Source organism: Mustela erminea, chromosome 17 (genome assembly GCF_009829155.1).
Source record: "Mustela erminea isolate mMusErm1 chromosome 17, mMusErm1.Pri, whole genome shotgun sequence".
In the NCBI taxonomy this organism is placed as follows: Eukaryota; Metazoa; Chordata; class Mammalia; order Carnivora; family Mustelidae; genus Mustela; species Mustela erminea.
In genome coordinates this window covers 43,750,903-43,811,850 of record NC_045630.1, presented here as the reverse complement: position 1 = coordinate 43,811,850, position 60,948 = coordinate 43,750,903, and the positions used below count along the sequence as shown (strand labels likewise).

Genomic DNA, 60,948 nt, shown 5'->3' with positions numbered 1-60,948 from the left:
CTCTGCCTGCCTCTCTGCCTGCTTGTGATCTCTCTCTGTCAAATAAATAAATAAAATCTTTAAAAAAAAAAAAAAGAAGATATGAGATATATTTTTTTTCTCCATTGCGTGTGTGTGTGTGCATATATGTGTGTGTGTATGTATACGTATGTATGTATGTATATATATATATATATATATATATATATATATATGTGCAATGGAATATTACTCAGCCATAAAAAAGAAAATCTTGTCATTTGCAATGATATGGTTGGATCTAGAGGGTATAATGTAAAGTGAAATAAATCAAAGAAGGACAAATACCATCTGATTTCACTAATATGTAGAATTTAAGAAATAAAACAAACAAATAAAGGACAAATAAAAAAACAGATTCTTAAATACAGAGAACAAACTGGTGGTTACTGGAGTGGAGATGGGCAGGGGGATGGGTGGAACCCGTGAAGGCGATTAAGGGTATGCTTACTGGGATGAGCACTAATGCATAAATCATATATTGTACATCTAAAATTCATATAACACTGTATGTTAATTACACTTGAACTTAAAAATAAACTTCAAAAGAATTGGCCGAGTCCTTGCCTGCAGTCTGAAGGATGAATAGGAGTGAAATAACCACAGGTCAGAGCTGGGAGACGACTGCCCTTGGGTTTCTTGCATTTCTGCACATCCTAGGAGCAGAGGACCAGGCTGTCTTTGTTCTGGGCTACCTTTTTGAGGACATTTGTATAGCAAACAGCCTTGGAAGACAGAAACAGTGTCTTCCCCAGGAGCAAAAGGCAGCTTCATTGACTGTCCAATATAGTAAAGATAACATCTCCCTGCAGGTCCAAGGAGAGACAGGCTCACTGCACGTTGTACAAGCTTTGGGTTTCTTAAACTCAGAGTTCCTCTGCTGTGGGGCAAGACATTGCATACACAGCACCCACCTGGGCTGCTCCAATGTCACCCCTGCCCACCCCCGGAATGTGGGGCCAAGGGAAGTGTGTTGGGGGCCCGTAGCTGTGTGTTAAATGAAGTAAATGCAGATTATGACCTGCTGAAGAAAGAGGCACAAGCCATCCCCAGGAGGTCGGCCGGTGGCACCTCCAGCATCAGAGCTCCCATTCTGGGAAAGTGAAAACCCTGGGGTCATTTTGACTGGAGGCACGGTTTCTATACCATCACATGAGGAATGTCAAGACACAAGATTTTTTACTTAAAAATCCCAGAAACAAGGATAAATGGTCATCAGCAGGAAGAAGGGTGGTCCTCTGGAGGCAGGAGATAGAGAGCCAGCACCTATTACTTACAAGGTGGTTGGGGTGGAGGTCACTAACTATTCATGGGCTCAACTGTAAACGGTTCTTTTAAAAGGTATGTCAGGAAAAGCAAAGCAGGAACTTGTGGCAGGAATCTGAGCTCGGGTCCTTATCTGAATGTCCAGACTCTGAGTGTGAGCAGCATTATCATACTAGAAAATGTCCAAATTGCAATTCAAAGTAGCTGCTTTCTCATCACAGAAAATAACACAAACATGAAATTCATGCTTCTTGTTGTGCAAATAAGTCCTTTTGTATCTGACCTAGGATTCTTGTGTCTTCTGCCAGAATCCAGGAAACTGGCTGCCTCATTAGTTTGCAAACAGCTTAAAACTTCAGGACCTTCAAGTGTTGATAGGCAAGTAGGATGGCCTATGCAAAGGCCCTGTGGTGGGCAAGGGTAGAGCATATATAAGGATATAAAAGAAGGCAGGCATGGGTCGAGTGCAGGGAAGAGGGGACATGAGGTGAGGCTGGAAGAGGCTGAGCCATGGGACCCTTAGCCAGTACTGCTGAGGCTGGCACAGGGATATCTTGGCCATTTTTTGTGACAATGCCACTTTCCTATAGAACATGTGGAATTAATAAACTGTTTTGAAGAGGGACGCAGGACAAGACTTGCGCCAGTCTGAGCCTATGGGCTCGTAAGTATGGGCTCTCTGACAAAAACAATTTTATCCCTGATTTTGACGAGGCTAACAAGTGAAGATAGGTCATAAATGAGAACGTATAAGAAAGTGGCTGGTTTCCTCCGCCTTTTTTTTTTATTTCACCGATAATTTTTAACAAAGGAAGATTGAAAATTGGAATTCATACTTCACCCTGTAATGAAAACATTTTTTTGAAAGATTTTATTTATTTATTTGACAGAGAGAGATCACAAGTAGGCAGAGAGGTAGGCAGAGAGAGAGGGGGAAGCCGGCTCCCTGCTGAGCAGAGACTCCCAATGTGGGGCTCGACCCCAGGACCCTGAGATCATGACCTGAGCCGAAGGCAGAGAGAGGCTTAACCCACTGAGCCACCCAGGCGCCCCTGAACACATTTTTATTGCATGTGACTTTGTAATACCTCTTTTAACGATTAGAGGAAGTCCCCTTCCCAGCGTGCAATGAATGAGGAAAAGTTATCGCCGACTGGTATTGCTGTCTACCCTAAAGGGTCCAAAAAAAGGCAGATGCCCCTTCTGAGGGTACGCAGAGAGTGACTCTGGACAAAGCATTTCTTATCCACCCCTCGGCCAGTAAAGAGGAGTCGTTCCAGTTTTACAGAGAGAGGAAGGGAGAGGAGCAGCAGGCGGGGAGAGACCTCACTCACAGAGAGAGGCCTGGGAAACCGCGGTGGCCAGAGTCGGATTATTACCTAACGTTAGGGTACAAATAAAAGAACTTTGTGAAGAAACCCTCTGACCCACTCTGGCTCTTGGAGTTTGGAAATGTTCACTCACTGCCTATTCATTAACTTGCAGCCTGCGGAGAATGGAGTTGTCCTGGATCTTTAGCCAAAGGAAGTATCCCCAAACAAAGGGCAAAGCCTGCACAGCCTCCTTAAGAAGTTCCGTTCTTACCCTGACAATGATAAGGAGTCATTCAAGGACTTGGGGGTGGGAGGGGGGTGACATCGTGAGGTCTGGGTGTCAGAAGCATCACAGACAGACATTACGGAGGTTCTCAACCTTCTGGGATTATTTGCTCCTGGGGGAAATCTGGAGCTGCAGGGATCAACTCCTTGGTCCTTCACAGCAGCCCTAGGCTTGCGGGAGAATACCTCCCTCTCCCTGGAACCGCCATTTCAAAAAGGAAGCAAAACAGCTTCAGGCCTCTGAGCAGCCGGGGGTGGTGGTGGGGGGATTAATTTTCCATTCCTCCCCTGGTTTCCCTTAAATTATCAGCACAGCAACCAGGCTGTGGGAACCAGGGTTGGAGAAAGAAAGTCTGAGGGGGGAGTGAATCAGGCAGGATGTGGCAGGCCTGGGGAGAAAGTAATTAACAGCCTGTTTGGGGCGCTACGGGTTACAGAACTCAGCTGTGCGGGCTTTCCACCTGGCCGAGGGCCTGCGTGGAGGGCTGGTGATGCCAGCCGAGAGGCAGCCAGAAAAGTCTGGGAACTGCAGGCAGAAAAGTGAGGGGAGGACGGGGTTGGGGGGGGTGCAGAAGGCAACGAGGAAGGTGCCTGGGAAGGACGCTGGGTCACTCATCCAGGAGCCACCAGATCGTCAGCCCCGTGGGTGGCAGATGCCCCCCAGAGACCTGCCCCAAGTTTTCAAAACTCTCCAGGGTTTCTCAATCTTCGGGTGGCCCGCAGTGCTCCTCCTCCCCGGCCACGTCCCAGCCCGTAGTTCCTTCCTTGACCCAGCTCAGTTCCTGTAAATGGGATGTCTGGGGGCCCGTGGGAGTGGAAGGGGACAGGTATAAAAAGGAAGCATGAGGCCCTGGGAAGAGACCCCTGTCTCGGCGGCTGGACGCAGGAGCTGGGCACCCCAGGACCCGACCACACCAGGGCCCGCTCTGCCGCTGCCAGGATGGTGTTAAGGGCGGCTCAGACAGGTCTGGGGGCCGGTCAAGGCCAGCTTGGCTGTGGGTTTTCAGCCTGAGAGGCCCAAACAGGCCAGGGGAACGCAGCACAGAGGCTGTTAACCCCTTGATGGCCCGGGTGGGGGATGGAGCAGCAGAAGGGAGGCAGGAGGTCCTCGCAGGGCGTTCTGACTCTGGGTTTCTCTTCAGGCTTCGTGGTCCTGGTGCTGCTCCAGAGCTGTAAGTACCCCCTCTTTGTGGGGAGGTTGATGCGGAGGAGATCCTGGCAGGGGGAAGAACTTTCCAGTTTCTCCTGTGCATCAAATGACTCAGAAATAGTAACATTGGTTAAACCGAGGCCATATGCATACGGATGATTATGATACTATCCTGTATTTTCCTGTGTTTTTGAAATTTTTCAAAAGAAAAACCATTCCAAGGCTCTGGTCCACTTAAGGCCTGGACTTGTGGCCTGGTGGGCACCGCAGACGGGCCCAGGGGCAGCGGGGGGTATCAATGCCCACTGTTCTCCCTCCGTAACTGAGAGGGCGGAAAAGGCTCTCTGGGCAGCAGGCGGACTTGGAATGAGGAGAGGAAGAACTTCCTGGTCTGCTGTGATCATGCCCCAGCTTGGGGGACAGGCTGAGGGGGACTGGGGACCGCGCCCCCCCCCCGGGTGGGTTACAAGTTAGGGACACTCCCGCAGGGAGGCAGAGAAGAAGCAGAGCCTCCCAGATCGATGACCCCTGCAGGTTCCACGAGGCTCCACTCTGACGGCCAGGGGCTTTTGACATTGGCTGTTTGGGGCTGGGTCTCTCCTCTCCTGCCAAGCCACTGCCTCCAGGAAGCCTTCTTTACTTGCACCGAGTCTCCTTTTCCCTTTATTCACCAGCCCCCATGCTCACCACACACGGTGCCCTGTCCTTTGTCTGTGGCATATTCACCCACTGCATTTAGTCGTTCAAAGCATTTTCAGAATAGGCCTTATTTTCATCAGAAGCAGAGGGAACCGAGACAGCCCCTTGTGTTGAGAATGCTAACTTGGCTCACATCCCGGCCCCCAGTACCCCATCAGGGCTCAGTGCGGGGCTCAGTCAGAGGCTCCCAGCTCCGTCCTGGCTCGGGCATCACCTCAGACTTCTCCTCCAGGCTCTGCGTATAAACTGGTCTGCTACTACAGCAGCTGGTCGCAGTACAGGGACGGTTTGGGGAGCTGCTTCCCAGATGCCATCGACCCCTTCCTGTGCACCCACGTCATCTACAGCTTCGCCAACATAAGCAACAACGAGATTGACACCTGGGAGTGGAATGATGTCACCCTCTATGACACGCTGAACATGCTCAAGTTAAGGTTGGGCTCCAGGCTGCCAGGACGGGAGTGGGAGAGAGGGCTAGACCAGCTGGCTGGTCCCAGGGCAGGGTGCCTGGGCTCAGGAGGCTGCGGGATGGTCCCTGGGACCCTGGCTGGGGAATTGGAGGGCCTGGGCTTTGTGGGGAGCAGGTGACGAGGGCGTGTGCTGGGCCATACCCAGTGATGACAGAGGCAGGCTGTAGAGCAAGGCCAGCTGAGCTCCCCTGGGGAAGGGGAGCCCTCTCTCCCCCCGGGGGTGCCTCTTGAGGGAACATGGAAAATACTCATGACCTTATTTTGCCATTTCCTGGCTTCCCCGCTCAGGGTAAATAAAAACTGGCAGCACACCTCAGAGTTACCCGCACCCGCCCCCCACACACTAAAGTCTATGCCTCCCACAACCCTGAATCTCAAGGGTTAGAAAGACCCAATGCTAGAAGCCTGCAACAGCCTCCCACCCATTGGGCCAGCCCATGTTACAACAGCTTCACTCCACCTGGCCCTCCTGCCTCCCTGTGCCCCTCAGGAACCCCAACCTGAAGACCCTCTTATCTGTTGGAGGATGGAACTTTGGTTCTCAAAGGTAGGACCCAATCCCCAGAGGGTGATGGAATGTGGGAGGAGGCATAGGTCTCCCCTACCCACTGGAGAGGGCCACAGGGGCTGCAGACAGGTTCGGCATGGGGGCCCAAATGGTTGTCAGGGGGCGCCCCATGTGCAGCGAAGAAACTGGAGCCCAGAGAGGGGGGCACACAGTACATTGCCGGTGGGTCTTCTGACACCCTACAGATGCTCCACTTACTGCCTCTCAGACCTGAGAACACAGAACTTCTGGGGGATACTGCCCTTAGGTCTGAGGGAGAGAGAGGGAAGGAATGGAAAACCAGGGAGGGTGGAGAGCCTGGGGATGTGCCCTGGAGTGGGTAGGGTTGGAGCAGGCCCAAAAAAGGGGGCAAGTCATGGCCCTACTTGCTCCCACTTACTGGGTGATCACTGGGCATCAGGCACCCCATCCAGCCACGATCACAGGGGAACCCCACCACAGCACCGTGAGACATGCTAATGATCCCCACTTCACCAACAAGGAAACTGAGATGCGGGTTGTGACCCTTCCAAGGCCGCTTGGCTGGTGGGCGTGAGCACAGGGCCTGGAACCCGGGACCGGCCACTCTAGAGCTCTGCTGAGATGCCTGGAGGTGGGTCCTGTCCCAGCCACGCCCTTCTGGAACTCGGGGTTCAGGCCCCCACTTCACAGGCCTCAGAAACCCCTTGAGATGCCCGAGACCACCAGCCTGTCCACGCTGAGCACTCCACTGGGGTGATTCGGGCCCTAGATTTTCCAAAATAGCATCCAAGTCCCGGAGTCGCAGGACTTTCATCAAGTCGGTGCCACCGTTTCTGCGAACCCACGGCTTCGACGGGCTGGACTTGGCCTGGCTCCACCCTGGGCGGAGAGACAAGCGCTCCTTCACCAGGCTGGTCAAGGTGCTGGCTGTGTGGGGGAAGCGGGGGCGGGAGCGAGGTGGACTGGCTCCAAGGGGCTGTGTGGGCAGGAGCTGTCTTGGGCAGCTGGTCCCCTGAGGGCAGGTGGGAGGACGCTGAGCCCCCAGGATGCAGAGTCCAGGGACCCACAGGGGAAAGACGAACTGGCTTGTCTTGTGACCGCGGTGGGAGGTGCGGAGGGGTCCTTGGAGGCAGAAGGTCACTCAGCAGAGCGCCCACCTAACGGGGGAGCAGCATTTCCCACTGTTTGGTTCCAAACAGATGTCACTCACCAGCACGCACAGCCTTGGGGACACGTGGCCCCCTCGGATGAGGGCAGCCTGAGCGTCTCCATGACCACAGGCGCAGAGGGACTGTCTAAACGAATTGTCCACAGCACCAACAGCATTTTAATTTTAAAAACAACTGGATATAAATTTAAAGACCACTGGAATTTTGTGGTCTCCTGTACTGACATGAACAAAACACAGACTGAAAAACAAATCTTTTCCAAGATGATCTGTGGGCCAGTGAGGACCACTGTCAGTCCTCATGGTCCCTCCCAGGACAGGGAGCAAGTGAATCCTGATGGATGTGCGTGGGGTGTGGGGACATGACGGATCCAAACAGCTTTTTAGGAGAAGGGTGGGCGAGGCCAAAGTGGGACCACCCATTGGCCGCTCTAGCATTTCCCCCTAAAACCCAGACAGGGTGGGGGTTCCCACAGATAGGGAAGGTCAATGACATGCTCCGAGACCTCGGCCTCTGTCACAAGGCTCCCTCGCACGTAGCCGGGGCCCCTGTCCCTCACCTGCCTCTCCCCCAACCAGGAAATGAAGGCTGAGTTCGCGAGGGAAGCCCAGGAGGAAACAAAGCAGCAGCTACTGCTCAGTGCCGCCGTGTCCGCGGGGAAGGTGACCATCGACAGTGGCTACGACATCCCCCAGATATCCCAGTGAGTCTCCTGCACCACCCTGCCCCAGCACTCCATGTGGAGTCACAAGACTGGGCTTCGAGCCCCTGTCTTCCAAAACTGGATGTGTGGCCTTGAGCAAGTCCCTTCTGCACTCCCTGCCTCAGTCTCCCCGTTTGTCAAATGGGGCACCATAATCCCTGTCCTTCCGTTTTCTTTCTTTTTATTTTTTTAAGATTTTATTTATTTGACAGAGAGAGAGATCACAAGTAGGCAGAGAGGCAGACAGAGAGAGAAGAAGGGAAACAGGCTCCCCACCGAGCAGAGAGTCCGATGTGGGGCTCAATCCCAGGACGCTGGGATCGTGACCTGAGCCAAAGCCGAAGGCCGAAACCCACTGAGCCACCCAGGCGCCCTGTGCTTCCGTTTTCATATGGGATATTGTGTTAACGCGTTGAGAGAGTTTCTATGAATTCATTTGTGGAAATGATATACAAAGCAGCCAGCCACCTCAGGGCATTTCCTCTGCTCCAGCATGCCTCCATCCCCCCCACCCCCACCCCACCACCCCGCAGAGCGCTAGTCACTGGAGACACAGCAAAGCAGCAATAACACTTTGCATTGCTAGATGCCTCCAGGTGCCTTCACACATGCAGGCAACCCTCCCCTGTCCACAGCTCCTCCTCTTCCAGCCCTCTCCCGCACGTGGAGAAGAACAGTTCACAGCCTCACGGGGCTGATGTCTCAGTGGACTCGAAGACACAGATTTTAGGAAATCCAGCAGGGCATGGCACGGCAGAAGAGGCCAGGCAGCCCGGACAGTGGACCGCAGGGCTCTACGGGGCCTGCCTCGGGGTCTCCTGCCTGCCCTTCTCCCCTCGTGCTGGCATGATGGATGTGAGGCCAAGAGCCGTTCTAATTCCCTGCCTCCCCCTCTGACCTCTCTTCTCCAGACACCTGGACTTCATCAGCCTCCTGACCTATGACTTTCACGGAGCCTGGCGTCAGACCACAGGTCATCACAGCCCCCTGTTCCGAGGCCAGATGGATGCGAGCTCCGACAGATTCAACAACGCTGTGAGTGTCTGGAAGGAGAGGGTGGCTGGCCAGGAGGGGCCCACAGAGACCCGCCCCCTGCCAGTGTTCACACATCAACCCTTTGCCCCTCAAGGGAGGGCTTACGGGGCCCACTCCACAGAAGAGGAAACTGAGGCCCAAAATCTGTGAGTGCTCCATGGTGGCAGAAGGGAAGAGGCAGGAGTCTGCTCTAGACCAGCCTTACACTTGGTGTGTAACCTAAGCCAACCACCTGATTGGCTGCCAATAGTAATAATTGCTTCCTGTACCTAAGACCGTTTTTTTGAGAATGCAGCTACAAAATACATTTTCGACTGCAATTATCAGCTCCCAGAAGGAAGCGAGTCCTAGATGGCAGGCATCCCTGGAGCTCCACCTGTCCAGGCGGCGGTGAGAACTGTCGGGTCTTGCCCGCCCTGCACCCGCAGCCCCGCTGACAACTCTCCCCTCCCCTCCCAGGACTATGCCGTGGTCTACATGTTGAGTCAGGGGGCCCCAGCGGACAAGCTGGTGATGGGCATCCCAGCCTTTGGAAGGAGCTTCACCCTGGCCTCCTCCAATTTCGGTGTGGGGGCCCCAATCTCAGGGCCCGGATTGCCAGGCCTCTTCACCAAGGAAGAAGGGACCCTGGCCTACTATGAGGTATGAGCTAGGGAGAGCCCCACACACCCAGAGGCCCTGAGGGGGAGCCACCCAGCCCACCTCCTTTTGTTTCTTTGGGAATAAAAACATATGTTCTGGGGAACCTAGCACCCTGAGGAAGAGGGAGGGGGAAAGTCAGGACTCTTGCTACTAAGCCTCCTGCTGGCACACCTGTTCTGCACCACCAAGCTCCCAGACACCCCTCCAGCCCTAGCTGAGATTTTCCTGCCAGCCCAGAAAAGAGCAATAGCCCAAGGCAGGTTCTTTCTGGACCCTTGCCTCTGTGGCTGTGTTTTGCTTCGGGCCAGTCCTTGTGTCAGCCCCTCATTTCCCACATCCCTGTTTAAGATGCCAGAGGCAAACCAGAGTCCCCTTCATGTCCTCTGGCTATGGCACCCCGAGAACCATGGGACATTTGCATCTGGTTTACATACATTAGTCTGAGGATTGAGGTCTGGGGGCTGGAGGGATGCCCTGAGCAGGGTGGGGGGGGGGTGTGAAGCAAGGGGTTGAAAGAGGTTGGGGACCGACCTCTCCCTGGTGACCTGCACCATCTTACCCAGCTCTCCACGCCACCCTGCCCTGTTCTCTGCTCAGATTTGTGACTTCCTCCACCAAGCCACGGTCCACAGACTCACTGACCAGCAGGTCCCATATGCCACCAAGGGCAACCAGTGGGTGGGGTACGATGATAAAGAGAGCGTCCAAAAGAAGGTAGGTTCTCAAGGCCACGTCCCAGGATGAAGAGGGAGAGGGAGGGCCTGCTCCAAGCAGCCAGAGTCAGGTCCCCTGCACCCGAGGGCACCCCGTGCTGGGTCATGGGGGGGGGTTCAGGTCTCGGGTGCCTGCTATTCCCTCCCGTAGGCAGGGGCCCAGGCAGCACGTTCGCCCCATGCACACTCTGGCCCCGGGAAGCCAGCTCTGCCCCCTCTGGGTCTTCCCTGCAGGTGCAGTACCTGAGAAACAGGCAGCTGGCCGGCGCCATGGTGTGGGCTCTGGACTTGGATGACTTCCGGGGTGCCTTCTGCAGCACAGGCGTGCGTTTCCCTCTCACCAGCGCCATCAAGGATGCGCTCATTGCAGCTTAACCTCTGTCTTGCACACCGTGGGGTTAGGGGGCATCCCTGCTGGCCCAGAGCCTCACAGCCCACCCTGCAGAGTGCCTGACTGAGCCTCAGTCTCCCTCCTTTGGACCCCACGCGGACGGCCACAGAGGACCCGTCTGAGCTCTGCTCCAGGGGACCAGCAGGTAGAGGTGGGGCCGTGGACAGCTAAGGCCCAGGGGCCAGCACACTGTAAGACACAGGGTCAGCACATGCCTGCTGACTTGTGAAAATGCTCCATGACCCCAGCCCCACACAAGGAGATTTCTTAGACTCTCTTACCCCCAGGCCTCCTTGCCAAAGGGCACTTTGACCAGCATGAGCCGCCAAACATCTCTCATGAAGCAGCCACCACACTAATTACACCCTCTGCAAAGCCCCACTTGAAACCTGCACCCAGCAGCGGGATCCCGTGGCCCCTCCCGCTTCCCTTTGCTAATTCTGCAGCTGCTGCTCAATAAAGCTCCAGAACCCAGGGCTCCCCACATGTTGGCGCTTTTGCTTCGGCTCTTTGTGGCCCCATGGGACCCCCTGGGCTCCCCTCCCTCGTCTCTTCTGGATTCTTCTCTCGGGCCTGGGGGTTTGGAGCTCGTAGAAGGTGCAGAAGGTGACGCTACCCTGGCTTCTGCTGGGCCCCAGAGAGTCCCCACAAAGAGGCCAGCCTCCTCAGATCCATCCGCCATGGACCATGGCCTTCCAGATATTACGGTAGTCCAGACCTCTTGACGTAGTTCCTCATTGAAAGAAAACTTTTCTATTTCCTGAAGGCCAGCAGGTAGGAGGAAGGAAGCCACATTCCAACCCTTCATCTCCTCTGAGCTCCTGGGAGGGGTAGGGAGCCAACCCAGGGCCCGGGGAAAGAGCCCCGACCCTGGCCGTTCAGGGCTAGAAGGAGACCCCAGTGTTCTCCTGCACCCTCCCTCCAGCCCAGGCCCAGAGCCTCCGCAGGGGGGGTTGAGACATGGCCGTCCAGGTTCCTCTGAGACTCCCAGAGACTGGTAGGTGATTCATGACCTGAAGGAGCCCCTTCAATGGTGGGCTGAATTAAGTCAGATGTCCTAGCGCTCTACCCTCTGTTTCCCAAGGGACATACTCGGTCCTTAACCCAAGCAGGGACGAGGCTGCTGTGCTCAGGCGGCCTGGGGACATGAGATGGCAGGCAAGAGGGCCAGGAATACAGATGAGACTGGATGGGCTCAGAAAACCTACAGGTCTTCCAGCCTTTATGATGTAGAGATGCTCTCATCCGGTTGCTAGAGAGTTCCCAGGGCCCCAGACATGTCTTGTGTCCAGAGTCCAGAGGCACACTCCAAAATCAAAGAGAATTTATGTGCGGATTCCCTCATGTTCCAACCATCCGTGATTTGGCCTAGTGGTCTGTGACACTAGTTTGAGGGGTAGGGAAGGAAGTACCTATTGGCCACCCTGAAATCTGAACCAGCTGGAGCTGAACAGATGCAGCTGATCCCAAGGTCACAGCCCTGCTAAAGGCAAAGAAAGCAAGAACTTGGCCAGAGACTCAGGGTGGTACCTGGCATTTCATCATGGACCAGTGGGGCCAGGAATTCCCCAATCTCTGCTCTTTGCCCATCCCACCACACCAGGGTCTTCAAAACCCCCGGGGCTACAAGCCCTCCAGGACAGCCAACACCCCTCCCCCTCCCTAGAGCCGCCCTTCCCCCAGCCTGGGACAAGCTCTGTAGGGCTGACTCAGGGTCCGGCAGTTAGTCACATTCACTTATAGCTGCGGAGTCAGAGGCCAGGGATGGGGATCGGGTCTCCAGGGCCCGCCTCCTGCCTGGCAGGACACTGAGTCACCTGGCAGAGGGCACGGGCACCCAGGCAGGGCCCGACCCAGGCCCTCTACTGCCACTCCACAGCGAGGAGAGCCAGCCGTGAAAGGCAGACACGCTCCTGTGCGGCCAGCCCTAGGGAAGGGGGAGAGGCTGCGTGTGGCCAAGGGCCGTGAATAAATGACATGTGTATTTACTTTTAAATGTCAAGATGTATGATACATGCTAAAGAGGGCACAGAATGGATATGTTTCATTTAAAGAATTACTAACTGGTGCGGGGTGCCTGGGTGGCTCGGTAAGTTAAAGCCTCTGCCTTTGACTCAGGTCATGATCACAGGGTCCTAGGATCGAGCCCCGCATGGGGGTCTCTGCTCAGCAGGGAGTCTGCTTCCCCCTCTGTCTCTGCCTGCCTCTCTGCCTACTTGTGATATCTCTCTCTGTCAAATAAACAAATAAAATCTTAAAAAAGAAAGAAAGAAAGAAAGAAAGAAAGAAAGAAAGAAAGAAAGAAAGAAAGAAAGAAAGAAAGAAAGAAAGAAAAGAAAAAGAATTACTAACTGGTGAAAACCTGTGTAAACCCCCACCCCAGGAAAAGAAGTGAAACCTTAGTAGTGCCCCCCAAAACCCCCCCAGCACAGACACCCTGTCCTCCGCCTGGAGGCAGCCACTCCTGACCTCCCCTGCCTCCCTTCCGCATCTTACCACCTACAGAAACCCCTGGAAGAAGAAAGCCTGGGGTTGCCTGAGTTTGAATTTAAGATGGACCAGGTCCCACGGTGCTTGAGCCTTCCTCCTCCTGTGCACCATGAAACTGTTAGATACGTTAGGTCGCCTGGGGTTGCAGCTGGCTCGTCCTGTCCCGTAGTTTGGATTATAGGTGGTGGGCACGTGGTCACGGGGAGCTGCAGAGGGCCAGCTGCTTTTCCCAGGTTTGGGCTATTACGAATAACACGGCTGTGCGCATTCGCATGCGTGGCTCCTGGGCACGGGTGACACTTTCCAGGGCTGTCACTGCTGGGTCGCAGACATGCCCATTTCCCATTTTTACCAGATCCCATCACCCTTTCTCCAAAGGGGTGTGTTCGACTGCTGCTCCCACCCGCAATGACGGTTCCCATGGCCTCCCCTCCTCCCTGAAACGTGCTATTTTCCGGCTTGTTAAATGATTACCAGTCAGAACGTTTTACTGGGTGAATGAATCCATGAGTAGACGTTTGCTTGTACTTGCCTCATAACACCCCCTGTACACCCCCCGCCCCCCGCTTCGAAGAGCCTAGAAGTTTCAGAGTGCTGTCTTCCTCTGGGGTCCCTTCCAGCTCTGCCTCATGCCTTTATCTCACTGCTAAGGGCTAGGGGGTTGTCACAGGGACTGGGGAGACTTGGTCCTCTCCAGCAAAAGCAGTAACCGGGGGTCTTAGGTCCCCTTCCTGGGGTTCCACTGCTGGAAGAATCTTCCTCCAACCCACCTTGGATATCGCAATCCCCTCCTGGTCTAGAACCCTCAACCCCACACAGCACATGGGAGAGTGTCCAGGCCATGGGAGGCCGAGGGGAGTGTGGGATCCCAGAAACAAAGCTGGGAGCGCTCGCCGGGGAAAACTGTTTCAGGCTGTCTGGGTCCCAGCACCCAGGCGGAGAAGCCCCGGGGACAAGAGGCTCCACAGAGACCAAACACAAGAAGCGTGATCTGGGTTCCTTCTCCAGATGGAAGCTCTTGTCCCCGTTGCCCTAACCCCTGGCACCGGCTCTCGGCAATGCTCCTTCTCACCCATCTGGGCCGTCCTTCCCTCCGGGCACCAACACCCTGGCTGCTGAGATCCAGTCGGAGTGATGGACGAGCTACTGCGCTCCTCAAGGGACCCTGCGTTCCTCCCCCAGAGCTATTCCTGGCCGAGGCATCTCCCTGCCCCCCAGTCCCCCTGCCTGACCTGACCCCACAGCTGGGAATCATCCTTTGGCTGGGGGTGGGGCTGCCCTGGCTATATAAGCCTGGACCTCTGTGTCCTGGCACCCTGGAGGCCCAGCTCCTCCCCCACTGACCCCGGCACACTCCAGCCTGACCACCGCCAGCCAGCCCCGCAATGACTGAGAAAGCCACCTCGGAGGCCCCCGACTGTGGTCCAGAGGAGTCTGCCTCTGAGTCAGCCCAGGCGCCCAGCACAGAGCCCGCTGGAGAAGTGGCAGCGTTGGAGTCTGCTGGGGAAGAACGGGCTCCCACGCCGCCACCGGATCCTGCTTCTCAGGCCCCGGCGCCTGCAGCCCCCACGGCCCCCACGGCCCCCACGGCCCCCCAAGCCACTAAACCCGCACCTCCCAGTGAAGGTGACAAGAGGCGGGCCAGGTGGAGGAGGGAAGCAGGCATGGCAGGGAGTGCGGCGGGGGAGAGGTCCCCACCACAGATCTCCTCATCTCCCCCTACTTCTCCCTCAGACGTGCCCAGCGCCCCGCTGCTGTTCTCCTTGGAGGATGTGAGCGACAGCTCGGTGACCGTGAGCTGGGAGCCACCGGAGAGCCTAGGGAGGCTGGGGCTCCAGGGCTACGTGCTGGAGCTCTGCCGAGAGGGAGGTGAGCTCTGGGCTAAGCCCTGTGTACCCCCAGGGGAGGTGGGCTTGCGGGTGTCGTGGAGACAAGCCCCAGCCCCTGCAGCTGGGCCAGTCTTGGGGGGGACATACCAAAGGAGAAAGTGCAAGTGGTCCCCTCAACCCGCTCACCCACCGCTTCTTGCTCACCCCATGGATCTCTGAGGCAGGGGGGTGTCCAAATGACACCCCCCTGGGAGACCCCCCACCCCCATCCCCCAGCTCCGGGGATCCTCTGAATGAGTAACAGGGAGAGAAGGGTCGGGGCCGCTGGGGTGCTGCCCTGATGAGAAGTGCTGAATCCTGGGGGAGCCTGCTTGGGGGGCAAGCGGGAGGGGGGAACAGAGAAGCTGGGAGTGGGAAGACTTAAGAGGAAAAGACCGTGAAGAGAAACAGGGAACCAGGGCAGTGGCCCAGTTCCTGTTGCCCCTGTCCTGTTCACCTCCATGGTGGCCAAGTTCAGCCTGGCTTACGCCTTTGCTCTTACCTTACTGTGTGACTTGGCACCTGTGTCCCACCCTCTCCAGACTCTAGCGATACCTTCTCTGAGCACCGTTCCAGGGTTCTCACACCGGGTATCTTTGATACCGTTTGCCAAGAAGTCAGGGAAGGAGAGCAAGGGAGAAGTAAGGCCCAGGGAGGGAGGTCAGCCGCCCCAGATCACCAGGGAGGAGAAAGCCCCACTGTGACGGATGCCGGTGGTCATGAAGCCGGCGCCTTGCCTGCTGTCCATTTCTCCAGCCTCAGCGTGGGTGCCCGTGAACGCCCGGCCCCTGATGGTGACCCAGCTGACCGTGCGGAACCTGGCTCTGGGGGACAAGTTCTTCCTGCGTGTGGCTGCGGTGAGCTCTGCGGGGACTGGCCCGCCAGCTGTGCTAGAACAGCCTGTCCACATCCAGAAGCTCATCGGTAAAGCCCATCCTTTCATCTCCTGCTCCCCAGCCCTTCCCAGGCACCTTGGGTGATAGGTAGGGAAACGTGAGGCTAAGGCGCAGAGGACACAGGACGGTCATCGTCCCCCATCTCACCCTCACGTGCACAAGCCACATGCTATCACCCATCTTGCCTTAAGAAAGTTCCAAGTTCCTCAGTAGCAAGCCTCTGGAGGCCAAAGAGGCCATTTCCCAGAGCGGCCCAGCCCCCAAACATTTTGAAAGGGGCTCCCAGAACCCCAGAAATGAAAGTTCAAGCTTCCCAGGTCACCTGCCTCAGCGTCCCAATGCTAAGAGCCATTCTGTTCTTCCTCCTGTCTAATCGGAATCCCTCCAGCGACCGGGGAAGCTCATTTTTTGCCCCTTTTCTGCTCGTGTCGTATGGACTGGGTTCCAGATCCTCCCAAAGATTCTGGAGTAGAGAGAAGTCTTTGCTTGCCTCTTATCCCACCGCATCTCTGGTGGGAGGAAGACGAGAGCCTGCAGGCCTGCGAAGTGGTCTCCATCCCCAGAGGGCAACAGTGTGCGGGGACCTTGGAGGCCAGCTGCTGTCCCTTTGCTAAGAGTTCTATTTGCAGGGTGCATTAGCCTCAAGCCTACCCTTGCTCCCTTCCCGGAGCCGATCGGGTTTCAGTCTGTTAATGGCAGTGAGTCATTTAGGCTGATCTGAGGTCTCTGGGGACAGCCCAGGGCCCAGGGTGAAGAGAGATACGGGCCAGCAGGTGGCCTGAGGCCTTCTCTACCTTCCTTCTTGTTCCCCCGCACCCTCTGGCCCCCAGAGTTTGGGACAAAGCCTCCAAAAAGAGTGGGCTTCAGAGCCACAGGAGAGGTCACATTGGGATTCAAAGAAATACTTCTCAACTTCAGCGCCCAAGAGATGTGGGAAGCATGGGGCCAGGGAGATTAGAATCATAGACTGTGACAGCTTGTCTCTCCAAGCCAAGCAGGTCCCAAGGGACCCAAGCACTCCCTTGAGGTCATTGAGCCTCCCACACAGGACCATTCCTGTGTCACCAAGCATCGGGGAGTCTTCTCTGCGACCCTCCCATCCTTTGAGTCTGGGCAAGCAGCCACTGTATGGACAGGTGGGCTCTGGCCTGGGGGTGCCAGGAAGCCCTCCTGACCAGGAAGGTGCTGGAACTACGCCAGGAGATCAGACTCTGAGAGGGTACAGAGGTCAGGGCCCTCTACTCCAAGGCCCAACCTGGAGGGAGCCAGCCAGACTCAGCACCCACGACTCCATTAAAATTCCTCTGGCAGGAGAGAAGGGGATTTCCTGGAGAGAAGGGGAGGGGGGAGGAGGCCGTGAACAAACGGGGACCAGCCAGGCCCTCCTCACGGGCAGGGCAGGGTGGGGACCTTGTCCAGAATCCTCAGCTGCTCAGCTGTCCCTTCTTAGCCACCTGGAGCTGCCAAGCATTCCTGGCCCCCTGCAGCTGCCCCTGGAGCACTTCACTCCTTATGCTCCCAGGGCCAAGTGCCTGCACAGCTAATCCTCGGAGACACAGTGTTCCTTCTCACCGCCTCCTCCCCTCCCGCCTGTGTGCCACTGACCAACTGCTGCCACCTGTTTGCCGCTGAGCAGCCCCCGCTGCTCCTGCTCCTGTCCCCACCCCGGGGGGCACCATGGCGGCTGCAGCCTCCCTTGGAAGGTCCAGGGGCTTTGGTGTTTGCATCTGATTAGTCAGGAAGGTGGCTCCCTGCCCTAGCATGGGACTGAAGTGAGATTTCAGGAAGGACTTCCCAACTGCGAGACTGAAAGGTAGTGGGAGGGGCGACAGAGGTGAAGGGGGTAAAACGGCTCCAGCCTCATTTAAGAAGGGAAAAGATCCTAATCCTCCCATATGGCCCCTGACAGAGAAATGGGCAAATGGATCTCCTAGGAGCTTCTCTGGAGGTGCTGGGCTACTGTGGAATGGAGGGGGCTGGATTAGGAGGAAGAAGGCAGGGCCACCTTTCCCCAGAACGAAACGCAGAACGCAGGCTGGCAGGTGCAGCACCTGCTCCCCACTAGGGGGGGCCAAGGAGCCGGCCAGGACCCATCTGGAGCCCAGGAATGCCTGGGCTGCAGAGTAAATCCCAGCCTGGCAGGCTCAGGGCGCCAAGGGAGTGCCCGGGATGCTTACTAGTTCACACCATGGGGGCCCTGCCCTCCTGGAAGCTCCCCGCTCTCAACTCCCCAAGGGCCTCGGGGGATTTGGGCCCGGGGATCTCCACTAGTGAGGTTTGCCTTTCCCACAAGCAGGCAGCCCCAGAACACATCTAGGATCCCCCCTGCCCAGCCAGCAACCCTCACCGCTTGCTTCCTACACCCTCCATGGTAGCCTCCAATCAGCAACCCCACGTTGTCCTAAACCCGGCCTCTCCCTTTGATGCAGAGGCCCCCAAGATCCGAGTCCCCCGCCACCTTCGTCAGACCTACATCCGCCAGGTGGGAGAGCCAGTCAACCTGCAGATCCCCTTCCAGGTAAGTGCGGCCCCTGCTCAGGATAACAGCCTGGATGGAAATCAGGGTCCCTACTTGACACACGTCAGAGAAACGCTGGAAATGTCAGGATCCTCATGGGGGTCAGTCCTCGTGGACCCACCAGGGGAGCTTCACCCTCCCTCCATTGTACACATGACTCAGTTGTGATTCTCCAGCCTGTGGATGGAGTAGGTGGTCCTAGGGCTGGCTGGACCCCTGGAGAGGGAGGCTGTGAGCAGCACCTGTGTCTCCTGGGAAGGGCTGATGGGGCCAGCTCTGGAGGTCCCCGGACTTGAGTGGACAGGGGGATGCTGGCATCTCCTGTACCTGAGAGCTCCTCCCTCCCAGGGGAGTCCCAAGCCTCAGGCCTCCTGGACCCATAATGGCCACGCCCTGGACAGCCAGCGGGTGAATGTGCGCACCGGGGACCAGGACTCCATCCTCTTCATCCGCTCGGCTCAGCGCTCCGACTCGGGCTGCTACGAGCTCACCGTGCGTCTGGAAGGCCTGGAGGCCAAGGCAGCCATCGATATCCTGGTGATTGGTATGAGACCAGGGGAGGCAGGGCTGCCTTGCACGGGACCCAGAGACCCCACCTCCTACCCCAGAGCTGGTGGCTGACGGGATCAGGCCCAGGAGCGTGACAGGAACCAGATCATGGGTGTGGGGAATTTGCAGCAAGCCCAGACCTGCCCCTCATCCCGCCTTCGCACTCTGGTCCTGCAGAGAAACCTGGACCCCCCAGCAGCATCCGGCTCCTGGACGTCTGGGGCTGCAACGCTGCCCTTGAGTGGACACCGCCCCAGGACACAGGCAACACAGAGCTCCTGGGCTACACTGTGCAGAAGGCAGACAAAAAGACAGGGGTGAGGCCTGCTGGAGCGGAGTGGGGCGGGGCTGGGGGAAGTGGCCAAGGTGGCCAGGAAGGCCCAGCCCTCCAAGAGTCCAGGGACCAAGTTCTAGTCTAACTACCTTTAACCTGACTCCTCGTATGGCTTTTTAGCAAGATCCCTTTCCTCTGTGGGCCTCGGTTGCCTCCTGAAGACTGCAAGAGGGGCTCTGGGAGGCCCTTCCAGGTCTAGAGCAGCGCTTCTGGAAATGTAATGTGCCAATGAGTCACCTGGGAATCTTGCTAAAATGCCGATTAACTTGGTAGGTCTGGGGCGGGCGCTGAGATCCCGCACCTCCCAGGAGTTCCCAGGTGATTCTGACTTGGCACGTTCTCAGACCACACTTGGAGTAGTAAGAATCTAGAACTCTCCAAGGACCCCAGTGAGGTCATCTGAGTGCTCCAGGGACCCCTTCTCCCAAAGCTGGATGGCTCAGCTCCCTTGGGATAAGGCATGGAATGAGCCCCTCTGAGGAAGGGGCTGTAGGGCGAGCTGGGAGGGGAAGGGCAGGGGTCTGAGGAGAGGATGACCGGGCTGGGGTCCCCGCAGCAATGGTTCACGGTGCTGGAGCGCTACCACCCGACCACCTGCACCATCTCTGACCTCATCGTGGGAAACGCCTACTCCTTTCGGGTCTTCTCCGAGAACCAGTGCGGGCTCAGCACCTCGGCTGCGACTACCAAGGAGCTAGCCCGCATCCAGAAGGCAGGTGGGTCTGGGCCCGGGACCAAAACCAAGTCAGGCCTGCCTGACGCACCCCCTCTGCCTGCCCCTGGCTGGGCTCGGCCTGTCCGGGGGCATCAGCACCCCTCCTGGTGGGCTCCTCGCGGGTGCGGCTCACCAGAGTGTCCTCTGCCCTCTGCGCCCCGACTCTGCAGCAATGCATATGCTCACCCGTTCCCACGAGGGACTGTACAGAAGTGGATGTGGTGGACTGATTTTAACAAACACATCAGAGCAAACCCATGGGAAGGAGACGCGTCTCCCGGGAGGCTACGCGTCTATTCCAAAGTTGCTGGTGGCTGCCGACATCACAGGGGTCACAGGGGCTCGCGCATGGTGTCCCAAGGGAACTACTCTGGGGGGCAGGATGCGTGGGGAGGTAGAGTCCGGTGAGTTGGCTCAAACACAAGCCTTCTGACCCCCATATAACACCACAGAGATGGACAGGAGAGATAGGGGTATTTACTGTGTCCACACAGCCCTGTGACATGCTTGCGTCAAATATGAAATGTCAAACCCTTGTTCCCTGTCACCCTGCGATCTCCGGGCCTCCTCTCCCCCCACCGCGGAGTCTGTGTGGGCTCGGGAAAGCACACGCAAATTTTTAACACCAGCCTGTGCTGCACAGAGCTAGGAAGACATTTTTGTTTAAAAAAGGAAAACCAGTCAGATCTCCAAAGACGAACAGAAATGAAGGGTGTGTCTCTTGGTTACAAGTCCTCAGCCTCAGCCAAGAGCATCTCATCTACCCAGTCTTCCTGCCCATTGCCCTCTCTGTCTTCTCCCTGACCCACCCAGGCACGGTGCCGGCATTCCTCTGCCTCTTTGAGGCCTTCTGTCTCTAAATTCCCACATGCTAGCCACGCCTGGCTTCTCGAGAGCCTCCCGAGAGCTTCCCTGCCATGGAGCTCCTGCATCCCACAGCAACAATGAAATGGCTTGTCTCCTGACCTCGCTGATGCGAAGATCGTCCTCCAAACCACCAGCTCTCTGCCCAAAGAGCCACGGTCATCACGTGATTGTCTACCCTTTAAGCCCCAAACGGCCAAAGTCATATTGGGCAAGTCACTCATCCATGAAGGGCCTTAGTTTCCCATCTGTCAAGTAGTAATAACAAACTCGCTCTTGCAGAGGGACGCTATGTAGATTAAATAAGACATCTAAATGTAAGCTACAGTGATTACTTTAGGAAAATGGATGAAGTCAGTTCTAGAACTGACTTCATCCTGGAACCTCAAATTTGCCCCCTTTTATCCTCTGAACCCAGATATTGTTGCCAAACCAAAGGGGTTTGTGGAGCGAGACTTCTCCGAAGCCCCCTCGTTTACCCAGCCCCTGGCTGACCACACCTCCACTCCCGGCTACAGCACTCAGCTCTTCTGCAGCGTCCGAGCATCACCCAAGGTTAGGGCTGAAGCCCCTCTGTGTCCTAGGCAGGTGGGGGCAGGGGGGATGAGGAATCTTCCCAGGCAGCAACTTCAAAGCCCATCCCAGCCCACAACCTCCTCAGCTCTCCTCTGACCATGCCCCCCTAGCCCAAGATCATCTGGATGAAAAACAAGATGAACATCCAGGGTGACCCCAAATACCGCGCCCTCTCTGAGCAAGGCGTCTGCACCCTGGAGATCCGGAAGCCCAGCCCCTTTGATTCCGGGGTCTACACCTGCAAGGCTGTCAACGTGTTAGGGGAGGCATCTGTGGACTGCCGGCTGGAGGTCAAGGGGAAAGGTATGGGGAACGTCCTTCCCTAGGGACCGTCCCTTCATAGAGGCCACCTCTTCCCCTGCTGGGCTAGATGAGGCTGGGTGCTGGAAACCAAGGCAAGACAGAGGGCTAGTAAAGATGGAGAGGTCCGGCTGGTGGAAGGATTTTCCAAGTGGGAGGACGGCCCAATGTAGGGAACGGAGGTAGCAGAGTCTGTCACCCAAACTGATCGATTGCCTGGGGTGAAGATGTATAGCCTTGAGCCCCTCTCATCCCACTCCCTCCAACTCGGGTCCCCTGCAGGCACGCCCCTCCCCCACTCTGACTGTGGCATTTTTTCCAGCGTCAGCCACACACTGAAGAGCGACAGGAGGCTGGACGAGGAAGATGGTAAATGGCTGGGCCTGGGGCCTCTGGGGACAGAGTCAGAGCTGGGGGTGGAGGGGACAGAGTCAGAGCTGGGGGTGAAGGAGACAGGGGAAGGTGGCAGTTCCTTCTGCGGACAACTCTGCTGTCCCTGGCAATGTGCACATAGGACAGGGTTCTAGTCCAGGGCATTCCGTTGGGCCTGTTTCCTTTTCAGCAAAGAGGGGCAACATCCTGTGTCCCACTTTCCCTCCCAGTTGGTTCTGAGGCTCCAGACAAGTAGGGGAGGATCCCAAAGCTGCAGGGGCAGAGCTAAGTGCTGGGCATTGGGCCCTTGGGGCGGGAAGTCTGGGAAGGAAAGAGGGCCTCTGTGTCCCTCTGCCCCATCTCACTGCTTCAGCAGGACAGGAAGAGCCCAGCTCTGTCAAACCCTGGGCTCATGAAGCGTGTTCTCTGCCAGGTGCTGCAGACCTAGAGGGTCGGGCCCACAAGACTCAGAATCAAGCTCCACAGATGCCCCAGAGCCCCGTTTCCATGGTGACGGCTGAGGGCTTTGCTCCCTGGTACCTGCCTAGTATCCCTCCCCCAGAGGCTGGAGCCCAGGAGCCAGGAGTAGGCCTGGCAGGCCCCAGGCCAGGCTTCCTGGGCACAAGGGGGCCTGGAGGTGCAAAGATTGGAGTGCCCCTGCAGAGCAGTGCATTCTGGGTGAGAACCGCTCAAATAAAAGTGTGTGATGTGTTCCGGTGCCGGGGCCTCTGACGGTGAGCATCGTTGTGATGGGGGAGGGGTTGTGTCACAACGAGGGGGGTGGAGCGCGTCGTCACCACGAGGAGGTGTCCACATATGACACCAGGAGGAAGGTGCCAGTGGGAGGGGACTCAGGATGTAAGGGGGGTTTCCAGGTTTCCAGACAAGAGATTTTTTAGCATCTGGCTTTCACATTCAGGGTTTGCTATGCCAAGAGCATAGCTATAGGAAGAGACACACTCTTCTCTAGAAACTTCTTTGCTCTGAATGCCTCCATATCTCCCCTCCCTGCACCCCCCCCCCCTTCGGTCTGGTCCGTGCTTCTCCCGCATGCCACCACTGCTCTCCTCCGCTGAGGTCTTCTGCTGCCCTCAGATGGTGGTGGGGGTGGGTATCCAGGGGCATGCTGTCAATCAAGTTTCACAGTCTTTATTAGTCAGGAGGCCCTCCCTGGGAGCCAGGGAACATCCCACCTCCAAGAACGGGCGGGGCCTGGAATCACGCGCAGAACCCGCCCCCTCCCCTCTGTACAAACCCCGCCCTCCAGCTTGGCAGAGGGTGGACACTTCCCTAGATGCTCTAAAGCCTACACCGTGCCACAGAGCCCCAAAGCCCCTGAAAACTGTGCTCAGTGCCAGGGACGCTGGGGACATTTAAATGCCAGCAAGCTCTTTCTGCCTCCCCCTCAGCGGTGTGGTCTCCCCTGGCCTGTTCCAGTCTGGCACAAGTCACTTCAGCACTTTCCCTTGTCCACCCCCTCCGCAGGCAGGCTTAATGCTCCTTCGTGTTGTCATGTCTGGGGCTCTCCTCTCCATCTGGCCCAGAAATAGCAGAGATGGGTGTCACTTAAGAGAGTCCAGGCCATCATCAGGGCCCAGTGGACAGGTAGTTACCGCCCAGGCCCCTTCTTGGGACGTCCGGGGCCCGAGCCAGGGCTCAGTGCTGCCACCTGGTGGCTGTATGAGGCCTGCACTTCTACTCCACATGAGCTCTAAGGGGCTTGGAGCCCCACCCCAGTTCAGGGTCCCAGGGCTAGTGGAGAACAAAGCAAAAGTTGGGAATGATTTCTGGACCTGCTCTTTCTGCCTCTCCCAAGTATAAACCTGGGCTCTCCAGGGCAGGGAGAGCAGGCACCCAGGCACCCAGCATGGCTAGGAGCTCAGGGTCCTGGGAGGCGGACACTGAGTCTCCTTGATTCCTGCCTCTCAGTGGCTCTGCCAACTTCTCCCATAGCAAGAAGAGAAGGCAAGACCACGATGTCCAGTTCCTCTCCCTCCCTCCATCTTGGAGGGGATCCTCTCCTTTCCTCAGGCTTCCCAGGGTTGCCCCACTACCACCAGAGACAAGCAGGCTCCCCCAACTGCCATGGGAACCCCAGCTTGCCCTCCCAGCCCACATGGCCCCTTTGCAGCCTCAGGCTCCCCAGGTCCGTTCCAGCCCAAAGCTCTGGGCTCTCCGCATGATGGTTACACGGCTGGGGAGGCTCAAGCCACTTTCCTCCTCTCCTCAGGTTCCCTGGTTCCTTCCCCACGGACTGCCCTCCCAAACCTCCTCCAGGACCTGAGCTGCAGGGCACCCACACCCCACAGCCCTGCCAGGAAGGCTCAGGAGTGGGACCAGTGGGGAGGTGGGACTGGGCTGATGCCCCCAATGTGGCCAGCCAGGTGGGAACAGAAAGTGGAGTCTAGTCGTGGGGCCCCTCTTCTGGGGGGTCCTCGTCAATGGGGGGTGAGGGCTGGCAGCGGAAGTGGTCATTCCAAATCTTAAGGAAGGTGACCCGGAACTTCTGGATGCGGAAGGCGTAGACGATGGGGTTCATGGCTGAGTTGCCGTGAGTGAGGAAGATGGCGATGTAGATGAGGACGCTGGGCTTCCGGCAGGAAGGGCAGAAGAGGGTGATGCAGTTCAGAATGTGCAGAGGCAGCCAGCTGAGGGCGAAGAGGAAGAGGATGAGGGCCAGCGACTTGGCGATCTTCAGCTCCTTCCCATAGTACTTCTGCGGGTCCCCGGAGGAGGCCGACACCTTCTTGTTGAGCTGTTTGCGGATCAGGTAGAAGACCTCCAGGTAGATGAGGACCATGAGCAGCAGCGGGGGCAGCACCCAGACAAAGAAGTTGAAGTAGACCATGTACTCCATGCTGATGACCTTCTCGAACTCGCACTCGATCACGGGCTCGCCCTCGCTGCCGTTGGCCGCCCAGGCCCGCTGCACCTCCCCCAGCCTGTTCCAGCCGAACAGGGGTGTCAGGCCCACCACGAAGGAGAGAATCCAGCAGCCAGCGATGGCCACCGCTGCCCTCCGGGGAGTCACCACCGTCTTGTACCTGGGGGAGGGGAGGGCAGAGTGTGAGTCCCCCCCACTTAGGCTCCGCCAGTCCCCAGGGGTCTCTGAGAGGAGGGCCCCTTCCCAGCCAGGGCCCAGGGAGTGGGGAGCTGCAGGTCTTTGCCTAGAGGTCCAAGACTTCAGGATCTAGGATTTGGGCCAGAGCTTGCGACACCCTGGCCATCCCGCCTGCAGCAGATGGGAAACCTGGTTCATGTAAAAATCATGAAGAACAAAAAAATCAAGATAAAAATCATAACGTAAAATAATAAAGGACCTCCTGCAGAAGTATCAATAAGATCACCAGAGTAAAACTCAGTCACATGTGCCTGGCACATGGCTATTGGTCCCCTCATCCTTGCTGCGTGACAGTCCTTGCAAGGTAGGAAAGCCTTGACGGATGACTAAGTGGAGGTTGAAAGTATCACGTGATCTGCCCAAGGCCCCATGGAAGGTGGCAGCACTTTCCTGAGCCACGCTGACCCAAAACAGCCAGATCATTGGTGAAGCCCTCTTTCACTTAGGCCAAAAAGCCTTCCACAGCTCCCTCCTTCCGGCCCTGCCCCACCAGTGTCCCCTTCCCAGCTTACCTCCCCTTCCCCTTTCCAATCACAGCACAGTGCTCATTTCCTGAGGGCTTATGCTGCTGCACCAGCTCTGCATCCCCAAGCTAATGGGAGAATTATTCTCAGAAAGATACCTAATGCTCACGGAGCTTTTGTGGCCACCCAGGCACTCGCACGCAGGCACACGTGGGTCCATTTGCTCAGCAGAGCACCAAAAACGGGTGCCTTCTGTGCCGGCACTGCTGACTGTGCCTGGAGTAAGAACAGATCCCAGCCTCTATGCACTCCCATTTTGGGTGCAGAGGCGGACGACACAATGTCCTGGGAGCTCTGCACTTCCCTTTAAGCCAGTGCAGCCGGCGGCCAGCATGGTCTTCTGCCCAGACGCTGCCCTGGAGCAAATGCCAGGGGCTGGGGCCTGCCCGGCTCTGTGCCGAGGAGTCGGCTCAGCGCGGTCGCTTGCCCAGTTGTTATTTTCCAGTGCGGCTCCTGGAGGGAGCACCCCCTGAGCCTGTAAGCCACTACTGAGACCCATGGGGGTGAAGGCAAAGCCTCCCCCCCGACTCTGGTTTCTTCTGTCCTGGGCTGCAGGATCAGAGGCTTTCTTTCTCACAGCGATGATGTTATGGCCCCTTTCACCCTGGACATCTGTCCACCCTCCAAAGCCCCCACTGCTCCAGAAGGCTTTACAGGGATGGGGAGGGGCATGCCTTGGCAGGGGTGGTAGGAGAAACCAGATCGCCATCAAGGAAGCAAGAACTAGAAGGGATCACGGAACCTCTTTACCAATCTCATCATTCCAGTGGGGAAAGGAGGAACCTAGAGAAGCCCAAGACCTCACTGGGGCCCTTCCTCTGCCTTGTGATCATGGGGTCCTTGTGCCCCCAAAAGCACCAAGGTACTTAAAAAGCACCCAGTTCACGTGTGTGTCTTTCCGTTTTCTTACACGTAATCCTTGCTATCTTGGAACGGAATCCCATTCCCGCCTCTCGGATCCCCGGCAGGAAGGCTGGCCTGGTGTGCACACTGGAAATCAACCTGTAATCTACTTGATCAACTCCCAACGAGACAGCGGACCCCGCTTCAGAGACTAAGGACCAGATGAGAAAACATAAGCGACAAAGTCTGTGAACAGCTCACGGATATTCCTGTGCCAGAGCCCCTACCCCTCCAAACCCCCAGTAACACTCACACTTGGAAAACCTCCAGCATCTCTAGATGCTCGGCCAACATGGCCTAACAGCTCTGCAAATATCTGGCTCAGGGCTTGGTAGTGATGGTCTCAAAGTGCCCTCCACACATCCTAGAGTGAAAGCAGCTCTGGGTGAATCTATGGGCCAAGACCGTAGGAGCGGCGATCAGTCTGCCCAGAGACAGGGCTGAGGGACCCTGCCACGGCAGTCATGGGGGGCGGGGGCAGGTCTCCAGGTGAGCCTCAGCAGCTAATCAGGCTGCAGCTGCAGGAGGAAGGGTGGAGACCAGGCCCCTGCCCTGCCCCCCATCCTGGCCCATCGCATGTATGATTTACATCACGTTTATTGTTCACAAAGCCCTTTACGTTCGTGCCTCAGGTCATCCCCGTAACCACCCCGTGATGCAGCACCTAACGGGATTACCACTTCACAGATTAGGAACCCCAGGCCCAGAAATGGCCCCAAATGACCCAGGTCTCCTGACTCCAAGACCAGCTCCTCCCGAGCACCAGGCTCATCGTGAGTCACTTAGATCTGGGATGGATGGCAGATTGGGAATGTCCCTTTCCTAAGAGCTTTAAAATGGGAACATCCAGACCCTGTTCAAAGAGGGTGTGCCCAGAGATGGGGGTAGGGGGTGGACAAGGTGACCTCGTGCTGCCGTGCAGCCTGAGGACTGGGGGTGGGGGGAGGCTGCCCAGGACCCACATCTGAGCGGCCAATGACCCACTGAGAGAAGACGTGGTCTTGACACTGACCCAGGTGCGAGGGAGGGAGGAGGCAGCGTCTCACTGGGGAGGCCCCCACTGCCCTCTTCCTGTCGCCCTTCCTGACAGCCTAGAGCCCCAAGGTTAAAGCTTTCCTGGGGCTCCTCCAGGGCCAGGTCCCAGCAGACCTGCAGCTTAGGGTATCAGTTCTCATCTGTTTTTCTTGCTATTTTCTCCATGGTGGGAAAGGGCTGGACCCAGGACCTCGGCTGAGGTGGGGCAGGCTCCCACAGGAAGGGCTGCGCCCCAGGGCCAGGGAGAAACTCACCTCTCCCCACATGTGGGAAAGAGAAGCAGAGGCTGCAAGTCCAGCGGGTGGTGGGGGGGGAGCAGAAGGGGGGGCATGTTGAATGCGTCTCCAATGCTTGGGCTCTCCCTCCCAAGCTGGGGTCTGAGGCCTCACCACCCCCAGGACTGTGCTGGGAACGAGCCAGAGAGATGGCTGTCCTCAGGAGGGCGCAATCTCTGGCAGACAAAGGTGGGGAAGCAACAGAATGGGGACGCTGAAACTCCAGGGGGCCTTGTCCACGGGCAAGCAGGGCGGGCCACTCCTCACAGAACCAGCCCCATCATCTCCGGTGTCTCCCTCACAGTGCTTGGAACCCACCACGGGTGAGACGTTCCTTCGGGTTGAGAAGTGCCCCCCCCACCCCGTGTGTTATTTCTGAAAGCCAAGACAGTACTCCCTCCAGAGCGTGAGCTTATCGCCCTCCCGGTCCTGATGTGGTGATAACATGCAGACGGAGTACCTGGACGGCGGGAGGGCGGGAGAGGGAGAGCTTCAGGAAAGAGGTGGAAGGCGGTTCCCGGCCCGGCTGAGGGGGGAAGTTTCTCCCGTCACAGATGCTGCCCGAGTTGGGTGTGGTTCAGGGGTGGGAACGGTGGGGGCCTACCAAGCCCACACTCAACAGGGCAGGGGAGGGGGCAGCTTTGCCTCACCCCTGCTCTCTGGCAGGGCTGCCACACAGAACAGGGAGTTTCTGAAGACTAACATGGCAGGAAGGGCCTTGAAAAATAACAGCTAACTGGGGTGCCTGGGGGGCTCAGTCAGTTGAGTGTCTGACTCTTGGTTTTGACTCAGGTCATGATCTCAGGGTTGTGAGATCGAGACCCGGGGCAGGCTCTGTGCTCAGCAGGGAATCTGCTTGAGATTCTGTCTCTCCCTCTCCCCCTCCCCCGCACTCATGTGTCTGCTCCCTCTCTCAAATAAACAAATCTTTAAACAGAAAGAAAAATAACAGCTAACTGATCAGTAATAATGACAACAATAATGCTAACCAGAGCTAATATTTACTAATACTTTCCATGGGCCTGGCACTGACTAAAGGTAGTAAAGGTAGCCCCGTGAGTTAGGTATTATTATAATTATTATTTTCATTTTCTAATTATAGTAACTGAGACTCAGATTATGAGACCTGCCCAAGGTCCCTTAGCCACAAAGAGTTAGAGACAGAATTGCTAAGGTTCAGATCTGTCCAAGTCCAAAGCCCAGGCTGGACCGGGCTCAGGAAGTCCAATGGGATGGGGCGGAGGGGTTTGGAGGGTGTGGCCTCAGAGCAGCGGGGAGCCACGGCGAGCTCCCTGGACTGACCAGTTCTGAAGATGCCATCAGACCTGCCTGGAAGCCTCCCTCCTCCCTCAGGTCTGACCTCTTCACAGACCCTGGACTGCTCTGCTGATGAGCTGCGTGTTTAGTGGTGGGGGCGGGGGGGGGGGGGGGTTGTTGGGGAAACGAAGCAAATACGGCATCTCCCTTTGACTCATTAAACGGATATTCCTTGAACACCTTTAGGTTCCAGGTACCAAGTGGTAAAGGTAGGGTTCAAAAATGCTGAAGAGAACAGGCTCTCATGAAAGTAACTTTCCAGGGGCAGGAGAATAAGAACTAGAGGTATCCACAAATAAAGGATCATTTCAGAGAGTGAAATCAATAGGACCCCCAGAGAGTGTGAGTAGCGGGCAGCGGAGGGGCCTCTCCGGGCAGGATATGCTGAGCTGATCGCTAAATGATCACCAAGAACCACCCAGGCAAAGATCGTGGTGGGGTGGGGTGGGGGGTGGTGGTCAGAACCTTCCACACAGAAGATCCAGCAGGTGAAGGCGCTGAGGCTGGATGGCAAGGAGGAGAGAGCCGCTGGGGAGGCCGGTGAGGACAAGGGTCGGGTGGGTCAGTCCCAGCTGTGGTCAGGGACAGCCACCTAGGGCGGGGAGGGCCACAGTCAAGGTTCAGGGCTACATTCTAAGTGCAGGGAAGCCCCTGCAAGCCATGGGGTAATATCCTCCAATTTCTGTTTATAAAAGCTGAGTCAGACCGCCCTGTGGAGAACGTGTTGCAGCCGGGAAAGAAGACAACCAATCACACGTAGGCTACTTTAGCCATCCAGGCGAGACAGGAGGTGGTGCGCTCTAGTTGGCATGGCAGCTGGGGCGCAGTGGACGGCTTTGAGATGCACTTGGGAACAGACCCAACAGGATCTGCTGCCCAGTCTGGCTGTCCGGCTGATGTTAGGAATCAAGATGGTGCTCAGGTTTTGCTCCTGGCCACCAAGTAGAGAGAGATTCCATTTCCTGAGTCTCCCGGACCCCTGTCTCCACAAGGGGCTCCTCCCCTTAGTCTGAGCCCCAACCCCCTCAACCACGAGGTCCACACCGCACTGCAGGACCCACGTTTGTGTCCCCCTGGGGGCCTTCGCCCTTCCTGCTCCTCTCCCCTCATTCAGATCCCAGCTCAGATGTCGCCTGCTCAGAGAAGCTTCCCCGACCGGCCTGCGAAGACCGCCCCACCACTCTGTACCTCTCGCCCTGTTTAACTGTCTTGAGAGAGCCGATCACTTTCTGTCTCTCTCTCTCATTCTCCATATATAGGTTTGCACTGACCATCTGTTGCTCTCCAGCGGTCTACCAGGTCCCATTAGGACAGGGTCTCTATTTTGCTGGTTCACCCCTGCAACTCCAGTGCCGAGAACAGTGCAACTCTCTTTCTGCCGAAAAAAACAAACGCGTACGTGCCGCAAGGGGCAGGGGAGTCCTTACACCCACTTGTACAACCGCTTATGATCTATTCAATGAGAAATAAAATTCCGTGATAAGTAAACATGATTTATTCAATCATTTGCGATTGATTGAGGACCTAGCCCGTGAGCACCTCTCGGGAACCAGAAGTGAAGAGGAACGCGTCGCAGCTCAGTTAGAGAAGGCCAGAGGAGGAAGGCTCAGCCGTCACCCTGGAAGCCATCACAGTGCCCTGGGTGAGAAGAAAAGTTCCCTGGGTCTCTCCCCCACGCCCTGGGAGCTGTGGGGAGGCCACTGTTGACCTGGGAAACCACTGGAGCCCTACACAGGTCCTGCGACATAGGCCGCTCTGACGAGGGCCTCTGATGAGAAGCATGAGCCGACGCCACACAGCACGCCCACGGTAGCCCAGGCCCAGCACTGCCTGGCACACTGTGGGACCAACAGAGGTGCCCCTGGCCAGAACCAGCTTCCCCAGAGTCTTTCAGCCTATGGTCCGGAGAAGCCGTGTCTCCAACTCAAGCTAAGTCCTCATGGGACCCATGAGCATGCCCAGGCCCCGGGGGTTCCTGTGCCCCTACATAGGGCCCTTTCACAGTTAGGATCACGTCCAGTCAGCGGCCCTGGCTGAGTGCCGAGGGCTGGCCTCTCCCTGGCCACAGCCTCAAAGAGGAGCTCTTTCCTGGACACCGCTGGTGACTGACTTTCTGGCTGACCCTGAGAATATGAACAAAAAGCCTCCTACGAACAGGAAAAGCTCTGAATGTCATCAGGTGATAAGCAGACCCTGAGACTTAGGCAAGAAAGAAACAGTTGACAGAGAAAAGAGAAGGGCAAGACAGAGAGGCCCTACAGAACTCTGTCTGGTGAACAGAGAACGGCCACACAGAGAAAGGTGCTCAGAGCAGCTGCTCTGCCACTGCTTGAACAAGGCTGGAGCATACTGGTCCTGAAGCCGGCTCTCCTCGGCCTACTCTCCTCGCCCTGTCCTGCTCTGGATCAGCCGCGCTGAGCCTCACAGGCTGCCTCTCCAGAGCTGCTGTATCAGCAGGGCCACAGGAGGCACTGGAGCATGGAAGGAGGAGAGGAGAACCAGGATATTTCCACCCCTCTCTCTGCGCCTCGGGCAGCTGTTACATCTCCTCCCTGGCCTTACCTCCCAGCCAGCAGGCCCAACTCGGTTCCAGCTCTTCCCTTTGTCCTGCAGCCCAGGGCTAACTTCCCCTTGTTGCTAATCTCTGATTTCCCTCACTATCCCCATGGGCTTCTGGGACACTTCGTCAACCGCATAACCAATTCCTCCAGTGTAAACACCTTAGGGACCCCTGAGCTCCAGGTTGGACCCTAGCGGCTCAGGAGTGAAGCCAGAGCGGGAAGAGCCAAGTGTAGTCATCACGAAGGACTCCCTGCCAGGGACAGCAGAGAATAGACCAGACTCTTAACAAATCCACGGGGACTCAGAAGGGAGAGAGAGAGAGAAGCCACATGGTCAGTTTGGAAAAGGGTAGACACGGCTCTGTTGGATGACACAGGTGACAAAGTGTCCTGTCGACTGCCAAGGCCAGGGCTGTTCCCCAGGCATGTGGCCAGAGCCCAGGCCGAGGGCTGGAGTCGGGAGAAGGGAGTGGGATGCGGGGGAGCATGTTTCTGTACCCCAGCAGTTTGGAGGGTCAGGAACTGAATTCTCCGTCTCTCCTTCCCTTGCCCTCTGCCCTCCGTGTCTGAGAAGAAGCAATGCTACAGAGCTCTGGCCCCCTCCCTCCTGCCTCCCTTTTCATTAAGGATCTGGGCCACTTGCAACGGGAAACCTGGATTTCCAGACCAGAGAAGTAAGGCTTTCAGACTATTAAACTACTTCCTGCAGAGAAATTCTTCCTCCCCAAGGAGAACAGGAAACGAGATACAATCAGCGGTGCTGGGCGCACTCCAGGGGCCAAAGATTTACTAGTAATGTTGCCCAGGGGAGTCTGGATCAGGGGCCGGAAGGGGAGGTTGGGGGGGTGGCAGGAGGTCCTGATCGTCCTGCTTATTGGAATCTTGCCCCCCTCAGACCCTGCAGCATTGGCTACCACCCCTGTCAGTGTCTCCCATCCCCAGGAGGGCAATCAGTCCGACACCTCCAGGGCCGGCCTAAGGTCTGCCAAGAGGAGAAGACACTCGGGGCTTCTGGAAAGACCTGGGTAAATTGGTTAGGTGATTAGTGTAAGTGGGCCTTGGAAATTGCTCCTGGTCTCTTGCTGGGGACAGATGAACTCCACAGCCTAGTGGGAAGACCGTAGAGGGCACGTATGTGATTCTGGGACCAAACCCCTCCCCTCCCTGCTGGGAGGGAGAGCCTCTTCCTTGGATCTGGCAGTGAGCAGAAGAAACGGAGCTCCTGCCCTCAAGGAAGGTTCTGTCCGACAGGGGGACACAGCGCCTGTCCAAAGGGAGCAGCCAGTCTGAGCAGAGAGCGGCTGAAACAAGGCCAAAGTTGCCGGTGGGACCCCCAGACTCACAGGCCACACGGAACCCAGCATGGCCGTCCCCTCTCCCCCACAGGTGCTCTGCTCTCTGGGCTCATTCTTTCATCCTTACAAGGAGGCCTTTGGATGTGCTCAGAGCTCCGAAGGAGGCTCCCGGGTGGAGGCGGTGTGTAGGGAGCCAGTCCTCAGATTTGGGGGAGCGACATCTTCCAACTACATCTGCTGCCATCCCCAGTTCTTTCCACTGTCCCCAGTGAATCAGGATGTCCCTTCCTCCTCCACCCCGCCCCCCCCCACACTGGGAAGCAGCTCTCTGACAAGGCCAGGTGGAGCCCCACATCCCAGTGACAGGGGGGTCCTTGATGAGGGTGCCGACCTGATCAGGAAACGGGCCCAGACTTTAGCATTCCAAGCCATTTCCTGCCCTGAGACTTGATTTTCTCCAACTCTCAGGTAAGGCCAAGGTGGCAGAGACCAAGGCCCAATGGCCCCACCTGCCGCGGGTGACTCATCCGGGGGGTGGGACGGAAAAACCCGTCCTGTCTGTGTGCGGGTTTAATGACCTGTGAGTGGCTGGTGCAGTGAGGCCTCACGGTGACGACCACGGTAGGAAAAGGGCCAAATTCCTTTTCCAGTGAGGCAGAAAGGCCTGCTTCTGGGGAGAGGGAGCTGACTGGGTCATTCCCACAGTGCCCTGTGGCCTCTGCAGACAGTGGTCACTTCCAAGAGGAGGCCGAGGATCCGCCAGTCCCCCTGGCCCATCAGCAGGGCTGGTGTGGGAGGTCCTGGGAATATGAGCACTCGCTGGGCCCACGAGCACAGAGGGGCCCCTGCTGCCCATTGAGGGGTGCCTGCGGGCATGGGAGCAACACCAGGTCCCCCCAAAACAGGAGAGTTCCCCCCCTGGAGCACCTCCTCCAGGGTGGAGTGGGTCAGGAGACCCAAGTTCTGGTCCAGGCCCCACTGGGAGTGAGCAGGTCTGGAGGAGACCCCTCCCTTTTGGGGTGTCCGCATCGAGATGATGTGAGACTAAATCAGATGTCTCCCAAGCTCTGCTGGTCGTGTCCCCCTCTTCTGGAATGATCATCCTATAGGGAGAGCTGAGCTTGGCGCGAACAGAAAGGAGGGGAGAGCCCTGTGGCGCAAACTCCTTTCCCAGTTTGGGGAGGAGGGGCCCCGGGGGCTGTGGCTATGAGGCACCCACAAGTCCCCAGAAGAGAGTCCCTCCCCTGAGGCATGCTGGGGAGTCAGATCGGACTTCTCGCTGCAGGTCCACCAGGTGACTGCTCATGGCCTTGAGCGAGTCACCACCACTGCAGCCTCAGTTCTGTCCCCAGCACAAGGCTGGAGAAGATGTGCTTGGCAGGCTCACTGTGACCACGGGGCTGGTGTGCCAGCTTGCTAGGGCCCTGGGTACATAATAGCAACTGGTGCCCAACCTTATCGGCTCTCCGCCCCGACGACATCCCTGATTCCACTGGAAAATGCAGTCAGCTCCAAAAGAGATACAAAACAATTTGCAGGGGTGCGGATTGGGGGAAAAAAAAAAAAAGTGACTTGTTTCCTTTTGAAGGACTGGTCACAGGGCTTTAGTTTCTAATTTCCAGCCAGCTCTCCCACCTAACCCAGCCTTGGTCCAGATTGAGTCTGTGTTCCTGAGCTGTCTGGGGTGGGGGTGTGGGAGCTCACTCAGCCCAGCCCTGAACCCCACGCAGGGCCCCGGAGAAGGCATGCTCCCTGGCGGAGCCCAGCAAAGCTTTCTCGGGGGCAGTGGCCGGTGTGAGGCTGGAGACAAGGGCAGGCTGACTCGGGGGGAGCCCCTGCCCTTTCTCCTTCCTCCCTTCTGAGTATCTCCTGGCCTGTCAGATACCACGGGATACTTAGCTTCAGCCTGAAAGCCTATGTGGGTCAGGGACCATAATGTCACACCGCAGCAGGGAGACCCCACACAGACTGCAGTGGCCCAGCTGGGACCCAGGAGGCAGGCCTTCTGCGCAGGCGCCCAGCCTGGAGGGACAGGCAGTGCCCCTTCCAGACCTTCCCTGGCCTAGGAGACAGGGATTCTCGCCCTGGGAGGGGGAGGAGGGCAACCGCTCTCAGGGAGCATGGGTTCTTTCTCTGTGCTTGTTACCTGGGCCTTTGGGCCTTCCTAAAATCATACCCTCTCTTCTAGAAAAGATGTGACAGATGGTAGGATGTATGAGGACAGAGGGAATTCTCCACCTTGGAAATCTTCCCGAAGAGTCCACTCCCACCATCAGGCCTCCACTCCAGAGCATCTCCTCATCTGTCAGGAAGTCCTTCCTGGGTCTAACTTCAGTCCCTCCTGCTGCCTCACAACCCAAGGTGGTACTTAGCTCTTCAGGCCTGGAAGAAGTTGCATGTTCTCCCAGGTCCTGGCCCTTCTTCCCCCCGACGCCCAGGTCAGTGGAGTTTGGAGCCCAAACCCACTAACAATAACAGCAGTCAGAACGCCAGCACTTCCCAGCGGTGGCTCCCAGGTGTCTCCTGCTGTTTTGTTTGCCTCGTGTCTCACGGCACGCATGCACATTCGCCCAGCCCTACAAGGCCAAGTCAGGGCCAGGCCCAGCCCAGGCTCCAGTCCTTCCAGACAGCAGCGTACAGCAGCCCTGGTCCTGCACTCCCCTGAGCACCCTCCTCCGTGCATCCGCTCTGGCTGCCCCCTCTATTCTGCCCCAGCCACAGAAATGAGCAGGGGGTTGGCAGTGGGGGCCTGATGCAGTGGAAGTCTCGCCCAGTGGCAGGGGTGTGTGTGTGTGTGTGTGTGTTGCAGGGGAGGGCCTAGCTTCCCATCCCCAGGACGGCAGGTAGCAGGAGGAAGGATGTTGGATCTGCTGGGTCACGGCTGGAGGCTGATGTTCTCCTCCTCCCCACGTGGGACGACAAAGTGAACTCTTTGCTTTCGTCTCAACCACGAAACTGCCAGTTCCCTGAAAGCAGGACACAGGTGCGGTTCAGTGCTGTAGTCCCAGGAGCGGCCCCAGTGCCCGGCACACAGTAGGTGCCCCGTAATAATTGCAGAAGGAAAATGGATCCACATACGATGCTCAGTTAAAAGCAGAGGAGGCAGAAAAAGAAGGGCAGGAGGAAGGAATAAGGAACAAATCCAATGAGTAGAGAACAGTTACAGGCATGGTAGGTACTGATCTGATGCTATCAATTATCACTTTAAATGTAGATAAAGTCAGAGGGAGGGTCAGAGGTCCGCTGAGTCTCCCCGCTCCTCTTCACACCATCCCTCCAGGCAGGTACAAGAGCTTGCTCCCAGCGCACACAGATCGGGCACCTTCCATAGGACCTACAGGACCCTCAGGTCCTTCTTCCATCCCTGACCCCTGGTGCATTTAAGCCATGTAATAAGGTAGTTCTAGCAAGAGTCTAACCACACTTCCTCCTGCTACAAGACCAGCCCTTCTCCTCACTGCCAGCCCTGGGCGGAGGTGGCGAACAGCGTGTTCTCTTGCTCTGCAGGGAGCTGGCCTGCACCCCTGTCGGCTGCACTGCACCGGGAGAACAGAGCAGGCTGAGTCGTTGGCAGCGTCCTCATGCAGGGGTCTGGCGAGGCAGCTGCTCTGAGGGCTGATCGATAAACTCATTCTCAGTACCTCCCACTTCTGCAAAACCCTCTAAATCACTCACATCTGCCACGACCCTGGATGGGGGAATCTCACATTATGATGCGTGTGGGGGAGGAGGAAGCTTATTAAATCAAAGCCTTTTTTTTTTTTTTCCCATCTACCATTCACGAAAAAAAACTTCAAAGTGCCGTGCTGGGAGCTGGAAAAAGAAAATGCAGAGAGCTGGCGGTAATGGGCCTTGGGGACTCAGCCAGCCAAGAAGCAGGCAGGACTGGCACCACAGCCAGGAGGGTGAGGGAGGCGGGGCTGGAGCTGCCCTGAAGTGGCTTCCCTGCTACCAACACTGACCATCTGGGCAGTCTGGAAGGTCCTCCTTCAGGGCCCCCAACACTGCAATCTTGCAGAGGCCTGACCACCCACACCTCTCCCGCCCCGGACCTCCACGCTGGTCCCCACGTCTCCAATGGAGTCACCCTGGTTGGCCAGGGAGCAAGAAGCTCCTGGCAACACAGAGCTAGCAGGCACTTGACAGGCAGTGGAGGGTCTGGCCTCCGGTCAGGTTCAAACCCGCCGCATTAGCAGATGGACCCACCCCGCAGCGCAGGGTCAGAATTTCCTTCCCGCATCTGTAGAATGGAGCTGAGATCTTTCTAGCCCAGCCCCCACTGTGCCCCTTGTCACCGTCTGACACCGAGGTTTGCGCACGGTCTCTCCTTCCTTTCCCTCAGTCATCCCAGGAGACGGAGTGATCGCCCAAGGTCAGATTGGCTGCCTCCAAAGGTGGTGTTTTGTGTTTCACACATTGACGTTCCAGAGGACGGTGAGGGAGGTGAGAACAGGGACTAACATCTCTCACTCCTCAGTGTCCCATATTGTCCGAGCTCCTCGGACTAGAATATGCGTGAGGGGCAGGACCCAGGGGCATGCAGCACAATATCTGGCGCAAAAGTAGCCTTCCTCGCCTTTGTTTGAAGGAGGAGGCTGACTCAGGAGGCCACAGAAAGGAAAGGCTTTGTCTTGGATCCTACAGGAAAGAGGAACCGAGACCCCTGCCAGGTCCCTTGCAAATCCACTTGGGTGACCTGTTTCTCTTAATGGATGGCTACCGCCACTGTGTAGGGAGAGAAAAGGCCAGGAGCCAGCACTGGAGGAGAAGCAGGGGAGAGAAGCTCCCCATCTTGGCAAGGTGGTAACGACACAGCCCAGCACGGCTTGCAAAGTGCTTCCCAGCCAGCGATCCAACTTGTTGCAAACATCAGCTTGCCAGGTAAACAAAGAGCAGATTGTTGCCAATTTGCAGATTGGAAAACTAAGGCCCAGCAAGATTTGGTGAGTGCCCAGCGCCACTTGGGGTCTGAGCTGAGCCTGAAGCCAGGCTCCTCTGACTCTGGCCCAGGGCTCTTTACAGGATGCCCTCTACCTATATGTGGCAGAGAAGGTCCTTCCGAGCCCCTCACTGCGCCCCGCCAAGGGCCCGCCGGGCTGCCTCTCTAGCCCACCTCCACCACTCTCACCTCCGTGGACTGTGTGCGATCGTTTCTGCTGCCATGGTGCTGGCAACACCTCCGGATTTAGCTTCCCTGCCCTTGTGATTGAAGCAGCCGTGCAAATGAGCACACGCAGGCCCGGGGGCTTGCGAGGAAACAGGCGGCGCCGAGAGGAAACCAGGCAGCAGGCCAGGCCTGTGCCCACTGGCAGTCCCTGCCCTAGAAGCCTCGGCCATCGTAGCTCAGCCTGTGCTGATTTCTCTCACCATCTGTGGAACCTTGCGTTCTGTGCCCATCTCAGCCTCGAAGACCCCTGAGGATGGTCAGGGCTGGTCTGGAAATCCCCAAAGCTGGTCAGGGTCCCCGGTCTGGAAATCCCCGAGGACAGTGGCAGTGGCAAGTGGGGTATCAGCCATGACATCCGCTTTTGCTATTTATGAGCTGGGCAACCATTTTCAAGTGACTTTACCTCCCCAGCACCTTATTCATGTGTAAAATGATGCTGATCTCAGCCTTGCAGAAAATTACTTATGCTGCCAAAGAAGGTTCTGGGTGATGCTCCGGACACTGAGGAGGTAGTCCACACCCCAACACCCCTTCCAGGGAACCCTCCAGGATCTAGCCGGAGTACAGGGGAGGAGCCTGGAGCAGGAAGGGAGGTGCCCAAGGCTCTGGATCCAGAATGGGATGGAACACAACCTTACCTGCCTGTAGGGCTTCGGGCACCTCCCAGCCCTGCCACCCAGCCACTTCCCCAAGACCCAGCTCACCAACGCCAGACCTCAGCATGCACACAGAGGACGCCCTTAAGCCCCACAGGCAGATAATGTCAGCTGCCCACCCCAACTACACTGTGGACGGAGAAACACACACACACACACACACACACACACACACACACAACCACACACACACACCATTATCCATCCATCTCCCTCCCTCCCACCAAACAGCAGGAAAGGGAAAAACGAGCCCCATGATCCTGCAGGGAGATGCTGGGCTTAATCGTCCCTTTTCTTGTCTAACAACAGCCAATCTTGTGCACTGGTTACTGTTCCATTTTCATTCGTAGCAAGTGAGGCTCAGAGTTTGGCTAAGGTCAGATTACGGAAGTAGCAGAGGCCAGACTGGGAGACCAGTATGGCCAGCCTGGCGGGGAAGCAGGGGGCCGTGAGCTCTCTACCAGTGGAGATGCAGGTCCCGTGGGGTGAGGGGAGGTTGTTTGTCCCAGTGCCAGACCAGGCCCCGAGATCTGGCCTCCTGGTTCCCAGCCACCAGCCTCCCTCTCTGCTGGCCAGATGGGGAAATCACGTCTCCCCCAGCCTCCTCTGGTTTGGGAGAAGGCTCCCTGGCCTGGATTCTCCTCACAGGTGTTTTGCTGGAACATTTTTTTTTCTTCAAGGCTTGCCTGTGGACTGAGCTCTGGCGCGGGCCACGTTCCAACAGGAAGAGTGGGGCGCAGAGAAGCCCTTCCTTGCCTACATGAGTCCAGCAGCGGGAGCAGACACCATCTCCTGTGCAGGTAACGCCCCCCACCCCGGGGAACTCTCGAGCATGAACAGTAACCCCCCACCCCCCGGGGGACTGCCCCGTCACTGAGGCGTGAAAGCCCCGCACCAGCCTGCAGACACAAGTCACTGTCAAGTCCTTCCCCGCCAACCTCAAGGCACACCTCCCCACCTCGGTGGCCCCAGGGAGTCTTGATGGGATGCAGCCTCCATTCTGCCACCCTCATGCTCCTGCCCGGGGAGCGGGCTGGAGCTGGGAGCTGTTGACAGCTCCAGCAGGTGGTAGACAGCACGGGCTGACACCCGAGAGGGAAGAGCTTTCTCTTTAAACATCAGCTCCCAAGGCAAACTTGGCTCCCCTGCCAGGCCTGTGGCAGCACCCACTTCCTGACCCTCCCCGCTTCCTCGTGGCAGCTCCATCTGGCCCTTGGGTCTCTGCTCCCCTCACGCACCTGCAGCCCCGCAGAACACATCGGCTCCTTCTGCTACCTCCATGCCAGGCCGCCAGGCCACCCCTCGAGCAGCACTTGGAACTACAGGCCAGAGAGCAAACTTGGGCTGGGGCTGAGGGTCACAGAAACTCCTCCCTCCCCCACATACTCCCCAGAACCAACGGATCCCCAAACAGTGAAGCCGTCCTCCTGTCCCATTCTAAGAACAAGAACACTGCCTCCCAGAGAACTCCTTGCAGTTGGGACTGGAATTAGGCCCATTTTATAGATGGGAAAACTGAGACCCAAAGAGGGCCATGATTTGCCCCAAATCACCCAGAATAAATGTTGGAGTCCGGGCTCAAATACAGATCTTTTCACTCATCCATTCGGATGTTAACTCAGCAATTCTGGTTCTACTTAGCCATTATGTGCCTGAACTCACATTGTCCAACCTTGCTGAACCTCAGCTTCTCAGAAACTGCGGACATTAGGACTATACTTTACTACTGACAGCAAACACTGTTAGCACCTCTTCATAAAATTGTGCATAGATTTCAACAAGAGAGCCCAGTCCCTCTCCCTCTGCACCTGCCTCTCGCGCACACTCTAAATAAAGGGAGTCCATATAAAGCATTTAGCACAAGGCCTAGCACATATTAGGTGCTCAAGAATCACTTGCTACTATTACCATTCATTTACTGATTCACTGCACCAGTCGTCGGATATCAAAAATGGGCAGAAAGCACACTGGGCATTACAGAACAGGGAGGAATAGGCTTGGCTCCCCCCTCCCAACCCATATGCACACACACACACATAAACTGCTCACTGGCAAGTGAGGGAGATTACCTCCACGCAATTTGACAAGAGCTGTGTTTGAAGCCCTTGAGGAACTGTAAGAACATGAAGGCAGATCAAAGAAGGCTTCCTGGAGGAGGTCTCATCTGAGCTGAGCATTAAAGAAGAAGTAGACAAGAGAAGAGAAGAAAATAGCTTTCTGGGGTGTGTGTGTGTGTGTGTGTGTGTGTTTAAGTCGTGGTCTTACATGTTAAGCCCTCTTTGTTTATCCTTCTTCTCCCCTCCGAGGATGCACAGGGTAAGAAGTGACTGGCCTCGAGACAGGGAAAGTGGGTTTGAGCCCAGGTACAAGGCGGTGTGGGTCTGAGCATCCTGGCTGGGGGAGGGACCTTGGCTTTGTGTGCTTGGGTGCAGGCCTAGTCGGCTCAGGCCTCTTGCTACGTGGCAGCTGGTAAACCATGTCTCACCACACAAAAGCTGAGCAGACTGTGGGTCTGGGCCCTTGAGGACGGGATCCGTGTTGTCAGAAAACACTTGTTGACTTGAACCCATAATGGGTGGGGGATGGGGCATGAGGACTGGGGTTTGGGGGAGCCACAAACACTATAGGAGACCAGCTGTGCTGGGACACTTGTCTGGGCCTCAGAGAGGGAGAGCCAGGTGGGGTTTGGGGAGAGACCCTCCAGGATATTATTTTTTTATTTACAAAAAGAAAAAGAAAAAGAAAAAGCTGTAACCCTCTACATACACGCACACACATACACTCACTCACAAGCACACACCCAGATGTGCACGTGTGAATGCACGCACACACCTCGCTAAGAGCCTCCCCAGCCCTGGCTGGCTCACTCCCAGACTGTAAGCGCCCCCCCCCCCGCCCCCCTGGGACCTGACACAGCCGCTCTGAATGGTGTCTGTGTCTCTTCCCAGCCCCCCTGGGCCACTGTCATCAAGGCAGCCCTGGGAGCCCAGGACGTGGGGGTTGGGAGCTGTGTTTACCCCTTGGTGGTGTCTGCTGGGCACTGAGAGTCCCCAAACACTCTGAATGCTCCCCGCCCCCGCAGAGCAGTTATGGAGCCGCCACCCCCCAGGGGAGCCCTTGCTTCAGCTCCATCTGATGGATGGATGCCAGGCCCCTCGGGAGGACAAGGAAGGCTCGGGAGAGGCTGCTCACACCCTCCCTCATAGAAACAGAAGCACGGAGACCAGAGGGAGCCAGGCTGGGTCCAGACACCAGGATTCTCCCTGCAACATGCCAGGGAAGCTCGGGTGAGACCTTTCACCCCTCCGCACCCCGGCCCCCCCCAAACCTCTGATCTCTCGGGAATGTTTTCATGAAATAACACTTCATGCTCCACTACCTGCCTCTGCCCTCTGTGGATGAACATGAAAGATCCGAATGACTTCTTCCGAGCCGGCCACTCCATCTGGCCCACAGAGGCCTCCTCCCTCCGTGCCAGCGAGCATTCCCTCATTCTTTCCCGGGACAGACACTGACTCAGCCGCCTACCAGGAGACAGGGGTGCATGTGTTAGGTACTGGGATACAATGAGCAAGACCGAAGGAGAGAACCACGCCCTGCCCTCACTGGCAGCGGCACCCATTTGACACGGACCTGAGCCCGGTGGGACCCCAGCAGTCGCATAACACGGAGCTGTAGATGGAAATCGAGTCAGGATTATTGGACAATAGGAAACGCCCCCCCGGCTCCCTGAGTGCCTGCTATGCGCCAGTCTTAACCCAGCTCATCTCTAGGCCTCCTGATGACCACTGGGAGGAAGTATTAAGAAGCCTCTTTGGCAGAAGAGCAAATGGAAGCTCAGAAAGGTTAAGTAAGCGCTCCACAGTGGCAGAGCCCTCCGTGCCGGCACCATCGGCCTGGGGACACTGCTGTCACCCTTCATTCCACTGATGTATCTGCGTGAAGCAGGGCGAGAGACGCCTGCCTGAGAAGGGGATCATTAAGATATCTGGGGTAGATTTTTGCAAACAGACCCCCTCTTGTGCCCGCCAGAGAATCATTGCCTGGTGAGTTCCCATTCCAGCTGGGTGGGTGTGCCTCGGAGCTCCTGGTTCTGCGGGGACAGGCAAAAAAAGAACTGAGAAGAAGCTCTTGTCTTGCTGTAGTCTGGGCCCCTCCTCAGCGCAGAGAGGGGAGTATTGGAGCCTGGAGGCGTCTGAGGTCAGGCTGCCTGCCGTGAGGTCTGGTCTTGGGTGCCTGTGCCCACTGTGCCAACTGCCCCGCAAAGCAGTCTCTGCTGCACAAGGCTTCTTCGTGGAAGGACAGACGGGGCTTCTCTGAGCAGCCCAGGTGCCCCCTGCTCTGCCCATCAGGGCGGGGCCAGAGCTGACACTGGTTCACTGTTTCCTGACCAACTGTCCCTTCTGCTGCCTTGGTGGAAACTGCACTGCTCAGCACTCCACCGTGGCTCTGCAGGGGGACCCTGTTCTAGGGTGGAGGAGGGACGGCCACCACACAGGGGATCAGCACAATCCACAGTGCCAGGCCGGGTGGGTTGCAGCAAGGCGGGTGGGAAACGAGGTTCTGGAGGGACACAGAGAGTCCGGGGACAGTGCCACCGAGGGACACCAAGGATGGGCAGAGACTTGGGGGCCTCAGCTATCCCCAAAGCCATTGCGTCTCGTTCTGAATGGAGCCTGGCAGGAAAGAAGAATCCCCAATTCTGCTGTCTCCTTCTGGAAGATTTAGGAAGCCCAAAGCCACACGTCCTTGTTACGGTCATTCCAGCCTAAGAAAGCCAACAGCCTCCTAAGAAGCAAGGTGGGAAGATAGTAGATGCAGCAGCTGGAGCCACCCAGGAAGCTGGCTGGATATTTGAGCGGCCCCTTCCTCAAGGCTGTCGGGGGTGGGGGGAAAGGGCCCAGGTCCTGGACTCCGTGAAGGAGCGGAAGCTGAGAAACGAGCACAGGAAGAAGATGACCAGAGGACCTGAGTACCTACTAGGGTCTGAATCTCCTTCCAGTTTCTTCCTTCCACACCCTCTCTCCAGAATCGGCATCACCATCTACCCAATGGCTTCAATCATAAACGTGGCAGCCACAATTGACTCCTTCTCCTGCCTTGCACACCCTGTCCATTACCATTTGGTTCTAACTCTCACACACCCTAACTCTTTCCAGTTCCTTCCATCTCCACTGCCTCCTGGGCTCCCTGCCTGCCCCTAACCCCGCCTATAACCATGAGCTCTTCCAGTCTTCTCTTGCCCCCTCCAACCCATCCCCCACACAGCAGGCAGAGTGACCTTTTCATGTTAATGTGCTGAATACACTGATTTAGCTTTTTCAATGTTATACCACCCTTGCAAGAATGCAATAAACCCTGTTTGGTTGTGATGTATTATCCTTTTTATCTATCACTGGATTTGATTTGCTAATATTTTGTTGGCGAATTGTGACCTTTAAAAATGTAATTGAGATTATGTCATTCCCTGCTGAAAGCACTCAGTGGCTTCATTGCGCACTTAGAATAAAATCCAAACTCTTGACCATGAACCACAGGGCCTACACGGCTCTACCTAAGTCCTCAGGCACCTGTGGGTTTCCTTGGACACTGACTCAGGGTTTGGGGACACCAGAGTCAGCCGCAGAGAAGAGCACGATGGTCACGTTCCTTGAATTCTCCTCAAGTTATGATTGTAGCCACCTCTCGCTTATCGCTTATCGGTGTGCTGGCTCACTCCCTCCACCAGTTCCTAAGCCCCGGGGACTGGGGCCCACTCCTTGACCATGACCGTGATGAGACACCTAATGCCTGGGCCAGAATCTGGCCCTTCTGTGCGATGCAGGAATGAACTCTCCACCTTCTCCCAAGCCTGCATCAGGCTGTGATAAGCACACAGCCATGCCGCTGGACTCTCCCCTCAGATTCATCCCTTCATGCCGCCCCCGATTATAGTCCACTTCCCGAGTCTCGTCCCTCCTCCCCCACTTCCAGAAAATTATTCCACACTTGCTACTCTCCCTCCCGCCTCCTCCCACCTCCTCCCGCCTCCTCCCTCCCAGCCGGCGACCTTGCTTCCCACTTCCGGGAGAAAGCTGAAACACGCAGAAGAGAGCTTCACCTCCGGGCATCTGCACCCACATACTGACTTCCTGCCTGATAGACGACCTCCGAGCGTCTCTAAGGCGGCCCCTCTGTGTGGGTCCCCGACCCTGCCGGCCAAACCAAAGCCATCAACCCCAAAATCCTCTCCTTGGCTCCAATGTTAGTTTTGCGGTCTCCGCTGGATGGTTAGTCATCAACACACAAATGTCCTAATGTCCCTCCAATCTTAGAAAACAGCACAAAACAAAGGACCCAGTTCCCACTTCTCCCAGTGGCTTCTGCCCCGTTGCTTTATTCCCTTCATAACAAAATTCTTCAAAAGAGTAACCTACGTTAACTGCCTTCCATTCCTTCCTCTTCTCTCTGGAGCCGTCTCGATCCAGGCTCTCTGCTCCCACCACTCCATGACATTGCTCTTGCCAAATCCACTGGTAATTCTCAGGCCTCATCTCCCTGGACCCATGGGCAGCCATCTGCAGCAGCCAATTCCTCGCTTCTCCTTGACATACTTTCCAAGCACTCACTCGGGGCTCTAGGTTTTCCTCTTACGTCTGCCTCTCAGTGCTCGGGCCTCGTCTCTTCCCGATGTGTACTTTGCTTCTGAAGATCTCATCAGGGTTCCTTGGAGACGCATACACCATCGACCTGCAATGGTTCTCACGTTTATATCCCCAGCCTGCATCTCTCATCCGAACTCCATCCTTGCATATGCATCCAACCTCCCGCTCAACATTCCAGAGCTATTCGACAGACACCCCAAACTCAATGTGTCTGAATCTGAACCCCATTGCTCACAAAACCCGTACCGCCCAGCAGCCCTTCCCACCTCAGATAATGCCATCCTGCCAGTGACTTAGGACTGAAAGTCTGGTCATGCTTGACTCTTCTTTCTCCCCCATCAAACATCTAGTCCATAAGCAAATTCCTTGGCTCTTCAAAATACATCCAGAATGTGAACAAATCATCGTACATTCATACAATGGAATTCTAGCAATGAGAAGAAAAACCACAAGCCATCCAACAAACAACAGAAAAAGCCCTACTGTTTTGTTCAATAACAGTGATGAATCTCAGATGTAATTTTAAGCTTCAGAAGCCAGACACAAACGAGAACATACTACTGGATTCCCTTTGTAGAAGTTCAAGATCAGGCAAAATGAGTCCATGGGAATGAAGGTCCGAATAGCGGTGACCTTTCCGAGGATATGGGAGGGACCCAAGGGAACCTTCCGGAGTGCTGAAAAGGTTGCAAATACTGATGGGGCGCTGGCTACATAGATACACCTACATGCAAGAGTGTATCAAGCTATACGCTTAAGACTTAAGCATTTCACTATATAAACATTTTACCTCAATAAAAAGTAAAATTTGAAAATGCACAGCCAGAACGAACCACTTTTCACCACCTGCTGGGCGCCATTCTGATTCAGGCCACTTCCCTCTCCCTTGAGCCATTACTGCAGTAATGAGACCCCTGCTTTCCCGTACAGTGCCTTCTCAACACAGCAGTAGGAGAAGCCTTTAAAACCTAAGTCAAATCATGTGGCTTCTTTGCTTTAAACCCTGCAATGGCTCCCATCTCCCTCGGAATAAAAGCCAGTGTCCTTCCAGCAGCCTCCAAGCCAGGAGATCATTATCTCTCCAGTCCTGTCTTGGACCATTCTCCAGCGGTCTCACTCCACCCCAGCTGCGCAGACCTCCTTGCCAGTCCCCAAACCCTTCAGGTACATTCCTTCCCTAGGACCTTTGCTCTAAGTATTTCCTCTGTGTGAATGTTCTGATGGCTGCCCGACGTAGCCCCTCTCCTCTAAGGTTCTGCTCAGATGGCATCTTCTCAAGGGAGTCTCTCCCGACACCCCCAGTCCCACCACAGGCAGGTTGGGAGTTTGTCCTCGGCCACCTTGCCCTGCAGGAATCCACAATGTTGACAGTGGCTAAGAGCCTCCAGATGGAGCAGAGCCCGGACCAGCCCGCTCATCTTTGTGTCTGCAGGTGCAAAGCCTGCAAAGTGCCTGGGACACAGCAGGAGCTCAATGTCAGTTTATGAAATAGGTCTGTGGAAGTCACCATCTCTCTGACCTTCTGCCTCTACTAGGGGCAAAACCCCCAGGGTGAGGAGCAATGCCGGAGAAGGTGCCTCTTCTCCTCTTCTCTGGGCTCACAGAAGGCCTTTGCCAGCTGCCTCCACCTCCCTGCCTACCCCCAAGCTGGTATCTCCAAGGCCGCTTGAGTGCCAAGGCCTCCCCTCCCCCCGCCTCCTCTTCCTCCCCCATCCCACCACGACCCACCAGCCCCTTCTTTGTTCTACAGCAGCTGGCAGCCTCCTCTGGTCTGGAGCAAGGGGGCTGAGGCTGAAGAGGTAATTCATGTAGCCCAAGGATGTCTCCGTCCTCCTTCCTCTCTGCTCTGTACCCACCCTGCCAAATAGGGCCAACTAGGAAGTGCCACGTTCCGAGCCTCTCCCCAGAGGACTGCTCTCCTCACCAAGAGGCAAAGAAACAGGATGTCCAGGCCTCCGGGAATCGAGACGAGGCAATGAGAAGGCGGCCGGGCCCGCCAGTCCTGCCCTGCCTAGCCCGGAAGAGCAAATGGGCAGAGGAGTATCAGACACACTCTGGGGATCCGCAGTGTCCGTGGAGGTGGGCCGGAGGAGTGGGGAGAGGTGGAGTAAAGACGGGAAATATTTAACCCCATTTAAAATTCCTGATGCACACCCAGGGCTCTGGACTTGGCCCTGACCGCACAAATGATGGGAATTGTGAGCACCCTTGTAGAGTTAATTGCAATAATACAAAATCAGTAACAATCCAAACAGCCAAAAATGTAAGAATGAATAAATAAAACATAAACTTCATTTATTCAAAACATGTGTCTGGCATGCCTACTCTGGGCCAGGCACAAGGGATACATACACAGATGGGGTCCTGGCCCTCTTGCTGTTTAGCAAGCTCAGGAAAACCACCTAGACCATGAGCGACCGGGGAGAAGTAGAGGCAGCCTGAGTACCTAACAGAGGAGGCTGGCCCGGTCCAGAGGGAGAGGGGGGCAGAGACATCCTCCCGGAGGCGGGACTGTGTTAGCTGAGACCTACAAGATGAATGAAAGGACAATCCAATATTTTACCCTCATAAAATTCTTACAAAACTGCTCTTATTGACATAGGGAAATACTTACAATACAGCAAGTAAATAAAGTGGAATAGAAAGCCACACATGCTCTCTACCATGTAAAATTTTATATATATATATATATATATATATATATATATATATATATATATATATATATTTAGAGATACAGATATATATGGAGATACATGTGGAAAAATTTTCTGGAACACCAAAATGTTAACACCAGTTATCTGTAGGTGGTAGAATTACTGGTGACTTTACCATCTTTCTTCTTCCCTACATTTTTCAACATTTTCTCCATGAGCATGGATTCCATTCATGCTGAGAAATAAATATCAAGTGTCAGGGCACGGCCTCCAAGATTCCACCCCATGACCCTTGGCCAAAGGCTTCTCTAGAAGGCATGGTGGCCATTCCCCTGCTTCCAAGCAGCGCTAACTCCTGGAGTACTAGCACAGGAGACACTCTGGTTATCAAAAAAGACCCAGGCTCACCACTGTGGGAAAGGCTGACTTGATTCCTAACAGCAAACGGGTCCTAATCTACCAGATTTCTCCCCTGCCCCAGCATGCTGGCCTCCAGCACTTTCTGCTGGGCTCTCCAGGGTCAGCGGCCCAGTTGGGCAGGCCTCCAGCTATGGGCAGAGGTAGGCCGGCCTGGGGCTCCACTGCCCACTGGAGGGAAGGTGAGGAAATCTGAGAGGGAGGCACCCAGCACGGCCGAGCCGAGTGCAGAGTCCACTGGCAAAGATCAGAGGAGAAAAATCACCCCACTGGCAGCCTTGAGGAAAGTCCTCCATAAATCCCACAGCTTTGTGGGTCTGATTCAAGATACCTGCAGGCTCACCGCTCAGAGACGTCTGTTAGACAAGCCCAGATCCAAATCCTGTCTCTGCTCCTGACAAGATGTTTGGGCAAATCACTGAACTCCCCTGGCCCTCAGACTTCAGTGTATCTACAGAAATGTCTACAGAATGGGGATAGCAATGCTGTCTGCGAGTGAGAGGCCAGAACACTAAATACGATGAACCATGTAAAAAACAAACAAACAAACAAACAAAAACACGTAGCACTGTGCCTGACTCAGAACCCCTGGGAACTAGAAAATTCAACCCAACACACCCCTTGCATGATCTCAGCACCACACCAGCCCGAGTGGTGATAAGGAAGAACCACAGAGTTAGAATTGAAAGGACGCTCAGAGGCCTCAGATCTAGTCCCATCACCTAACGGATGAGGTGAGGGTGGGGCTCAGAGAGGTTGAATATTTCAGCCAAGGATGCACAGCTAGGTAGTAACAGAGCAAGGCTCAAACTCAAGGTTTTCTGACTCCCAGAAGCCTACCACCCTTTCACGCCACCCCAGCCTCTCTGGCCAGAGACAGCCCTGGCTCAGGGCTCCTTCCCACAGACAGGGCTTTGGTCGGGGAGCCCCCTGTTGGCACCCCACCCCATAACCAGCCCCTGGAGTCATAGGGCCGCCAAAGAAATTCAGGGTGAGGGGTGGTGGATCAACACTGGAGATTCCCTAGAAGTAGGAGCTCTGGGGGAACAGGGTTTAGATTACCAGCCATGCAGAGGTGCTATGCAAATCAGATACAAAACACATGAAAATGACCACACGTTATTGATGAATCAACAGTTTGAGCTCGCTCTTCTTTCTTTCTTCTTCTTTTTTTTTTTTTTTGGTAACTCGATCATACTATGTGATGTGAAGCTTTTTTCTCTCTTGGCATTGTGCCAAATGGAATGAAATAAAATTTGTGGTTGGCTGACCAAACCACACTTTGCTTGGTGAGGGGCCCAGGCTCGCTTCTGTCACCCAGCCACCCCACAGAAGCCTCCCCAGCGCTCAGGCACTAGTACTCCCCAGTGTCCGCGGCATCTGCCTCCATCTGGCTCGTCAGGGCAGCAAGCCCAGTGCAGGGGGACCTTCGGCTGAGAGATATTCTCCCAGGCCCAGCAGACTGCTGACTCTTACTCATCCTCTTTCTCCTGTAGGGGGACGGGGAAGGGATGGGGCATGGTCTGGAGTGACCCAGCCCATCAACCCAGGCTCCAGGATCCTGGCCTTAGGAGCTAGACCCCAGCTGCCTTTCTCTCCCTGAGGGGACTCCTGTCCAGCAGCAGGACCTCCCAGGCACTGCTGGGGCGTGGCTCCAAAGGAACGGCCTGAGCTGTTGGGGCAGCTATGGTCAGATCCCTGAAGGAGAATGCAGGGGAGGTTCCCAGCAAGGAGGTTAGAGGTCAGGCATCTGGAAGGCCTGATGGAGGCTCAAGCCAGTTAGCTCTGAAAACTCATCCAACTCAATCGACATTTACTGAGTGTCTGCCTTGTGCCAGACACTGAGCTAGGCGTTCTGGAGAATTTGCAGAAATGGACAACATGCACCGGCTGCTCAGGTCACTGCCTTGAACACACGGACAAGCCACCAAGGAGGAAGAGACATGTATAAATATAACGTAGCAGTATTTTGAAACCTCCCTGGAAATGCAGTGTGCATGTGCGTGTGCGTGGTGTGTGTGTGCACACATGCGCATGTTGGCGGGAGGGCATGTGCGTGGCTGCAGGAGTGCGCAAGTGTGCGTGGGGTGCGGCGCCCGGGCTGGCTTGTTCACACCCACTTTGAGCCAGATGTTAATAATGTTAATAAAGCTACACACATAAACATACCGCTTATGGCTTGTAGGTAATACTAAGTGCATCATATCATGCTAAGTGTTTCATATATAAGAGTTTATTATCTTCTTCCCATCATTTTAGGAAGAAGGTACTACTATTTTTTAAATGATGTTTATCATTTTATAGTTTTAAGGATTTTATTTATTTACTAATGAGCGAGCACAAGCAGGAGAGAGGGAGAAATGGGCAATGTGGGGGCTCGATCCTAGGACCCTCTGATCATGACCTGAGCCAAAGGCAGATGCTTCACCAACTGTGCCACCCAGGTGCCCAAAGAAGGTACTTTTACTAATGTTCCCTTTTGTAGATGAGGAAATTGAAGCTTCACAAGGTGAAAAAGTGGCTTCCCCAAGGGCACACAGCTAGGAACTCACAGCAAGGATTTGAGCCCAGGCCCGTATTCTTTGTCTCTAGGCACCCCCCCTGCCTTGGCCCTCAAAAGGCAACTCCCCAAGACTCCCAGCTCCTGGAGGCTGGAGCAAGGAGCAACCACAGCTGCCTCCTGGAAGACGGAGCCTGCGGTCCTGCCGCCTCAGCCACCCCCACCCCCACTCCCACAGGGCAAGTCGGGCACATGCTGCAGGCCTGTGACCTCTGTCACATCAGGATCAGGCCTTGGGTTCACCTTGGCACCCGCTCAGCAAACAGGATTTCTCGAGCAGCCCTCCTACATCTGCATATCTGAGTGAGTTTCCTAATGTGGCAACACTTTGCTAGAATGGCCCGGCTGGGAGGCCCAGGCGGCCCTAATGGGCTGAGACTGGCTTCCTCTGCACAGCCCAGCCACGGCCTGGGACGAATGGCAGCAGGAAGGCACCTCCACAGCCACGCCCACGGGTGGCTACAAGGCCTCCTTCTCTCCCTCCCCCTGTCCCCTGAGCAGCAGTTTTCACCCACCTCCCCTGGGAACAGGGAGGCTGTGAGGGAGGTACACATGGGGACTGGCGTTTCATATCGGCGCGGGGCCAGGGAGAGTCAGGAAGGAAGGTGGGCAGTGGAATCTAGGCTGTGCTCCCACCCGGCTTCGGGAGACCCCCTGGGTCTTTCCAAAGTTTCTCCTTTACCAGCTCCTACTCCACCTCCCTTAGAGGCTCGTGAGGAGGATAGGGGAAAAAATGTTGCACGAAGAAAAGCTTTGAAAAGGTAAACGTGCGCAAATGTTACACACCCGGGAGAAATGTGGGTGCCTAGGCCTGCCCGGGGAAGTTGCCAAGTGAGGCCAGAAGCCCCGTGTCCCAGCTATGGAAGCTACTCTGGGGATGGCAGGTGCCAGAGCTGGCCGGAGCTCCCCAGTAGAAAGGGAATCTGTTGGTGACCAGACCAGACCCGGTAGAAAGGGAATCTGTTGGTGACCAGCGGGCCTCCCGAGAGTGTCCCAGCGGGGCTGGCAAGAGACTGGCCGTGAGCCCAGGCATTCACTGGCACTTGGTAGCCCAGGCACTGCCTGGTGACGAGATTGCGGCCTGGCAGGCCCCAGCGTGGACGGGACGCCTGCCTGAGGACCGCCACTCTCAGGCCACCCACCCTGGCACTGCCTGGACCCAGCGTCAGCTCTTCAGCAGTGACCGGCAAAGTCACACAGAGCTTAGCCACAGAATGGGGGCTTCAAGACCAGGCACCAGCATCTCCCCACACTCCTGCCTGCAACCGAGATCCCGTGAGTGGAAGTTGGGCAGAGGTGATCAGACCGCTAGGCTTCCATGGGACAGCCGAGGAGGGTGGAGCTGGCTGCCGCAGAGCCAGAAACACGAGAGCTAAAGAGTGTGTGCAGGAAGCCTGTCGGGGTCTCTAGCTGGAGAAGCAGCTCTCTTATCCCTGGGAGGCCACCATCCTGACACCTTCACCCCACTCTAGCCATCTGCTTGGACCCTTCCCCATCCCCACATGGGAGCTTGGTTTATTCTCACCCAGTGCTCACTGTGATCGTCTTGGTGGCACCCTCCAATCCCCCACCCCAGGCTGGACAGGCAGCCTGGGCTTCCCTGGCCACATCAGGAGAAGCAGCTCAGGAGAAGCAGCAGCAGCCTCAGCCTCGGCTCTGGGGTCCTGGGCACTCCCAGGTTCCAATTCCTCCCACTACTCAGCCCCCTCCCCACCCCCACTTCCACTGAGGCTCAGCACTGTAGAGGGGATAGGAAGGCAGAGTGAGGGCTGGGGCACAATGGCCCAGGGACTCTCTGGCTTCCATGGGGTCTTCTGCTCTACCTTTTATCCTCTCTCAAGCCACCCAGCCTGGGGCGCAGGGTGGGGCACCACGGGTCCCTTCAGCGGCTCTGGACTCACCGGAGGGGGATCTTGACCCGGAGGTAGCGGTCCACGGCGATTGCCAACAGGGCCAGGATGGAGCTCTGGGTGAGGATGAGGACAGGGCAGGCGACCATGAGGCAGGTGTGGAAGTAGGTCCGTGGCCCAATGTTGATGAGGATGGCGAGTGGAATGACCAGAGCGCCCACGGCCACATCAGCCACCGCCAGCGAGACGATGAAGCAGAAGGTGGCATCCCGCAGAGCCTGGTTCACCTTCACTGCCCAGATCACCAGCACGTTCCCGGGCACAGAGACCAGGGCGATGAGCACCTCGATGCCAATGTAGGCGGCCTGGAAGGCCGAGATGGAGGGCGGCATGGCAGGCGCAGGCCAGGCACATCAGCAGCCAGGCACCAAAGGTCAGGAGGCAGGCACCTGTGGTCACAGAAGCCTGGGCTGGGGAGGCCTGCCTGGGAGCTGCAGGGGGAGCCCCACCAGCTAAGAAACTCCGCTGTCCTCTGGAGTGTTACCCCAAGTGGCATATACATAGAGTGCCTGCCCAGGCTGGAGGGAACCCTCCCTGGCCCTTTCTCTGCCTAATCTTTGTCCCCTCTCTTTATCATCCCCAGAGGTTCCATTCAAAAACTTAAAATAGCAGTGCTCACTCCTCCATTAGCTTTTTTATCAGGTGTGAGGCAGCTCCTGGCTGGCACACACCCCCCACGGGGGTCCCTGTGCCTTGCTCTGCCCACCCAGCCCGCAGAAGAGGCCCCAAGGAGCTCACCATCCCGCCCGCCGGCCACCAGGGGGTCCCGGAGGCAGTGCCCAAAGTTCTGGGCACCTGGCGGCGCGCAGTGCTGCGGGGCCGCGCCGGGCAGGGCTGGGCTCCAGGCACCGCGCACGGCGGCTCATCGTCCTCGGGCTCCCGCCGCAGCTCTCCCAGCCCGGCCTTTCAAGCAATCACATGGTGTGGCGGAGGCTCAGCCCCGGGCGCTTTTAAAGAGGTAGCACCCCTATGTCGCACCTGGGACGCGGCTGGCAGGCGCGGGGCTGGAGGACCGACCGAGCCCAGCCTCAGATCGCGGCGCAGACGCCCCTTTGCCCGCCGGTGCGCACACGTGCCTGGCGCCACCCACCCCAGCCGCGGCTGGCTCCCACCTCTCAGCAGCATCTGGTCCCGCTCCAGGGACCCTCCCAGGCCAGCGACTCTCCCCCGCTCCTGCCCCAAAGGGCGTTCTGGTCGCCCCTCTCGGCCCTCTCCTGCATCCTCATTGCGGAGTCACGGAGGCGAGGCACAGACTTACCCAAGGTCACCAGGGCTGGCAGAGCTCCTAGCCACCTGAAGGGCTGTGTCCGAGCGCCCTCCCCGCTCGACGCCTTCGGCAGCCGCCCGCTCCGGGGATGCCTGCACGATCCAGGGCCAGCCTGTCAGGTCCAGGGGGATGGTCGCTGGCTGGGACTCCACTCGGGCGCCGGCGCCTCCGTCGCCCCCGGCTCGGGAGCTGAGTGACAACCCGGCTCTGCACACCGGGAGGGGGCGGGGGCGGCGGCAGCACCCGCGGGCCCCTCCCTCCTCGCCCTCCGTCTCCTCCCCCACCCCCTCCTCTAAACAAAGGAAGTGATTCTGGGTGAGAAAAAGCTGGGAAAATGTGAGCTTTTCGCAGGGTCTGGTGTGTGAATCCAGACTCAGGAGTGGACAGACGGGAATCCTCCGTGGGTTCACTGGCTCGCTTCTCAATGCGAGATGCCCGGAGCCCCGGTCTGGCCTCAGGGGACCCCTGCACCTGGCGGTGGCCTGGCCTCTCACCTGCAGCCCGCCCCCCCCACCAGGACCTCCAGCTGTCAGCTAGAAGCAGCCCCTACCCTCCACCCCCCCACACACACACACGCTCCTACCCCTCACTGCTGAAACCCTGCTCTCCCATGAAGCCAGCCCCTGCCTATTCTCAGAAACTAACATCCTTCCACAGCACATTACTTTGTAGGCTCTGTCCTGAGTCATTATATTCCTTTCTCCTCTATCTTTTAGAACTGCTTGTTCACCTATTAGCAATGTCCATTTTACAAATGAGGGCACTGGGACTGAGAGGAGTGACCTCTCTTCCTAAGATGATCTCTGCCACTGTCACTCCCTCTTGTGCCCCTTTTCTTTCCTCCTCCTCCTCCCTCTTCGTGACACAATACCTAAGCCAAAAGGTATCCAGTCCAATCCCTTCATGTTATAGATAAAGAAGCAGACTCGGGGAAGGAGGGGACTTCTGCCAGATCGCACAGTAAAATCCCAAGGGGGTGAGAGTCAGAAACCAGGCTCCCGACTCCTGACTCCTGTCACAGTGCTCTCCACACTGTGCCCCATCCTGATCCCTCCCTTGGCTGCCTCCTGGTGCAGTTACAGTTTAGGTGGCTGGGACCACCAGGGCCACTCCACTGGGACCCACCGAGGGCCACCTGGGAGCAGACCCTCACCCAGAACACTGTGTCTTGCCGAGACTCTGACCTAAGAAATCCTTGTTCGTGGACATTGGAAAAGGGCTTGGGAGGGCAAAGAGAGTTGGGCTGTCAGGCAAAGAGAATCAGTGCCATCCGGCCAACACCCCGGCCCCTATGGGCACCGCCCCCTTGTTGGGTCTCCGGATCTCCAGAAAAATGTTCTGCCCAGAGGAGGGTGAGCATAGGGCTTCTGTGGAGCGGGGAGTGGTCTGGCTGAAGCGCAGTGGGGATGGGCTGGGGCTGGAAGCTGAGCAGCCTCAAGGAGGTAAGGGCAGGTTGAGTCTTCCTGGGGGAGGTGGAAGAAACTGAGCTTGGGGAAAGATCACTTCCATTTCTGCCTTCAGGGAGAGCAAGGAATCTGTGCCTTGGGCAGTCAAATTGCAGTCTTACCCAGAGCCCAGCTGGAGAAAGGGGGTAGTACCCACTTTCTTTTCCCTTCCTTTCCCTCCGATTCCTCTGCAGACTTCCTCAACACTCCCAATGACATCCCGACATTCTGCTTACTCCCCATGCCACGTGAACATGCCAACCTGTGCGTCTGTCCCCCTGCCTTGAACCCTTGTCTTGGCCCAAGTCCTTTTGGGATCAAGGCTGTCTTTTGATTTTCACTCAGCCCCCTGATTTTCACTCATGTAGCTGATAGAAAACCTCTGCCCCCCCCCAAGACACAGGCAGGTCCAGCCTGGGGGGCGGGGGGAGCGGGGAGGGGATTGAATCACCCTATCCAACCTTCTAGCATCTTCTGCTCTGGAGGGCACCTGAGCCCACCCCCTCTTCTTCTTACTGTGGGTGGTTGATATGTAGTGGCTGTGTTTGTATAATACCTGTAGATCGTTTGTTTTTCTTCAGTTCTAGGTAAAATGAACCAAAACCCTCTTCCCTTCTTTCCTCTTTCTTCTCCCTCCCTCCCTCCCTCAACCTCTGCCTGTTCTGGGGCCAGGCCTCCTGGGGGATTAGACTGGCCTGTTTGAGAACTGAGCTGGCCCAGTCAGCGGATGGCCCAGAGAGTTGTTCTGGGTAAAAACACACCATCTCCTCAGAGTCTTCTGGGCAGGAGGGAGTGTGGGAGTGTCTATGGCAAACACAGCACTCCTGGACATCAAAACCATTTGGTGACGTGAAAAGAGCACTTAATTAAGAGTCAGAAGAGCTGAAAGCTGACTTCTAGGCCTTACTCTGCCACTCACTGGATGCGCGGTCCAGGCAAATCATGTTTCCTCCCTTGGCTTCCATTTACCCATTGGCCAGCTTAGACAACTGACATCTTTCATCCTCTCCAGCTCCAAAAGCTGGTTAGTTCATTCCAAGGTGGGAAACGTGGCCAAGGTGGAGACCATGGGTGCTGTGGCTTTCCACCTAGAAACACTGTGAGTCCTTGCTACTCCATCTGGAGCAGATTCCAGGACTAAGAGGAAGAGAGTTTTGTGGCAGGGGAAGGGGGACGTTGGAGGTCTATAGTGGGAAAACAACAGTGTCGGAAAGTGTAGGCGCAACACGTCGAACAAGATATCCAGAATTTACATTGAGCCAAAAACTCTTCTGGCTTTCGAAGTATGTCCAGGACCATCAGACGGGACGACCCTCCCTATGGGGTCTACTCGTGCATGACCCTCCACGCTTTCCCCTGACTTGAACAGCTGAGTCTTGGTTTTCTCATCCATAAAATGGGCATATAAATACCACCTCACCGCAATTGCGAGGGCTTTGTGAGCTGACTTATGGAGAGTGGCTAGCACAGAAATTTTATCCACAAGGCAAGTAGGCAGCACCAGGCGGTGGGGTAGTGTCGGCAGTGGAAGGAGTAGGGGAGTGCAAAATTCTAGAAATTGCTCGGTGTGGCTAGTTGTGCTAAATCCCACAGGGACCAGATTTGGGGGCCCCTAAAGGGACCCAATGAAAAGCTTCTATCTAGCATGCGGCTCTGGGAGTAAGATAATATCACAATGGGTCTAAATGCTCCCAGGGCCTACATTCCTCCCCTTTCCCCTTTACCTCTTGATCCTCCTTCTTTCCTTCCACCCTATCCTGGGCTTCTCCAGGCCCCTCCCCCGTGCAGTCTCTGTGCTGACGCAGGGGTGTAGAGAGAAGAGGGAGGGCTGAAGTGTAGCACTCCTGAGGGGCAAACTTCCATGCCCCCCTTCCTAGAATTCTCCAAACTAGACAGGGGAGGGCCTATCCAAGGAGGGAAGCCATTCCCAGGGAGGGGGCAGGGTAGCAAGGATGGGGTAGCCAGGCCAGCAAGGCCCCCAGAGAAGCCTGGGGGGACTGGCTGAGGTTTTAAGATGTGTCTCTTTTCCCTTTCCAGCAGGCAGGAGGTTATTTTGGTCCCTCTGGTGTTTCTCAACATTGTTCCGGGCGGTATGTGCACAAGGAGAAGGGGGAGGAGGGCGGCACCAGGGCGGGCAGGTTGGAGGGGGAGGATTTCTGGATGGCTGGGAAGCCCCTGGCCTTTCCCCTGGGGAGCCCACTTCCAAGGCCCTGTGGTGACTTCCCCCAAGTTCCCTCCCTCTTCAGATATGGAATGTAGGTCTCTCTGCCTCCTCATCTCTTCTCCCCTCTCCCAGGTCAGAGGCTCCTGTTGGGGAGATGCTGGGGAAGGAGAGCTTCAGTGCGGCCTGAGTATCCCCGGCGTGCCTGTGTGCTCCTGAGGGCAGGGGATGCATGGGTTGGGTCGGGGCTAGTTAGTCCAAGTTCCTCCAGACAGCGCAGAGCTGTTCCTGAAGGAGGATGTCACTTTCATGTCTTTGTCAGCCTCATTGTTCCTTTGTTCATTCATTCATTCTTTTACCCTATTCAACAAATATTTATTGCACCCCTCTTTTGTATCAGAAAGTGAGCTAAGCCCTGGGGATAGAGAGATAAGAAAACTGAAGTCTCCCCCATGATTTCCAGAAAGCTCCAATCAGGTGGGGAACACCGGTTTGAGCAATATCCATGCCTCCTGCGAGGATCAGGATGTCTTTCCAACCTGGCTCTTTCCTCCCCATGCCCTCCCCCTTCCTCCTGCCCCCGTCTTGTTGAATTTCAGCAGGGATGAAAAAGAGCTTAAAATGCCAGGCCCAGAAGAGTGACTGGCAGCCCTCTCACCAGTGGCGTGGGGTGGGCGAGTAGCACTAGGAGCTGAGGACCCTTCAGGGCTTGGCAGAGTCCCTCCCCCCAAGGCTGGGAATGAGGGTCAGGTCTTGGAGGCTCGCAAAGCCACCCATACTTCAGCTAGAGGATCTGTGCTCTGACTAATCTTACAGGTGGCTTCCTGGTGTGAGATTTTATTTGAATATAAGATTTAATGGGCTCTGGGGCTTTAAAAAACTTGAAAATCTGAAGTTCAGCCCAACAGGTTCGTGGTATAGATAAGGAAACCGAGACCCAGAGGGGCAATAAACTTGGTCAAACCCACCCATGAGATGGGACAGAGCCTGGTGCCAGGGGGAGACATCCAGAAATGAGCCCTGCCCCAGCCCCTGGCCCCATGGATCACTCAGGGAATCCCTTGAGCACCAGCTCTTCAAACCCCGGTTGGTGTTCACAGCCTCCCCCGCTCACCGTGGGGGAGGAGGTACTGCTAGCACACTAGGCAGAACCAACATCGAATGGGTACATACTTCCATGAGAATAAAGGTGCGCTGGGTACACAGCAACTGTTTATAAAGATGTGCAATACGTCCCATATAGAGCATCCCATTTAATGGCAGGTAGCAAAGCCATTGTCAACTGAAGCCTGGTGAGGTTCAATGGAAGCCACCTGGCAGAGCTGGGACTGACCCAGATGTGGTGTGTTTTACTCCTGGAAGGATGAGTGAGGGTCGGGGGGTGATTGGAATCACTGAACCCATTGGTCTAGAAGGAGCTCCTGGAGAAGAGACTCTCCAGCCGCCTCGTCCATTCATCGGCTTGCACAACTAGTATTTATTAGGGACCTACGATGAAGATGGCACTGTTCCAAGGTGCTATCCAAGAGCTCAGAGTGTGGCACCCAGAGGACAGGACTATCGTCAAACCTACTCAGAATTAGCTAGAGCTCCAGGGGGTATGTTCCAGATGCCACAGAGAAGGCAGAGAGCTTACTGGGCCAGCCCAGCCTGGGGGCCTTGGAGGAGGAGCCGGATGCTCTGAGTTTGGGGAGAAGTGCTTGGCATGGGGGCAGTGTTTCTGAGCAAGACCAGGGCTGTGGCTAGGGTGCTGACCTCAGGCTGGGCAGCAGGGTGATAGCTGAGGGCCATGCTGCTGGTGGTCCCCTGGGGGAGGCTGAGAAGACTCGCATGGGCCATGCACCCAGCTGAATCCAGAAGGCCTCAGCCCCAGTCACACACACACCCTCCCCCGGAGCACTAGGTGAACCCCAACCACTTACCGAGTCCTTCTAAGGCTTGGTCCTTCTTTCCATAAAAGTGGAATAATTACTGGGGCACCTGGGTGGCTCAGTGGGTTGGAGCCTCCGCCTTCTGCTCAGGTCATGATCCCAGGGTCCTGGGATTGAGCCCGGCATTGGGCTCTCTGCTCAGCAGGGAGCCTGCTTCCTCCTCTCTCTCTCTCTCTCTCTCTCTCTCTCTCTCTGCCTTCCTCTCCACCTACTTGTGTCCTCTGCCTGTCAAATAAATAAATAAAATCTTAAAAAAAAAAAAGAGGAATAATTACATTACCTGTTTTATTTGTTCAAAGTGCTTTTCAGGGTGTAAATCACTAGACAGATATCAGGACCTGCGCTATTAGTGATGGGAAGCCTCCAGGCATTTTTGAGCAGGAGGCGGAAGGATCTGAAAGATGCTTTGGAAAGACCGTCCGGCGGACCAGAGCGGAGTGCAGGAGGGAGAGGTACAACAGGAGGACCTGTCTTGGCCAAAGATTAAAAGCCAGACCTAAGAGGAAGCTGTGGGAGCAGAGAAAATGGACAAGAGAGATGTCACATGGGACTCCCAGGCCCCTTGGCCAGTGACGCAGAGCAGCCGGGGAGAGCGATGACTTGGATTTCTAGCTGGGGCTCCTGGGGAGTGCTGGAGACTTCGAGATGGACAGGAAGCAGGAGAGGCAGCTTTCAGGGGCGGGGCGCGGGAGGACAGGTTGCGTGGGATGTGCTTAAGGGGACATCCAGGCGCAAGGGCGTGCGGGCTTGGGGACATGACCCAGGAGACGGTAAGAGCTCCAGCTGGGTCGTCTCCATCAAGATGGAGGTCAGAGCTCTGGGAGAGAGGAGACCGCTCAGGGGGAGCCTGCGGAAGAAAAATTGGAAAGAAGCTGGCTGTGCCCACGGCACCGCACGGGGAAGAACAGCCAGAGGGAGGAGCAGGGTAGCAGGTGTTTCGGGAGGAAGGGTGCTGAGTGGTTCGGGCCTGGAGAGCAGCCGTGAAGGATCTGAGGGGGAAGTGATAGGATTTGGTGACAAGAGGGGGGAGGAGCGCGGGGAGAAGCACTATCTCCAGAGTTAGCGCTGGAACAGGTAGGAAAGGGGGGCGGGGGCGCGGGTGCAGACAAGGCTTTGAAAGAGAGTGGCAGGGAGGAGAATAAAAGATGGACTGTTAGCTGCAGGAGAGTGGGGTCACAAAGAGGTTGGTTTTAGGCGGGAGATCTGAGCATGCGCACAGCCTGAGGGAGCGAAGCAG

The 60,948-nt window shown here is 56.4% G+C and overlaps 3 protein-coding genes across 5 annotated transcripts; 2 read left to right on the top strand and 1 right to left on the bottom strand.

Annotated features, from left to right (window-relative positions):
- Positions 1-3,701: 3,701 nt before the first annotated feature.
- Positions 3,702-10,869, top strand: CHI3L1 (chitinase 3 like 1). The gene is made up of 10 exons (XM_032318827.1): positions 3,702-3,847; positions 4,025-4,054; positions 4,964-5,165; positions 5,692-5,748; positions 6,500-6,650; positions 7,478-7,602; positions 8,514-8,637; positions 9,097-9,279; positions 9,877-9,993; positions 10,227-10,869. The coding sequence occupies exons 1-10, from the start codon at positions 3,823-3,825 to the stop codon at positions 10,365-10,367; spliced, it is 1,155 nt and encodes a 384-aa protein (XP_032174718.1). The 5' UTR covers positions 3,702-3,822; the 3' UTR covers positions 10,368-10,869.
- Positions 10,870-14,176: 3,307 nt separating this feature from the next.
- MYBPH (myosin binding protein H) lies at positions 14,177-22,584 on the top strand. Its single transcript, XM_032318800.1, has 11 exons — positions 14,177-14,499; positions 14,608-14,742; positions 15,498-15,665; positions 18,067-18,155; positions 18,504-18,699; positions 18,882-19,021; positions 19,595-19,754; positions 21,036-21,172; positions 21,304-21,496; positions 21,816-21,862; positions 22,299-22,584. Exons 1-10 carry the CDS (start codon positions 14,259-14,261, stop codon positions 21,830-21,832), a joined length of 1,476 nt encoding a protein of 491 aa, XP_032174691.1. The 5' UTR covers positions 14,177-14,258; the 3' UTR covers positions 21,833-21,862; positions 22,299-22,584.
- Positions 22,585-22,998: 414 nt separating this feature from the next.
- On the bottom strand, positions 22,999-54,407 carry ADORA1 (adenosine A1 receptor). Of its 3 annotated transcripts, none has more exons than XM_032318802.1 (3): positions 54,166-54,407; positions 52,899-53,296; positions 22,999-24,909 (listed from the first exon to the last, which is right to left on the bottom strand). In XM_032318802.1, exons 2-3 carry the CDS (start codon positions 53,237-53,239, stop codon positions 24,270-24,272), a joined length of 981 nt encoding a protein of 326 aa, XP_032174693.1. In that variant the 5' UTR covers positions 53,240-53,296; positions 54,166-54,407; the 3' UTR covers positions 22,999-24,269. The 3 variants fall into 3 exon arrangements, with proteins under 3 accessions (XP_032174693.1, XP_032174692.1, XP_032174694.1); XM_032318801.1 differs by lacking the exon at positions 54,166-54,407 and adding an exon at positions 53,646-53,981; XM_032318803.1 differs by lacking the exon at positions 54,166-54,407 and having other exon boundaries at positions 52,899-53,636.
- Between the last annotated feature and the right edge of the window lie 6,541 nt (positions 54,408-60,948).

What these genes read in the sequence shown, in the direction of transcription:
- CHI3L1 (XM_032318827.1), top strand. Translation starts at nt 3,823, where the DNA reads ATGGTGTTAAGGGCGGCTCAGACAG. An exon ending in CCTTCACCAGGCTGGTCAAG is followed by an intron (nt 6,651 to 7,477) that starts GTGCTGGCTGTG and finishes TCCCCCAACCAG; the next exon opens with GAAATGAAGGCTGAGTTCGC. An exon ending in GACATCCCCCAGATATCCCA is followed by an intron (nt 7,603 to 8,513) that starts GTGAGTCTCCTG and finishes TCTCTTCTCCAG; the next exon opens with ACACCTGGACTTCATCAGCC.
- MYBPH (XM_032318800.1), top strand. Translation starts at nt 14,259, where the DNA reads ATGACTGAGAAAGCCACCTCGGAGGCCCCCGACTGTGGTCCAGAGGAG. An exon ending in CATCGATATCCTGGTGATTG is followed by an intron (nt 18,700 to 18,881) that starts GTATGAGACCAG and finishes CTGGTCCTGCAG; the next exon opens with AGAAACCTGGACCCCCCAGC. An exon ending in AGGCAGACAAAAAGACAGGG is followed by an intron (nt 19,022 to 19,594) that starts GTGAGGCCTGCT and finishes GGGTCCCCGCAG; the next exon opens with CAATGGTTCACGGTGCTGGA.
- ADORA1 (XM_032318802.1), bottom strand. Translation starts at nt 53,239, where the DNA reads ATGCCGCCCTCCATCTCGGCCTTCCAGGCCGCCTACATTGGCATCGAG. An exon ending in CGGGTCAAGATCCCCCTCCG is followed by an intron (nt 24,910 to 52,898) that starts GTGAGTCCAGAG and finishes CCCCTCCCCCAG; the next exon opens with GTACAAGACGGTGGTGACTC.